The 72,089-nt window shown below is 44.7% G+C and overlaps 1 protein-coding gene across 1 annotated transcript; it reads left to right on the top strand.

The window, feature by feature from the left end:
- The first annotated feature begins 13,779 nt into the window (after positions 1-13,779).
- Positions 13,780-60,505, top strand: GDNF (glial cell derived neurotrophic factor). Its single transcript, XM_088455000.1, has 3 exons — positions 13,780-14,028; positions 29,709-29,939; positions 58,827-60,505. The coding sequence occupies exons 2-3, from the start codon at positions 29,735-29,737 to the stop codon at positions 59,303-59,305; spliced, it is 684 nt and encodes a 227-aa protein (XP_088311126.1). The 5' UTR covers positions 13,780-14,028; positions 29,709-29,734; the 3' UTR covers positions 59,306-60,505.
- Positions 60,506-72,089: the final 11,584 nt, after the last annotated feature.

Here is a 72,089-nt window from a genome sequence, read left to right as displayed (position 1 = left end):
ACATAGAGGCGTCAACAGACCGCAAAGAGCGAGCGCTCTATTTAAATATCCGGCCCCTTTTTCTGAACGAGTGAGTGCAAATAGCGTCCGGCTCTGAATCAGGCCCACAGGCCGAAAGAAATGTCCAGCAATGGGACCCTAATGACCTGATCACAGGGAGCCCCGGGCAGTGCTGTCAGGTAGCTGGGGAAATTAGGTGCCCTCAGACATCAGTGCTATGTCCAGCTGTGCACATCAACCTTTAAATACAGTTGGCAACCTTTGCTAATTATTCTGTATTATGCGGTGCAGGGAAAAATTAGCAAAGATATTGCATTGTTCTGAAGGGACTCAGAGAACATCGCACTGAATTGATGGATCTCTCTGAGAATATGACTCATTAGACATAAAGCGGTTTACACCATCCGAGGATAACGTAAACCAAAGGGGACAAACTCTGAAATGCAAAACTTCACTTGTCAGAGTTAGGTACATTGAGGTCAGGCAGCAGTCCTCATGGACTTTAATGGGGACTGCGGTCTGGAGCGATAATAATTAGCCTTTTGCAGAAGATGTCTGTGAGTTATCCTGCATTAGGGGCTGTTACATAGCCGGAATACATGATATTATGCAGGAACTGCAGTTGCGGCATGACTTATATGAAATAGCGACTTCATAAATAGGCCCCTCGGAGAGATTCCAGGCACCTTTAAATCAGAGGCCAGGAATGTGTTATACGTTGCAATATGTTCACTACAGATGAAACCAAACTCTGAGCTTTTGCTTTTCAATTTCCTTTTATTTATTTATTTTTTCCTGTTCGAGCACAGACGCATGTAATCATCAAAGCTGGCTGACTGGTATATTATTGTATAACATTGTGTAAAAGATGTATAAACTTGCATTTTAACATGAAAATTAGAGGCCATGATTTATGTTAAAGGAGGTTTGATGTGGTTATTCTGTATACTATATGCACAGACCTCATTACCAGGTCATATGGACACAGCATATACATTACTATAAATATTTTACTCTTCAGTTATTAAAATAAAAGAGACATTGAACTGGAAAAATCCATTTATCCACCAGAGTTGTGGCAGGGAGAGTCTCAGTCAGTGCTCTCCAGGATACCTACAGTATCTTGCGGTGGCCCAGGATCGTGGCTTGTCGGGGGTCGGCATGTAGTGCTGTCAAGGAGCTGTGGCCCCCATTTATCAATGAAGCATAACCCCTGTAGCACTCACTAAAGGGGTTATGGCCTCCTTTTTGGATTTAAAGATGACAAGAGCGATGCAGTACCTATTGCCGGCAATGGAGACCTTGCGGTGCCTTTACGGCTTCAGCAAAGCCTCCCAGGCACTGCCGGGTCCCTGTGTTATGCACATGCGCAGATGGACCGCCACGCTGGCGCATAGCACTGGAGCCCTGCCGCTGGCAGTGTTAGGCTGCCAGCAGCCTAGAGGAGGACCTTTCAGAGGAGGACTTTGCTGGACTTGGCGGTACCTCGCCGGAAGGGTAAGTATTGGTAATTACCAGTAAATTTTTGGTTTGTATGACAGTCATACTAAACGAAAAATTGCGCTAGAGAGGGAGGTGGATCTATGGTCTGTAGACGGTGGATGAGTGCCCTGTGAAAATAGTGTCAGGTATAATATATATAGTATAATATAGTATCAAGCCTTTAGCCCTGTACACACTGGATGACATTTATAAACTATATGAAAGATAACGATATATCGTTCAAATCGTCCAGTGTGTATGAACTAAGCGATGAACGATGGGCGCGCCCATGGGTCACCCACAATATCCCCATCCGTCTGTACATGCGGTCCAATCTGGGGATATTGTTAGCAATGCCATGCTGCCGAATGCAACATGGCCATACTACGTAACCCCCCTCCCCCTGTCGTTCATCGTTGCCGGCATCGGCAAATGTGTATGCACCACCTCATCCAACATCGCTCGGTACACACATCGTCTAGTATGTACCCAGCATTAGAGAGAGAAAAAGTGGAGAAGTTACCCATAGCAACCAATCAGCTTCTAACAGTCATTTTATAGACCAGGGGTTCCCGACCATGGTCCTCAAGACACACTAACAGTTCAGATTTTAAGGATAGCCATATTTGAGCTAGGGGTGAGCGGGTTCGGATTTCTGAAATCTGAACCCCCCCGAGCCCCCCCCATCTGAGGCTGATCCGAGTCAGGCTCGACTTTTCCCACCTGACTCGGATCTGAAATCGAGGCAAAACGTCATCATCCCGCCTTCCAGGTCTCGCGGGTTTTGGATTCTATATAAGGTATAAGGTACCCACGTCGGCGCCATTTTCTCACTCGGCTGTGGACAGTGAAGAGGGAGGGTGGGAGTTAGGGCTGGCTGGGCTGTGTAGTGTAGTGTAGTGTTGTGATGTGCTGCGCTGTGTTGCTGTTGTCCATAGGGGCTGTGTCCACTCCTCTAAAGTCCATAGGGGCTGGCTGTGTTGTGCTGTGCTGCTGTTGTCCATAGGCGCTGTGTCCACTCCTCCAAAGTCCATAACGGCTGGCTGGACTGTGTTGTGCAGTCAGTTGTCCATAGGGGCTGTGTCCACTCCAAAGTCCTGTGCAGTGTCCCAGTCCTAAAGGGGTGCTGTAGTGTTGTCCAGGGGGTGCTCTGTCCATCAGGGGTGCTCCCCCCAAGTGCTAAAAAAATAAATATTTTTTCTGTGTTTGTGAATTGTGTGCGCAGTAGCCGCACCTGCATCAACAAAGTAGCGCCAAGCATGCACCTGTGTCATAAGGGCCAGCTGGCTTGACCATTAAAGGGTGCTATAACCCCAAAGTGCACTCCAAACCAAATAAAAAAATATTTTCTGTGTTTGTGAATTGTGTGCACTGTGGCTGCACGTGCATCAACAAAGGAGCAGCGCCAAGCATGCGCCTGTGTCCCATAAGTAAAGGGCCGGCTGGCTTGTCTGTTAAAGGGTGCTGTAACCTCCAAAGTGCGCTCCAAAAAAAATAAAAATATATATTTTTTTGTGTTTGTGAATTGTGTGTGCAGTAGATGCACGTGCATCAACAAAGTAGCGCCAAGCGAGCGCCTGTGTCATAAGTAAAGGGCCGGCTGGCTTGACCATTAAAGGGTGGTGTAACCCCCAAAGTGCACTCCAAAAAAAATAAAAATATATATTTTTTTGTGTTTGTCAATTGTGTGCGCAGTAGCCGCACGTGCATCAACAAAGTAGCGCCAAGCATTCGCCTGTGTCATAGGTAAAGGGCCGGCTGGCTTGACCGTTAAAGAGTGCTGTAACCCCCAAAGTGCACTCCAAACCAAATAAAGTTCATAGGGGCTGGCTGTGTTGTGCTGTGCTGCTGTTGTCCATAGGGGCTGTCTCCACTCCTCCAAAGTCCATAGGGGCTGGCTGGACTGTGTTGTGCAGTCAGTTGTCCATAGGGGCTGTGTCCACTCCAAAGTCCTGTGCAGTGTCTCAGTCCTAAAGGGGTGCTGTAGTGTTGTCCAGGGGGTGCTCTGTCCATCAGGGGTGCTCCCCCCAAGTGCAAAAAAAATAAATATTTTTTCTGTGTGAATTGTGTGCGCAGTAGCCGCACCTGCATCAACAAAGTAGCGCCAAGGGTGCACCTGTGTCATAAGTAAAGGGCCGGCTGGCTTGACCGTTAAAGGGTGCTATAACCCCAAAGTGCACTCCAAACCAAATAAAAAAATATTTTCTGTGTTTGTGAATTGTGTGCACTGTGGCTGCACGTGCATCAACAAAGGAGCAGCGCCAATTGTGCGCCTGTGTCCCATAAGTAAAGGGCCGGCTGGCTTGTCCATTAAAGGGTGCTGTAACCCCCAAAGTGCACTCCAAAAAAAATAAAAATATATATTTTTTTGTGTTTGTGATTTGTGTGCGCAGTAGCCGCACGTGCATCAACAAAGTAGCGCCAAGTGTGCGCCTGTGTCCCATAAGTAAAGGGCCGGCTGGCTTGTCCGTTAAAGGGTGGTGTAACCCTCAAAGTGCGCTCCACGAAAAATTAAAAATTCTCCTTTTTTTTCTGTCTTTGTGAATTGTGTGGGCTTAGCTGCACCTGCATCCTCAAAGCAGCAGCGCCAAGCGTGCGTCTGTCTGTTAAAGGGTGGTGTAACCCCCAAAGTGCACTCCAACAAAAATAAAACATTTTCTTCTGTGTTTGTGAATTGTCTGCACTGTACGTGCATCCTCAAAGCAGCAGCGCCAAGCGTGCGTCTGTCTGTTAAAGGGTGGTGTAACCCTCAAAGTGCGTGCCACAAAGAATAAAAAATTCTTCTTTTTTTCTGTCTTTGTGAATTGTGTGCACTGTAGCTGCACGTGCATCAACAAAGGAGCAGCGCCAAGCGTGCGCCTGTGTCCCATAAGTAAAGAGCCGGCTGGCTCATTTCTTAAAGGGTGGTGTAACCCACAAAGTGCAGTAGTCTCCAACAAAAAATAAAAAATTATTTTCTGTGTTTGTGTGCGCCTTAGCCGCACATATACATCAATATAACATAAATGGAGGACCAAACTTTCTCAGATAAAAATAAAATAGGGAAAGATCAAGAACCACTTCCTCCTAGTGCTGAAGCTGCTGCCACTAGTCATGACATAGACGATAACATGCCATCAACGTCGTCTGCCAAGGCCGATGCCCAATGACATAGTAGAGGGTACATACAATCCCAAATGACAAAGTTCAGGAAAATGACCTTAAAAAAAACATTTAAATCATCTGAAGAGAAACATGAACTTGCCAATATGCCATTTACGACACGGAGTGGCAAGGAACGGCTAAGGTCTTTCCCTATGTTCATGACTAGTGGTTCAGCTTCACTTGATGATGGAAGCCCTCCTCCCGCTAAAAAAATCAAACGAGTTAAGCTGGCAAAAGCCAGCAAAGAACTGTGCGTTCTACGAAGATATCACAAATCCCCAAGGAGAGTCCAAGTGTTGTGGCGGTTGCGATGCCTGACCTTCCCAGCACTGGATGGGAAGAGGTGGCTCTTTCCACCATTTGCACGCCCCCTGCAAGTGCTGAAAGGAGCACCCACAGTCCACTTGCTGATATGCAAATTGAAGATGTCACTGTTGAAGTACAACAGGATGAGCATACTGGTGTAGCTGGCGCTGAAGAGGAAGTTGGCGAGGAGGATTCTGATGGTGATGTGGTTTGTTTAAATCAGGCTCCGGGGGAGACAGTTGTTGTCCGTGGGAAGAAAAAGCCCATCATGGTCATGCCTGGGCTGAAGATCAAACATTCCACCTCTTTGGTCTGGCAATATTTCTATCCAAATCTGGACAACAACTGTCTTGCCATATGTACCATATGTAAAGGTGAAATAAGTAGGGGTAGGGACGTTAACCACCTAGGAACATCCTCCCTTATACGGCACCTGCAGCGCGTTCATAAAAAGTTACTGTCAAGTTCAGAAACTTTGGCTAAAACCGTAACTAGTCCAGGGACACCTAAATCCCGTTGTCCTGTTGTATCCAAGCGCCTACAAACCACACCGTCAACTCCCTCCTCATCAATTTCCTCCTTAGTTAGGATCGGAAGTAGTCCTGCAGGCCATGTCACTGGCATGACTGACTCTACTATCCGGGATTCATCTGGAGGATCCTGCATTGCTACTCCTACTGCTGCCGCTGCTGCTGCTGTTGCTGCTGCTGTTGCTGCTGCTGCTGGGAGTCGTTCATCATCCCAGAGAGGCAGTAGGAACACCACTACTTTTACTAAACAATTGACCCTCCAACAGTCCTTAGCAAGGAGGATGAAGTACGACAGCAGTCATCCTGAAGCAAAACGTATAACTGAGGCCTTGACTGCTATGTTGGTGTTAGATGTGCGTCCGGTATCCGCCATTAGTGCAGTGGGATTTAGACAATTGATGGAGGTAGTGTGTCCCCGGTTCCAAATCCCGTCTAGATTCCACTTCACTAGGCAGGCGATACTGAGACTGTACATAAACTTCAGAAAAAGTGTCCTCAGTGTCCTGAAAAATGCGGTTGTACCCAATGTCCACTTAACCACGGACATGTGGACAAGTGGAACAGGGCAGACTAAGGACTATATGACTGTGACAGCCCACTGGGTAGATGTATCACCTTACGCAGCAACAACAGCAGCGTCACCAGTAGCAGCATCTCAGAAATGCCAGCTCATTCCAAGGCAGGCTACGCTGTGTATCACCGGTTTCAGTAAGAGGCACACCGCCGACAACCTCTTAGAGAAACTGAGGGAAATCATTGCCCACTTAGACTCTCCTGGGGATTTGTGATATCTGACAACGCCACCAATATTGTGCGGGCATTACATCTGGGCAAATTCCAGCACGTCCCATGTTTTGCTCACACAATAAACTTGGTGGTGCAGAATTTTCTGAAAAGCGACAGGGGCGTGCAGGAGATGCTTTGGGTGGCCTGAAAAATTTCTGGCCACTTTCGCCATTCAGCGACTGCGTGCCGAAGACTGGAGCGCCAGCAAACACTCTTGAACCTGCCCCGCCATCACCTGAAGCAAGAGGTTGTGACGCGGTGGAACTCAACCCTCTATATGCTTCAGAGGATGGAGGAGCAGCAAAAGGCCATTCAAGCCTATACATCCACCTATGACATAGGCAAAGGAGGGGTTATGCACCTGACTCAAGCGCAGTGGAGAATGATTTCCGTGTTGTGCAAGGTTCTCCAGCCCTTCGAACTTGCCACACGTGAAGTCAGTTCAGACACTGCCAGCTTGAGTCAGGTCATTCCCCTCATCAGGCTTTTGCAGAAGCAGCTGGAGAAAGTGAAGGAGGAGCTAAGACGGAGCGATTCCGCTCTGCATGTGGGACTTGTGGATGAAGCCCTTCATTCACTTTGCCAGGATTCCAGGGTGGTCAATCTGTTGAAATCAGACCACTACATTTTGGCCACCGTGCTCGATCCTAGGTTTAAAGCCTATGTGGTGTCTCTCTTTCTGGCTGACACAAGCCTGCAGAGGTGCAAAGACCTGCTGGTGAAAACACTGTCAGCTGAAGCGGAACGTGACACGTCAACAGCTCCTTCTTCATCTTCTCCCGCAACTGGGGCTGCCAGGAAAAAACGTAGGTATCCTAAGCAACCCGCTGGCGGTGATGCAGGGCAGGCAGGACCACGTTTAGACATCTGGTCCGAACTGAAGGACCTGGCAACATTTTCTGACATGTCTACTGTCACTGCATATGATACTGTCTCCATTGACAGAATGGTGGAGGATTACATTGGTGACAGCATCCAAGTAGGCATGTCAGACAGTTCGTACCTGTACTGGCAGGAAAAAGAGGCAATTTGGAGGCCCCTGCACAAACTGGCTCTATTTTACCTGAGTTGCCCCCCCTCCAGTGTGTACTCCGAAAGAGTGTTTAGTGCAGCCGGGAACCTTGTCAGTGAAAGGCGTAGGAGGTTGCTTCCACAAAGTTTGGAGAAGATGATGTTCATAAAAATGAATTATCAACTCTTCCAGGGAGACTAGCCTCCAGAACGTACAGAGGGACCTGTGGTGGTGGATTTCAGCGGGGACGAATTAATACTCTGTGAGGATGAGGATGTACCCAACACTGAAGAGGGTGAGGAATCGGTGGATGAGGATGACATCTTGCCTCCGTAGAGCCAGTTTGTGCAGGGACAGATTAATTGCCAGCTTGTTTTGTGGGGGCCCAAACGAACCAATCATTTCAGCCACAGTCGTGTGGCAGACCCTGGCGCTGAAATGATTGGTTTGTTAAAGTGTGCATGTCCTGTTTATTCAACATAAGGGTGGGTGGGAGGGCCCAAGGACAATTCCATCTTGCACCTCTTTTTTTTCTTTGCATTATGTACTGTTTGGTACAGTTTTTCAAACTGCCATCCTGTCTGCCACTGCAGTGTCACTCCTAGATGGGCCATGTGTTTGTGCCGCCCACTCGTGTCGCTTAGCATAGTCATCCAGCTACCTCGGTGCAACCTTTTGGACATAAAAACACTATTGTGAGGTGTGAGGTGTTCAGAATAGACCGGAAATGAGTGGAAATTATGGTTATTGAGGTTAATAATAGCATAGGAGCAGAAAAACGCACAAATTCTGTGATTTTAGCTGTTTTTATGCTTTTTTTCAAAAAAATACACATCCAAAACACAAAACCCAGAACTCAAAACACAGAAGGGTGGTTTTGGCAAAACCAATCCAATTCCAAAACACGAAGAAAGATCCAGATCCAAAACCAAAACACAAAACACGAAAAGTGGCCGGTGCACACCCCTAATTTGAGCACAGGTGACTTATTTAGGGGGTCGTTCAGACCCACTCGCGAGCGGCAGTACGCTCGCAAGTGGGTCGATGTTCCCCACTGCGCATGCGCACGACGGAGGGAGCTCCATCGTGCGCATGCGCGAGACCCGGCGAGCGACAGGCTTTCCATCGCTCGGGGTCTCGCACCAAAGGGGGCTTGCTGTCGATGTTGATTGACAGCACGCCCCCTTTGGTGGGCATGCTGGGGGCGTGCTTACCAGACGGAGGCGTTCCCATGGGAACGCCTACCGTCTGAAGCCGGCCCCACTGACATCACTCCAGGGCTTGTGGCTGGGAAACTCGACCGCAGGGTTTCCCTCGCAAGTTCGATGGTCGCGATGGTCAAGACCATCGCGACCATCTTTTTGGACGCCCGTATATGCTGTGGGTGGTGACCCACAGCTATACGAGCGTCCAGGAGGACGCTCCATTTTAATGGAGGAGGGCCCTGATTCAGAGCGAGCGCTCTGGTCAGAGCGTCCGGCTCTGAATCAGGCCCTTAGCCCCTTAGTTATTTTGCTTTAACTACCTGTGCTCAAGCATAGATATCACTAAAACCTGGACTGTTATGCTGGCCATACACCTGCACGATTTTGGGCCTGATTTTCCGACGAGTCCTTAGGATGGATCCTGTGAAAATCGTGTATTTTTGAAGTAGGATCCCACAGCTCCTATAAACGGATCATATGATCAGATCTGCAGCACATATGTTCCATCCTATCGTGTACAGATCGTACCGCGTATTTTGTGCATGCGATGCATCGTGCGTCCATTCATGTAATTTCAGTGACTTTTTCCTTGATGAGCGCGTGAGGCACAGGATCGATCGTACAACAGATCGCGTGCAGAGAATAACAACAAATATGCCGTCGGGACTGCCAGGGAGCTCCGAGGAGACGGATGGTGAATCTGATCTGATGCTGGTCGCGCAGGTGTATGGCCAGCATTAGTGTGCCTTGAGGACCGAGGTTGGGAATCACTGTTATAAGATGATAGCTGTAAGCTGATTTGGAAGCTGATTGGTAGCTATGGGTAACTTCTCCACTGTATCTCTCTCCAAGGTTTGATATATCTCCCCCATAGAGCCCTAGGAGATAGTAGGTTAGAAATACTGGTGAAACTAGGTGATGAGCTGAGTAATGCAGGTGGGGAATAGGGAAAGGAGGGCATTGGGATTGAAGGGGTTAGGTCGAGATGTGAAGGAGTCGGTAGAGTTTAGAGGAGTAATGGGAGGGCAGGACATCAGGGGTGGGTTCAGATGCAGGGGGTATTTGTGGTAGGGATATGAATGGGAAAGAAAGAAGTATTAATAGGTGGGGAAGTATGAGGTTATAGTAGTGTCCCTATGTAAAAGAGGTCATTTTATTTACAATTTGGTAACATTTTAGATAAACGTTAGTTCTAAATATAATTTTGAGAGATAATAAATAGTAAATAAAATAGTAAGGGGCCTATTTATATTTATGAATGGCCACAGTTTTATGCCACATTTCTTCAAAACTTTTTTTTAGGTTCTAACATTTCAGACAAAGCTTCCGGGTCCCTCCCTGGCTGACCCCGCTGGGCACATGTGACCCTAATACTAAGCTTTTTGGAGCTTCATACATTGCTCCAGGACGCAGTTCCCATTAACGACAGGTGGACTGCGGCATTCAGCGTTTGCAGAACGTGGCATACATCTGCAATATCTTCTGCCTTAGACATTTAGTAAATAGCTCTGATACATAAGATTGCCTTAAAGGTGCAGCCGTTTCCACATGATTTAAGGATTGAAAACTTTTGATAAATACGACTGTTAGTGAGAGAGCGATTATTACTATTATTATTATTATTATTAATATTATTATATTAACTTTTATTTATCAGGCACCACAAAGTGTTTGCAGGACGTCCCTGAGTGCATATGCTGTCACAGGGCCTGATTCAGAGCAGTGCTGATACGTAGTTGAGCGATTTTTTTGCAACTGCGCACAAGCAAAAATTTCTGAAACTCCCCCCCCCGTAAAGCACATGAGTTACGCACAAAGGCGCTGTTGCGACCGGCTCAGATGGTATCAGAAATGAGCTGGGGGTTCCAGGACAGTGAATGGGAGGTGGTCAGAAGTGAACGCAAAAATTGTCTGTCTCATGGGCATGTAATGAGAGCGTCGTGGGCGTGTCAGTGGAAGCGGCTGCATTCACAGACGCACAGGCGCCACCATGGGAGGCCTGAGCCAGGCATAGAAACTGCACCTCCTATAGGTCTGGTGCAAGTGCCAAAGGTGTGAGCAATGGTGCAGTGATGGTGGCTTGTAAAGAACCACCGTCTGTGTTACACCGCGCAGAGACGCTGACAGTGGGCAGCTTAGTCCTTGCACAATCAAACGCCGGCTACTACACCAGAGGAAGGCTGATACCATTCGCATATTATCACCGCCGTGACTCCGGCCGCCGTAACGCTGCTGCCTCCATCTCAGAGTCAGGCCCATAGTGCAAAGAGATAGGTTATATATCACATAACATTGTGATACAAACAGGTTAGATAATAAACAAACAATTGTGCATATACATAACAACCACAAAGTCAGCATTGGCTAAAACCTGTACCCTAGTAGATGATGGGTGCTGCAGACTGGTTCAGGGCTAAGGTGGGGAAAGTACAAGTACATGAGAGCTTACAATCAGTAGGGGGATGGGGGGACAAAGAGGGGTGACACAGAAAGGTAAGAGTGTGGAGGTCTAGAGTCTGATAGGGAGAGGGAGTGAGTTCCAGAGGTTGGGATCAGCATGGATTAAGGGCCTGATTCAGAGCCGGACGCTCTGACCAGAGCGCTCGCTCTGAATCAGGGTCCTCCTCCATTAAAATGGAGCATCCTCCTGGACGCTCGTATAGCTGTGGGTGACCACCCACAGCATATACGAGCGTCCAAAAAGATGGTCACGATGGTCCAGACCATCGCGACCATCGGACTTGCGACGGAAACCCTGCGGTAGGGTTTCCCAGCCACAAGTCCTGAAGTGATTTTGGCTCTATCAGAGCCAAAATCACTCCCACTGACATCACTAGTGATGTCAGTGGGGCCGGCTTCAGACGGTAGGCGTTCCCATGCGTACGCCTCTGTCTGGCAGGCACGCCCCCGGCACGCCCACCAAAGGGGGCGTGCTGTCAATCACCATCGACAGCACGCCCCCTTTGGTGCGAGACCCGGAGCGACAGCTTGGCTGTCGCAGTCCGGGTCTCGCGCATGCGCACGATGGAGCTCCCTCCGTCGTGCGCATGCGCAGTGGGGAACATCGACCCACTTGCGAGCGTACTGCCGCTTGCGAGTGGGTCTGAATGACCCCCTAAATCTTTGAAGCTTGAGCTGCACCTTTCATCGATGGCAGGAAACCAACAATGGTTGAACCATCGATGGGTGGCACAAGTGCAGCCATGTGACTTAGCTGGGCCAACCAGAAAAAAAGGGCTGGGCTAAAGGACAGTTAAAGCTGGGTACACACTAGACGATTTTTAAATGATTTGTTGTTTTCCGGTGTGCACGCATAATGCGCACTCTTGCCGGGTTGCCCGTCGCATCCTCAGATCTACCGTACATGTTGCTCAATCTGAGGATCTGACTGACGACCCCATGCATTAGGATGCGGCGGGGGAACGACATGCGGTTCGTTTACCAGATCAGGTGGTTTGTACTGACCGCACGATATGTCGTTCGTCGCATCTGCCGTCGACCGGGAACACAAGTCATCTAGTGTGTACCCGGCTTAACACGAGGACTTGGCGAAGGGAGGGAAACCTATCACCGCATGACGGCGGCCAGAACTCAGCTAGTGATAGCGGAGAAACATCATAACGCACACATCGATGGTAAAACATCGGTCATCACAAGCAAACTATCAATGTTTGTTAAATATGAGTTGTCACTGCCCATCCCAAACCAGAGCACCCTGGGTTGCCCTGAGATGCCACAGCTGACTGGTAGCAGATCTATTTGCAGGTGGATATTCTGTGTCAGCAGGAATCTGCGTCAGGTTACCACAGAATAACAGTGGGAGGGGCAATCAGCCATGCTATGCTAATAGCATTTCCCATGATTCCCTTCTGCATGTATTTGAATATTCCAACAAGCTAATATCAGCAGCCTGACAACCTCTATCAGCGCGGAAAGCTTGTGTGTGCAACCCAGAGCAATGCAGCTGTCAATCACTCTTCTCTGCTAGTCATGCAGCAAGATACTGATTGGCAGATGTTATCTTTTACAGAGCTTAGGCATACACAGCATCTATTTAGTGCCATACAATCACACATACATAGTACTGCATAGAAATGGGCAGGAAAAATAGACTCAACACCAACACATACCTGGGATCAAATGTTTCCAATTGCCCATTAATATAATAGTAATGAGTGATAATATATAATACCATTACATATAAATCCTTAATATTGCAGATGAAAGTGACTGAACCACAGAAGCCCATTGAACACCTGTGTGCCAGCCATGCAGGGGTTAATGGCAGAAAGCCCTATCTGCCAATGCTTGCAGCAGTGTGTATGAGGCTGGGGGCACCATCACTAGCCTGCAGCAGGCGTGAGGCGTCTCCTGCTGATTTGCATCGTGTCACCTTGCTGTAAGGAAATATTTATTTTATCACTGGTACAGCAGGAAGCACATGGGGGGATGATACAGAAACCAGCACTCTATGTAAATAAGCATCAGTCTTTAACTTGGGCACAAGCACTCACGCCGAGGTACGATTAACCCTTTAGTTCGGTTTTTTGGGTTTTTTACTTAATATGGGGCAATAATTATTTTTATTGAGAAAGTAAAGTCATTATGACCTGGACAACTAATTCTTTTGAGGTCAGTGAGGGAGTCTCCCCCCACCCGGCCACCCAGAGTAAAATAAACGATTTTTAGAACATTGACTTCACCAAAGAGATATTTAAAAACTCTGAAGAAGGTCCTGGATGTGAAGTACGAGAGCCAATGAGAGGAGACCCCCCTGCAGCACGTCACACTCAGGGAGCCTATAAATCCATCCCCATCGCTTTTCCACTTGGCAAATATTCCCTTTCATGTGGACTTCACATCTGCCCTGCAGCCAGCCTCTGAGTGCACTGCTATCACTCTCCAGCTCAGCTAGTGCTCCCAGTGCAGGCAGGACAGGATCAGGAGCCTGGTCTCACTTCATAGGGAGCTTGGATTGCAGAAGTGGTCTGTCTCACCCTACGCATGCCACTTGGATCTTTATCTTGTGCTATGTGTCCAGATCTGTGCCAGGAGAAAGTCTTCTTGCTTTGCACCAGCTAACCAGTCCCCAGCCTTGGTGATCTCTCCTCAGTGACCTGCCTGGGTGTTACCTACCCTCCCCTCAGCTGTGAGTTCCCTGGGACCAGCAGCTGCTGATACAGGAGCCCCCATGTCTTCATCTGACTCTCAGCAGTTGTTGATGGTCTGTGGTTGTTGGATTCCTCTGAAGGATTTTAACCTCCAGTTCTACACCATGCAGAATTGCTGCTGTTTCTCTGGTTGATCCATTTGGAGGGGATAAGGAGAGGACTTACTGTAGCAGCTGGTTCCCTTTTTTCTTCTTCTTCTTTTATCCAGGGCTAAAGATCAGTCAGACCCACCTGCCCACCACTGTGGTCAGATCTTTGCCCCCCACACCCCCTAGTCCAGGAGGACACTTCTAGGACAAGTTGTTAGGACACCTGGATACCCAGACAGTCATTTCTCATTTCCCAGGGTCCGGATTCATGTCCATCTCAGGGCTGGAGAGGCCACACAAACGGTAGGTGTCCCTGAGAGGCTCAGGACTGCACCTGGGCGCCCTCTAACAACGTTCTAAACACCATTAACATGCTACAATGCAACAAGGTTCTGATCACTCACATGCAACAATGTAACAAAGGTTCTGATCACTCACATACAACAGTGTAACAAGGTTCTGATCACTCACATGCAACAATGTAACAAAGGTTCTGATCACTCACATACAACAATGTAACAAGGCTCCGATCACTCACATGCAACAGTGTAACAAGGCTCCGATCACTCACATGCAACAGTGTAACAAGGCTCCGATCACTCACATGCAACTATGTGACCATAGCTTCCACCGCAAGCGCTTCAAAGTCACAGCACATACAGCGTTTTAGTATTTATAGGATACATAAGATCATATTTTGACTTTACTATTTGTTTATTTATTACTTATTTGTTTGTTTTTGTATTTTAAATATCTACATTGATGCTCATTAAGGAGCAGTTTGTTCGTTTAGTTATTTATTTTTGCATAAATGAGGCAACAACGGTGCAAAAACATAACAGATCGTTTCATCTAGCAAAACTGGAGAAAGTTATATATACGAGAGAGAGAGAGATGATTAGGTATGAGAGATAGATAGATAGATAGATAGATAGATAGATAGATAGATAGATAGATAGATAGATAGATAGATAGATAGATAGATAGATAGATAGATAGATATGAGAGAGAGAGAGAGAGAGAGAGAGAGAGAGAGAGAGAGAGAGAGAGAGAGAGATTAGAGGGAGAGAGATTAGAGAGAGAGAGATACATGATTAGGTATGAGAGAGAGAGAGAGAGAGAGAGAGAGAGAGAGAGATAGATAGATAGGTATGAGAGAGAGAGAGAGAGATTAGAGAGAGAGATATACATGATTAGGTATGAGAGAGAGAGAGAGAGAGAGAGAGAGAGAGAGAGAGAGATTAGAGAGAGAGATATACATGATTAGGTATGAGATAGAGAGAGAGAGAGATATGAGAGAGAGAGAGAGAGAGAGAGAGAGAGAGAGAGAGAGAGAGAGAGAGGGAGAGAGATATACATGATTGGGTATGAGATAGAGATAGAGAGAGAGAGAGAGAGAGAGAGAGAGAGAGAGATGAGATAGATAGATAGATAGATAGATAGATAGATAGATAGATAGATAGATAGATAGATAGATAGATAGATAGATAGATAGATAGATAGACAGACAGACAGACAGACCTGTGTGACTGTAAAATAAATATAGAAGAACGTGCAGGACCGGGTAAGACATATAGCATACACAAGTAGGCAACGCGTGGTTCTGTAGATCTTGTGGCACTAGAAGTCGCAGCATGCACGCTGAGACCTGAAGATGGGGAGCCACAGGTTGTGTGTGGTCTCATACATTGAGGTTGAAGTGGACTTCTGTGTCCTATACTGTCACTTGTAGCTGTGCCCCTGTCTAGATGTAATCAGGAATTGTACTGGGCTGATGATGCCTCAGGCTTTTCTCCACATGACGTCCCAAGTGGATGGGATTGTTGTCTATGTGTGGTCTGTGTGCCTCTCTGGTTGGTGTATGTCTATATATCTTTCTGCATTGCTGGGCTCTACAATGACAAACATATGCCCGATTTAACTAAAGCACATTCCCCGTTTGAAGCAACACAAGACAGGTTGGGTTGATGTTCCCCCACCCCTTCCCCTAAGGCCCTACAAACTATTACACTCAACCGAAGCTTTGAACTATGTGTATTATTTATACTTACGGCGTCTACATTGTCAAACAATTCTGCATTATCCTCCTGTAGGATATATATTGGCACTAAACGTATCACGACGGAAATGTTGCTATACACATCAGTGTACATAAATAAACCAGAGGAAGTTTTATTTCCCATGCATTGTTGATTTTGTATGTATATATGGAATGTGTATATACACAATATACTGTACGTCCCATAATCTCACTCAGTCCAACAAAATTCCTAAAAAAAAAAAAAAAACAATTATACTTAGTTGTGACATTACAAATACTGTTTCTTAATATAACTGGTTAGTGCTCCAGAATGTCAGTTGGAATAAGCATGACAACATATTCAGCGTCTATTGATCACATATGACTGCGAGCAAGAATCACACTCATAAAAATGCTTCTTGCGTTCCATGCCAAAGTGTATTCTCGCGACCTCTAGTGTGCAGATGGCGGAATTACACCTATCAATCAATCTTCAGCAACATCCAAGTCCTGCGCAAAAAAAAAAAAAAAAGACACAAAGCTAGCCTGAAATAAATGATCAGTAATTTTTCCTATGCAGCATAGGATATGTACCTCTCTATTAAAGTTTCAGCGTAGATGGAAGGCATTCATTTCCCTTATTTAGTGCAATCATATTCTAAAGTGCTGTACAATCAAATACTTTTGTTGACGCACATTAGTCCCTATGTGGAGCTTGCAATTTAATTTCTTTAACAGAGTTAACTTTGAATTTACCAGTGTGTCTGACTAGTGCAATCCATGCAATCATAGATAGACATACACACACAACATGCAGATAGCTCCCTTGCTAGGATCGAACCCAGCTTTGGTGTAGCAATACTAACCACGGCGCCACCCTGCAAATCACCCCTGGCCTTTGTTTTTGTTTTGTTTTTACACCAGTGCCCTCTGTACGGCGCTGCAGACCACAGGTGGCACCATATAAATAAAACTTATCATTAATAATAATAATACTGTAAGATGCTCCTGTGCTGGTAATATTAATAAAGAAATAAAAACAAGCAGAACCAATCACATGTAACTCTGTGAATAGTCAGCAATTCTTTAACAAAATCATGTTTTTGGTTAGTGTAGACCTGTGACTAGCATTTCCTGCCTAGTTAGCCTGTATAATACATGCAGGTCTGTATGATGCATGTGCAGTTATGGGATGGCTTTTCCATGCAAAATGAATCTTATGTGAACCAGTTCAATGATAGATAAGTTTCCTGAAAACTTTAAATAATACCTATTGGAGGATGAAAAATGATTGGTCATCATATCTTAATAAATTAAGTTTATGGTTTGACCGCTTACCCAGAAATAAATGGAACCATATAGACTGTAGAACTCACTCCAATGCCATGACAACACAAGATTGCGGCATTCTGAAAAGTTGTGGAAAACCATTAAAAAAACCTATTGAGTAATAATGTGGAGTTTGTATGTTCTCTCTGTGTTTGTGTGGGTTTCCTTCGGGTGCTCCGGTTTCCGTACACAATACAACAATATACTGGTATGTCAATCGTATTCTGACAAGAAACTAGCGTGTGTGTGTATACATGTGGTGGGAAATACAGATTGTAAACCTCACTGTAAAGCGCTGCCGAATATGTGTGCGCTATAAAAATTTCTGTTTATAAATAACTAATGTCTTACTATAAATATTGCCGCCAAGAATAACTATATTAAATTTAACATGGTCCTTTATGCCTTAAAACAGTGGTTCTCAAACTCGGTCCTCAGGAACCCACACAGTACACATGTTCCAGGTCACCCAGCAGGTGCACAGGTCTACTCATTACTAACTCACACATTTTAAAAGATCCACAGGTGGAGCAAATTATTGTATTTGTGATTCTATGAGGAGACCTGGAAAACATGCACTTTTTGGGATCCTGAGGACCGAGTTTGAGAACCTGTGCCTTAACACAACACTTTTATATCAGAGATAGCTGATGCTGCTATCTGAAACTGGCCACAGACATAGTGATCTGCCCATGATCAGCCGATGTGTACGATTTCCCTTGAAACTCTCCCCGGCAGCTCTGCACACGATCTCCACACGATCTGCACACGATCTCCACACAATTTGGTGTCCAACCTTCAAATGATCTCTCCTGCATCCAGACTTTCACAGTGCATCGTGTCCTAGATTGTCAGATCTGCCCTACTGCCCGGCAGAGCTGACGATGCGATGTGCGAGCAGTGGGGATGCGCATCGCATCGTGATTGTGAGTGGGGACTCACGATTTACTCTCAATTTGGCCATATTTTCCACGATCTGTCGTTCCAATGTTCGGAATCGGCCAGATCGGGTAAAATATCACTATGTGTGTGCCCAGCATCAGACAGACACACACACATACACACACTAAAGTAGGTGCTGCTTAGAGGATGCTAAAAGTAAATTGTTCTACATAACAGACAGAGGATGTTTAGTATTTTGTTGTGCTCTATTTTGTTCATCCTTATTTCATGTAACGTCCTTGCACGACGCGTTTCAGTCTGTTGGTTATGCTCATACATTCAACCAAAGAAGAAAATGTAACAAGTTCTTAAATTAAACCTAAAATGCACAATAGCAAAGCGTCCTGTCAGTGAAGCAGAGTAAGTGGTTTTCATTAAAGTGTTGTATTTCAAAACAGAAAATATACACACCCAGTTCCCGCCCTGACCCATATTCAGCTGCCTATTGTTTCCTCTCTGTATAAACAGACACTGGTTTGGATTTAAAACAAGCTTCAGCGGTGGTGTAAATGATTCTGAGGCGTGTTCCAGATAAGCTTTACCTGGTATTGAGTAAATGTGAAAGCAATCTTTTTTTTCTTAAAAAAAAAAAAAAAACTTTTGCATTCAATATAAAACTGAAGTACAAAATGGAGGGCTGGCTAACGCACAATAAAGTTTTGATTAGAAAAAGCGGGAATACATTTACGCTGTGTGTTTAATGCGAGCAATACATCTACAGCCCGATTCCCCCTTGTGCCATCGTGGATCCCATCCACAGGGCCGGATTAAGCTCTGTGGGGGCCCCTGGGCAACAAACATGTGGGGGCCCCTATCAATAAGGATTATATATATATATATATATATATATATATATATACACACACATATAGTACCCCTTCTGCAATGCCCCCTGAAGTTGTGCCCCTTCTCCAATGCCCCCAATAGTTGTGCCCCTTCTCTAATGCCCCCAGTAGTTGTGCCCCCTGCAATGCCCCAGTAGTTGTCCCTCTTATTCAATGCACCCTGTAGTTGTGCCCCTTGTCCGATACCCACAGTAATTGTGCCCCCTGCAATGCCCCCAATAGTTGTGCTTCTTCTTCAATGCTCCCTGTAGTTGTGCCCCTTCTCTAATGCCCCCAGTAGTTGTGCCCCCTGCAATGCCCCCAATAGTTGTCTCTTATTCAATGCTCCCTGTAGTTGTGCCACTTGTCCGATGCTCCCAGTAGTTGTGCCCCCTGCAATGCCCCCTGTATTCGTGCACCCTAAAGTAGTACCCCCAGTATTAACTCCCCCTCCGCGCCCACACACCTGTGAAAAACTTACCTGTCAGGGCTCCCGGGTCTCGCCGTCACGGCTGCCGCTGCCTGCTGGATCTAACTAGATCCAGTAAAGGCGCGCAGGATCCTCTCATCACGCGGGTGCCATCATGAAGCGATCAGAGGCCAGCGTTCCCAGTTAGTTGGTCACGATCTACATGCAGGAGCTCTGCGAGCTTCTAGTAGATCGCGACCAACCTTAGCCGGACCTGACCTGGGGCATGTGGCCAGGGGTCGGGGACAGTGTGTGGGGGGCCCCCTATGTGTGGGGGCCCCTGGACGACCGCCCCTGTCGCCCTGCCTTTAATCCGGCCCTGCCCATCCATCAGTCGGCGATCAAAAATCAGATTGGCGGAAAACCAGGGAAATCAATTAGAGATTGTTCAACTTGTTGGATTTCTCAGATTCCCGACTCGGCGTCAGCAGAATGGGGAATTGAACCAATACAGGCTAGATGTATGGGCCCATAATGTAAAACAGATTTCAACAGTATGTTTTTATCTAATGTTCTTGCATATAATATAACCCATCTATAGTTTAGGTAAATGGTATTCAGCCCATATACAATTTTCAACTTTATTTTTTGCATTTTAATTTCCGGTGGTCCTGCTCTGACTTGCTTAGTGACACTATTTGGGCAGTACAGTAAAACATGACATGTCTGCATCTGTGCGGGAAGGCAGAGAGGTCCATTGGCTCTGCAGACTATAGTTTTGTGAATCTCATTTGTCTAGAATGTGGCCCAGCTGTCAACATCTCAACATCATGATATTAACCACTGTTTGATCATTGTTACATATCCATTAATGCCAATATTTCATTACTGTTAGGCCACCTGCATCTCAAATATGCCAATACTATTACTGTTAATCATCTGCATCTCAAACTCCAGCCCACAAGTTCCAAGATACTGAGGAACAGGATTAAGGACCATTGGTGTATGTAAAAAGAAAACCACATGGCGGACATTTTGTTTCCTAGCAGTCAACTGTTTCATGCCCCAGTGGTTTCATTACTTCCAAGAGAATTGAGAGGCTGCTTGGTCTGAATAGTTGTCCATCCCACCAAATGGCTGCCTCTACTGTGTAGACAACTGGTATCTCTAGATGTTATCAATGGGCACCAGCATAGTACTGCCTCTCGTGTCACACCTATCATGGAGTTAATCATTTATTTTGCCCTGTATGTTGCCTAAGTGAAGATTTCTATGATAGGGGGATTCTGTTATGTTGGTGGATGCACTGATTTAGAATGCACCTTGTGCTAGTCACAGCTTTTCTATTATGCTCAGCAAGTTTCTCTCATCTAGTATATTTTTCTAACCGCGTGAATAAAAATAGTAGCAGCGAGTGAATATTGAGGTCATTCCTCATGTGCTGGAAAGGTATATAACTTGTTTAAACACTCTTCGGAGCGCTGTTTCATTTCTCTATCTGTGACATGCCCTGCTGAGATTAACTCCACATCTCCAGTTACAAACCGCAAGCAGAGGCATTCTGTATAAGCGTCTGTAATGCCAACAGGATGCAAGATGGGTGAAACACTGAGACGTGAAACCTGTGCAACCCCCCCGACGCTTTGCACGGACACAGAGGAACACTTAAGATCCGTTATAAAAAGCGACAAGATTTTCATGCATTCACAGACACGCACACAGCTCGGCAGACACAACTCAGGAACCCCAATGTTCAGCTGTTAACACCACATAGAAATAACATGTGATAACATACAGCGTCGGCACCATCATAAATGTAGGCAGTGACACCAATCCAACACTTATGGTATCAGTTCAATCTGTAGTCACCCAAAATTAAAATTTTTAGCCTCTGTCCACCCTGCTTTCATCACTTGCTTAGAAATCCGTCACATGCTGACATCCCCAAGAGAACAGGGGGATGAGATAAAGCTGCCGGCTTCAGACTTTATGAAATTAAAACTAGATTGATTCACATGTGCAAGGAATGCCAACTAACATATTTCTATAGGAGTTGAAAATTGTCCATGGTATTCAATGGAGGGGACATGGAGACATTGCTGTGATAAGGGTGGGAGAGTTCTCCCAATTTATGGGTTCTCTGACAAGGGACTCCTACAGATCAGGTGTAGGGAAGAGGAGTTGTCAGTTAAAATTCTATTACAGGTGCAGTTAACCTACAATGCGTTGGTCGATTCCCGGCACTGGAATCCCGACAGCAGTCAGAATCCCGCCTCCAGGATCCTGACGGCTGCGATCTCGACGGTATTAGGGTTAGGGGTTAGGATAGGGTTAGGCTGCGGGAGGGGAGGGTTCGGGTCTGGCTGCAAAGGGGACAGTTAGGGATAGGCTACAGGAAGGGAGCATTCAGGTCAGGCTGTGGGGGGGAATGGTTTGGTTAGGCTGCAGGAGAGGAGAGTTAGTGTAAGGCTGTTGGAAAGGTGGGTTAATGTTAGGAGGATAAGGGGTAGTTTAGAATACTTATCTGCATGCATCAGGATTTCCACCACCGGGCGTATTTATAATGGGTGCAAGGTGTCTGGTGAACACGGGCCCCTGGGTCCAGGGTTGGCCCACACACCGCACACCCTGCCACACAATTAAATATACTTACCTTTCTGTCAGCCCGGCGCTGACTGCAGTGCTGCAGAAATCACCGGGAAAATGGCCACCGTGGCCATTTCCCTGGTGATTCACGCATGCACAGTAGAGATGCCCCGGGAAAGCGACCCAGGCGCCATGTTCCCAGAGACCTGCGCATGCGCAGTAGACTATGGCACATTGGACCTCATTCAGAGTCGGTCGTTGCGGCCACACGGTCATAAGGGAAAAGGGGCCGGATATGCAAATGATGCACTCGCAAGTTGCGTCCTTAAGATCCAATCGTTTGCTGGCCGACCAAGGGGAGGATGCGGCCGTAAGATAAAAAATACGCCCCCTTCTCGTACGCATTACACGTCATCTCCGGCCATATAAGGATTAATCGAGACCATCGGTAACCATCGGGACTGGTCGTAGAGCTTAAGGTTGACCATACCCTCTCTTAAGCACTACGATCAGGTCAGTGTACAAACCTCCCATGTCACGTGTGCCATGACATTACTTTGTTAATTATGCACTCCAATAAAACGCCATTCGCATAATTAGGCACGCCTGCGTTCGGATCTCCACTCCCCAGTTTTAAGGCACCTTCCCCTGTTACCACCCACAAACGCCTCATTCTGTCACTCAAACTACCGACCTGGCTGTGTTCAAGGAGAGAGAAATTTCTGATCGTAGCAGCTAGTTTGCGCACGCACATTGCGAACTTTACGCATGCGCAGTTTAGCGAACATCGGTGAAGTACGACCGTGCGGTCCATTGTACCGCCGGAGAGGAGGGGCCTGATTGGAGCCTGCACACGGGTCCCCCCTCTCTTAAAGCGCCTCTGTGCTGTCCGTATTCTGACCACCAACATTATGAGCGCCGAGATCACGCTGCCGCCCCTTTGAGAGGTTTAACTATAGAGATTTATGTATTAACCCCAAAGAGGGAGAAAAAAGGAATTAGGGGCAGTGGGTTTTTTTTAGCCAGTAAACCAAGTATAGGGGCAAATGGCTTTTCAAGGGGGTCATTTTCATCTCTTCACAGAAAGCAGAGAGAGAAAGGGTTAATGCGGCAGGAGTGAGTGTCTATTTTTGCTTTGCATATACTGGGCTCTAGCGCTTCCCACACAGAGTATTTTCGTAGTGTAAACTTTGCTTTTACTGAATTCTTATGGACGTGCCATCACTTTTGTGAGAGCGGTACACAAACTTTTCTAGAGTTTCCCAACACTTGACAGCGGCTCCTAAAGCAGCACAATGGTAAATCCCAAACATGCAAAGATAACTTCAGTAATAGGATAGTACATTATTCTTTGTACGTCACCAGAAAAGGTGCAAGATAAATCATATCCTGTACAAAGTGCAATGTGGGGACTTTGTGACTGCTACAACATAGAATATATGCATGTGAGATGGGAAGGATGTGACATTGAAGACAGAGCTCAGAGGGGCATTCCAAAGACTCTCAGCTCACTTACTCATGTGCTATGTAACTGTAGTTGCCATGCGAGTTTCATGACACTGTGGAAATGTTAAAATAGCAGACTAAGAGCCGTATTCAATTTGAGCCGAGCCACGATACTTTTACGCCTGCTTCGCCTGTTTTGTAGGCGGAAAAGTATTGCACTCGTGCCCGCTTTACCCCATATTCAATTTGAAAGTACGCGAAAACGGGATAAGGGAGTCTCCTTATCAAACATTACCGCCTCCTTATCATACATTACCGCCTCCATATCAAACATTACCGTCTCCTTATCAAACATTACCGTCTCCTTATCATACATTACAGTCTCCTTATCATACATTACCGTCTCCTTATCAAACATTACAGTCTCCTTATCATACATTACCGCCTCCTTATCAAACATTACCGTCTCCTCATCAAACATTACAGTCTCCTTATCATACATTACAGTCTCCTATCATACATTACAGCCTCCTTATCATACATTACCGCCTCCATATCAAACTTTACCGTCTCCTTATCAAACATTACCGTCTCCTTATCATACATTACAGTCTCCTTATCATACATTACCGTCTCCTTATCAAACATTACAGTCTCCTTATCATACATTACAGTCTCCTTATCATACATTACCGCCTCCTCATCAAACATTACCGTCTCCTCATCAAACATTACAGTCTCCTTATCATACATTACAGTCTCCTTATCATACATTACAGTCTCCTAATCATACATTACAGCCTCCTTATCATACATTACCGTCTCCTTATCATACATTACAGTCTACTTATCAAACATTACCGCCTCCTTATCAAACATTACCGTCTCCTCATCAAACATTACAGTCTCCTTATCATACATTACAGTCTCCTTATCATACATTACAGTCTCCTTATCAAACATTACCACCTCCATATCACACATTACCGTCTCCTTATCACACATTACAGTCTCCTTATCATACATTACAGTCTCCTTATCATACATTACAGTCTCCTTATCAAACATTACCGTCTCCTTATCAAACATTACCGTCTCCTTATCATACATTACAGTCTCCTTATCACACATTACAGTCTCCTTATCATACATTACCGTCTCCTTATGAAACATTACCGTCTCCTTATCAAACATTACCGTCTCCTTATGAAACATTACAGTCTCCTTATCAAACATTAACGTCTCCTTATCAAACATTACCGTCTACGTTATCATACATTACAGTCTCCTTATCAAACATTACCGTCTCCTTATCATACATTACCGTCTCCTTATCAAACATTACCGTCTCCTTATCAAACATTACAGTCTCCTTATCATACATTACCGTCTCCTTATAAAACATTACCGTCTCCTTATCAAACATTACAGTCTCCTTATCATACATTACCGTCTCCTTATCAAACATTACCGTCTCCTTATCAAACATTACAGTCTCCTTATCAAACATTACCGTCTCCTTATCATACATTACCGTCTCCTTATCATACAGGACAGTCTCCTTATCATACATTACTGTCTCCTTATCAAACATTACCGTCTCCTTATCAAACATTACCGTCTCCTTATCACACATTACCGTCTCCTTATCACACATTACCGTCTCCTTATCACACATTACAGTCTCCTTATCACACATTACAGTCTCCTTATCAGACATTACCGTCTCCTAATCACACATTACCGTCTCCTTATCACACATTACCGTCTCCTTATCACACATTACAGTCTCCTTATCACACATTACCGTCTCCTTATCACACATTACAGTCTCCTTATCACACATTACCGTCTCCTTATCACACATTACCGTCTCCTTATCATACATTACAGTCTCCTTATCATACATTACAGTCTCCTTATCAAACATTACCGTCTACGTTATCATACATTACAGTCTCCTTATCAAACATTACCGTCTCCTTATCATACATTACCGTCTCCTTATCAAACATTACAGTCTCCTTATCATACATTACCGTCTCCTTATCAAACATTACCGTCTCCTTATCACACATTACCGTCTCCTGATCACACATTACCTTCTCCTTATCACACATTACCATCTCCTTATCACACATTACCGTCTCCTTATCAATTATTACCATCTCCTTATCATACATTACCGTCTCCTTATCAAATATTACCGTCTCCTTATCATACATTACAGTCTCCTTATCATACATTACCGTCTCCTTATGAAACATTACAGTCTCCTTATCAAACATTACAGTCTCCTTATCAAACATTACCGTCTCCTTATCATACATTACAGTCTCCTTATCATACATTACCGTCTCCTTATGAAACATTACCGTCTCCTTATCAAACATTACCGTCTCCTTATCAAACATTACAGTCTCCTTATCATACATTACCGTCTACGTTATCATACATTACAGTCTCCTTATCAAACATTACCGTCTCCTTATCATACATTACCGTCTCCTTATCAAACATTACCGTCTCCTTATCAAACATTACAGTCTCCTTATCATACATTACCGTCTCCTTATCATACATTACCGTCTCCTTATCAAACATTACCGTCTCCTTATCAAACATTACAGTCTCCTTATCATACATTACCGTCTCCTTATCAAACATTACCGTCTCCTTATCACACATTACCGTCTCCTTATCACACATTACCGTCTCCTTATCATACATTACAGTCTCCTTATCAATTATTACCGTCTCCTTATCATACATTACCGTCTCCTTATCAAATATTACCGTCTCCTTATCATACATTACAGTCTCCTTATCATACATTACCGTCTCCTTATGAAACATTACCGTCTCCTTATCAAACATTACAGTCTCCTTATCAAACATTACAGTCTCCTTATCAAACATTACCGTCTCCTTATCATACATTACAGTCTCCTTATCATACATTACCGTCTCCTTATGAAACATTACCGTCTCCTTATCAAACATTACCGTCTCCTTATCAAACATTACAGTCTCCTTATTAAACATTACCGTCTCCTTATCAAACATTACCGTCTACGTTATCATACATTACAGTCTCCTTATCAAACATTACCGTCTCCTTATCATACATTACCGTCTCCTTATCAAACATTACCGTCTCCTTATCAAACATTACAGTCTCCTTATCATACATTACCGTCTCCTTATCATACATTACCGTCTCCTTATCAAACATTACTGTCTCCTTATCAAACATTACCGTCTACGTTATCATACATTACAGTCTCCTTATCAAACATTACCGTCTCCTTATCACACATTACCGTCTCCTTATCAAACATTACAGTCTCCTTATCATACATTACAGTCTCCTTATCAAACATTACCGTCTCCTTATCACACATTACCGTCTCCTTATCAAACATTACAGTCTTCTTATCATACATTACCGCCTCCTTATCAATACATTAGTCTCCTTATCAAACATTACCGTCTCCTTATCAAACATTACAGTCTCCTTATCATACATTACCGTCTCCTTACCAAACATTACCATCTCCTTATCATACATTACCATCTCCTAAGTTATCATACATTACCGCCTCCTTATCAAACATTACAGTCTCCTTATCAAACATTACAGTCTCCTTATCATACATTACCGTCTCCTTATCAAACATTACCGTCTACGTTATCATACATTACAGTCTCCTTATCAAACATTACCGTCTCCTTATCATACATTACCGTCTCCTTATCAAACATTACCGTCTCCTTATCAAACATTACAGTCTCCTTATCATACATTACCGTCTCCTTATCATACATTACCGTCTCCTTATCAAACATTACTGTCTCCTTATCAAACATTACCGTCTACGTTATCATACATTACAGTCTCCTTATCAAACATTACCGTCTCCTTATCACACATTACCGTCTCCTTATCAAACATTACAGTCTCCTTATCATACATTACAGTCTCCTTATCAAACATTACCGTCTCCTTATCACACATTACCGTCTCCTTATCAAACATTACAGTCTTCTTATCATACATTACCGCCTCCTTATCAATACATTAGTCTCCTTATCAAACATTACCGTCTCCTTATCAAACATTACAGTCTCCTTATCATACATTACCGTCTCCTTACCAAACATTACCATCTCCTTATCATACATTACCATCTCCTAAGTTATCATACATTACCGCCTCCTTATCAAACATTACAGTCTCCTTATCAAACATTACAGTCTCCTTATCAAACATTACAGTCTCCTTATCATACATTACCGTCTCCTTATCAAACATTACCGTCTCATTATCATACATTACAGTCTCCTTATCAAACATTACAGTCTCCTTATCAAACATATGGGTATAAAGCATCATAAAATAGCAACATATACATTATAGTATGAAGCACATAATACAGTAATGTAAAGAATAAAAAAAAAGGAAACATACAATTTTCAATAGCTTATGAATATTTGTCTTGTTTTTGGTAGCTTTTATGAATGTACTAACCTTCATCTTAAAAAAAATTAAAACATTTAGAATAGACAGGAACAGGTGCAATTTGGGAAGAAAATGGGGTAGAAGGATGTTGTGCCAACTTCACGAATTCTTCCCCACCCATTCTGGTCCCCTCTCCTCTCATGCTGTCCATCATCTCACTACACTGGTGGCAGGAGACCGTTGTCCCTGAGCTTGCCTCCTGCCATAAGTTACTGCAGAGCACCCTCTGGGCGAGTGGGTCAAGGCATGTTGGAAACTATGAGGCGAGGTGAGAACCTCATCTCTGCAACCTGTAGAATGTGGCCACCTGGGAGGATGTTCTCACCATGCATTAGTAAGGGGACTGGTCTGCAGTTACAACGTGGACATTCCCTTCAACATAATAATGCAACTGGGCCCTTACAATAGGATTAAACAAGCATCTTAGCACAGGAGCTCACACCCTTAGAACATTTTGGATTGTGAGGGACCACAGGATAAAAACTTTTCGCATATGTCTGTCAACTACAGATATAAGGTCCAGCAATGTGTCCTGGTTGCTGGACTCTTGGCTTTGCAGTCATACAGAAGGGTTTCTCAGAGAATCCCTTTAAAGGATCTAAAACCAGAGCTCATATTCTCTGTAGAGTGTGGGCACCAAATTGCAAATGTATTCTTGGCTCAATAAGTAGAGCATGTCAAATCACAGGGGGTGTTAAAAGACCATGAAACTTCAAATAAATGTTGCTTGTATAAAAGCTACTATTTGTGCTCTCTAATATGTACAGTTGTGTTTACACGGCCTCTGCAGCTGTAATCTATTATCTGCAGAAGCGTTGATCGTTGGGCATACAGATGTGTCCACATCCACTAATCCTAAACGTTCACCAAATAGCCCCATTTAGTGCACCATGAGCTTTGCAACTAAGCTGCGCTGTGCGTCCCGCCACACATTTTTGTAAAAAAAATAAAAAAAAATCTTACTTGCATCACTAATGTGACAAAATGACATTGCATGGGTACCCTGGATACTGGCACTGGCTTGGCATGCAGCTGCTGTGTGCAACTCGAACACTAACGAGTAAATTTAATAAAGTGAGAGTTTTTAGAAGTGAGTTTTAAAAGTGATGTTGCCCATAGCAACCAATCAGAATCTAGCTAGTATCTTCTAGAAGGTGCTAGTTAAATGTTAAGTAGAATCTGATTGGTTGCTATGGGTAAAAACTCTCACTTTAGTAAATTTACGCCTAACCTGGGTAAAAAGGTAAAAGACGGAGTTCGATACAAGTGCGCCATGCAGCGTTGTGCCTAATCTGCAGCTTTATACCAGTTACTTTCAGACAAAAATACTGATCCTAAGTGCCTAGGACACTATAGGTGACTTTGGCTGCAGCTACAGAGTGAATAACACACTAAATTAATTGTTAAACCGTGGAGGAGCGTCTAAACCGTGCCAGGTATCTTGCGACATATGGGGCAATAAGTAAACGTGTATGAGGGCACATCTGTATTAGTAAATGGGTCGGAAGATGTGTACCTATTCCTCCATTTTCCAATTGATCCATCAAGCCCCAGTGACGGAAGGTAATCAGGCTGCTTGTCTCAGCGCTAGCGGCCATCATTTAATAGATTGGTGTCTTATTATACGTACAGTGTGATGTGCATAAGGGAATAGTAGGACCATCTATGAATGTTTCACACATTAAACCTGACTTTCAGTGATCTTGCAGCATGTGTCCGTGCAAACTGGTGCCTGGTTTCCATCCCTGTGTGACCCCCCCCCCCTGAAAAGTTTGTTCTGTAGCGGATGTTGTAGGGAACATTTATGGGAAGAGAAAGATGAAATAAGCTTTAATGAAATACATGTTTTTTTGTCTAAATATTTTGTGAGGATTTACAATTCCTGCTTCTCCTGTCTCCCGGAAGGTCCCTCTCTTGGAAGTCTTTCTAAGATGAAGTTATGGGCTATCCTGGCTGTCTGCATTTTGCTGTTCAGCTCTGTCTCCAACACCCCGTTGCCATCAAACTGGGTAGCTGGTAAGAAGAGATCTAGTCAGGAAGCGTGGTTGCAGGACGAGGACACAGCTTTGGGGATGTATGAAGCAAATCCTGAACGTCCTACTGCCCTGCCAGGGCAGCCAGATGTACACAAGTTCTGTAAGTATACATGGATGGTGTCTGCCTTTTTTTGCTTTCCCTATGTTACAGTGTCTGTGGGTTTATCTTACATCGGATATCTGGAAATCAGCGTTATGCTCAAACACTTTGGGGTCTATTTACTAAGTAGTGTTAGGAGACAGAGTGAAAAGTGATAATGTGCCAGCCAATCAGCTCCCAACTATCATCTCACAGGCTGTGTTTGAAAAATGACAGTTGGGAGCTGATTGGCTGGCACCTTATCACTTTTCACTCTGTCTCCTAACACTGCTTAGTAAATAGAGCCAAAGGAGTGATGCATCTACTAGTCCAGATGAGTGTCGCTATTGGGGAGATAGATATATATATAAGAGAGACACAATCTGCCGGCACTCATAACAATCAAAGGGCAACTTGCTCCGGTGCATACAGTAGCATAAGCGAAATCCAGAAGAAAAAGAACTGGCACTCCTGTTGCTGTCTCCGAGTGCCAGTTCTTTTTCTTATATATATATATATATATATATATATATATATATATATATGTATATATAAATTGCAGCGGGATGGCGGCACTCAATGCAAATAAATTGATTCTGCAGGCAGGTTGTTCACCAACGTTTCAATACATGTTGTATTTTCGTCAGGCACCCTGACGAAAATACAACATGTATTGAAACGTTGGTGAACAACCTGCCTGCAGAATCAATTTATTTGCATTGAGTGCCGCCATCCCGCTGCTATTTATGGTTTGCTGCCTGACGGTTGTCTGGCTGTAACGGTGGGCACCTGCGATTATCTGCCATTGTTGCTGTTTGTGAAGGAGTATATATATATATATATATATATATATAACTAGATAACTAGTTCTTCCAATATTTGCAATAAGTATATATTTGTTGAAGGTATCCTTCTCACTAGCTAGTGTGGGTCAGAGCATGCTAGGGGAGTCCAGGTGATACGTGGTCATGTGACTCACAGGAAGTCGCGTCGTCATTCCCCACCCACTGTGCTGGGGTGTGGGAGGGTGGTATTCTCTTCTGGAAATCCAGAAGAGCTCTGAAGATCATGATCTGGAGTCACTGTCCAGATCTATCCAGCATTACCCATATAAAACACTTTGGGGCACATTGTCAAAATGTCTCAGATCACTAAAATGTAATACTATTATCAATCACAGATGCAACACAGTGATTCTCAGCTGCCCCTGCAATACTGGGCCACAGCAATATAGGTTACCTTCTTCTTACCTCTTTGGTGGGCCTTTCTCCAGTTGTGTGTACAACGTAGAGATGTGCAAGGACCCCCGTGTTATCGTTTTGGATCTGAATTCATCTTCGTGTTTTGGTTTTGCAATACCACCCTCAAGTGTTTTAGTTTTGGATAAAAATCGATAAAAAAAAAAAAAAAACAGCTAAAGTGTCCGAATCCAAAACCTGAGTTCGATTTACGAATCCAAGGTCCGAACCAGCACTCGATTTGACCAGAGTCACAAAAGTGATTCCGAACCTTGACCCGGTCCTACTCTGAACCCCTAAATTCGGGTGTGTTCGGAATTCAGAAATCCGGACCCCCACATCTCTAGAACAATGTGACGAAGAATTTAGATCCGACAGAGTTAGAGGTTTGATTCACGGTTAATGTGATGCATTCACCAAACCTCAATCTTTATCAGCCTAAATCCCCCTTTTAGAAACTGCACCCCTTTTGGTCTGGTTTTAGTTTTGAATTGATAAACATATCTCTTGAGTGTTGGTATGGCTACTAATAATATTGTAACAAATAGCTAACCTGCATATTCACTGTTTTGGTGCCTTACAGTGCCTCTAATTCTGTCACTGTGTATATATGTATTTACTATTTAGTAAACAGTATTATATTAACTTGGATTGGAATGTCCAATCAGGTATATTCCTCTAATGTGAAGTAACCAATCAAATACTTGCGTTAGTCTGATGCAAATTAGACAATGAAAGCAAAAATCTGATTGGATGATACGATAGACATGTGTGTCATCATTTACTTCGAATGATATTTTCTAGTGTCTCAGGGCTTGATTCAGAGCCGGACGCTATTTGCGAACGGTCGTTCAGAAAAAGGGGCCGGCTATTTAAATTGAGCGCTCGCTCTTTGCGGTCTGTTGACGCCTCTATGTCTGAGCGAGCGAACGAAACATGCGCTCGCTATTTTGTAAAGACGCCCCCTGGCCGTTCGCATCGCACGTCATCTCCGCTATTTATTAGATTAATCGAGTACTCGTGCTTGTGGTAGGTTTTACTTCCCGCAATCACTGCGAGCAGTTCAGGCTAAAAGACAACCAAGTGACGTGGTCGATGACACTCAATTACTAATTATGCACTCCCATTAAACGCCCGTTTTGACCGTTTGGCACGCCTGCGTTCGGATCTCCACTCCCCGTTTTCAAGCACCTTCCCGTTACCACCCACAAACGCCTCATTCTGTCACTCAAATTAGCAGGCCCTCGCTGTTTTGTGAGCGCACGATTTCCGACCGCAATGACTGGTTGGCGCATGCGCATTACGACCCATACGCATGCGCAGATGTGCGAACATCGCACGGAGCGAGCGAGCGGCCGCTTACGAGCGGCTCTGAATCAGGCCCTCAGTCCGTTTGTGTTTGATTAAGTGGATTTGAACAACGAAGGACAGGATAGAGCCCTGGTTATTTAATATTCCTTTTGGCTACAGGGACAGGTGATACTGTCAGTGTTAGTTTCAGGTGAACTTTAGAGCTATAGGAAGGGGAATCTTGTGTCTTTTCTCACAGTGAGAATCAGTGAAAGAGTTAGAGAAAGGGCCCTTTATTAATCACTAAGAAAAGGTTATAACCTCGGTACCTTTCATGCCATATTCCCTAACTCAGCACAAATAGCAGAGCTCAGTGCTGCCCTGCCTCTGGCATGTTCAGTATTATATAAGAGCTCTTTGATGCTCCCCCGGTACAGATATACTGCCTGCTTATGTGTAACTATAGCCATGTATGTACGTTTATTTATATGGTACGCGGTGGTAGAGATGTTCCAAATTGTTTTGAAGTGTTTCTGAGAAAAGTTTCTGGACTTAAAAAAGTTTGAACAGGCTCCCGATCACGCTTGTTAAGAGGCAACAATTTGTATAATCTTTTTCCATAAGCATACTATATAAAACATAGCGGTTTATGGGCCTGATACAGTAAAGGTGCCCACACACATAGCGATGTGTTACCGATCAGCCGATGTACACGATTTCCCCCTGAACTCTCCCCGGGAACTCCCTGGCAGTCCTGCACACGATTTGGTATGAAAATGCTGCCAAGGTGACACACGATCTATCGTGCCTCCTAACTACTCCAGTGCATCCTGACTTGAGATTGTCAGATCTGCCCTACAGCACGGCAGATCTGAAGATGCGATGTGCGACCTGCGGGGACGCGCATCGCATCGTGATCGTGAGTGGGGACTCACGATTTCAGCATATTTTACATGATCTGTCGTTCCAATTGCTTCGGAATCGCTCAGATCGGGTAAAATATCGCTATGTGTGTGGGCAGCTAGAGGATTGCTACGATTATGCACGCAGTCTCACTGCGATCATATGCTAATCCACTGCGATCGCTATGCCGTCGCAACACAACATAAGGACACCCACCTTACCTTACACACATCTGTAATACTTATCAAGACTGCGATACCATCAGTAACATCGAGTACAATCGCAGCCTCACGCACAGTTGCACAAGCTCTGACCTTACTCAGACATTGCTAACCTTCCAGTATGCAGTGAGAGCTCAGGATACGTAGGCCATCGCAGTGGATAATATATGGACGCCCCTGCAACGGCGTTCAAACGCACCGGCTCGACTGCATTTCGCTGACTACTCCCCCAACCCCGCCACCACCCCAAATGGTACTTCCTGTCAATCACTCTGCGGTAGGGCTGTGTATTCACTGCGATAGTAGTCCCGATCGCAGTGGAGTGTTTACGCATGCGCAGTATGCAACAATCGGCTTATTGCGTGCGTAATCGCAGTTACGGTATTTGCTGAATCACGCCCTATGCTTGAATAGACATATTGCGTACTTTGCCAATTTTTTTACAGAATGTTGGGCATGATAGCGTAGTGGTTAGCTTTTGTGCCTCACAGCACTGAGGACATGAGTTCCATTCCCTGGCTGTGTGCATCTGTGCAGAGTCTGTATGTTCTCCCATGTTTGTGTGAGCCTACTCCAACATGGTCCGGATTCCACCCACACTCCAAAAATCATTCTGGTAGGTTCATCGTACTCGGACAAAATGAACCATAGTGCCTGCACACTTCAGTGTTAGGGAATATAGTGTGAGATGTATCAAGTCTTGGAGAGAGATAAAGTGGAGAACATGACCAAAGCAGACAATTGGCCTCTAACTGTCAATTATCTACCAAAGTTTAAGACAGGACAGAAGCTCTGGGCAACATCTCCACTCTCTCCATCTTTCTCTCTCTCCAAGACTTGAAACATTTCCCCCTGTAGGCCCCCTGTAAGCTCCGATGGGGCAGGGGTTGGTGAATGACATGTATTCTTCTACAGTGCTTCTGAAATTTGTGGTGCTATATAAACAAATGATAATGATAATAATAATAATCAATGCTCACAAGTTATAGCACACACACACCATAGTTGTAAAGCAAAAACAAATCTCAATATTTGACGGAATGTTGGAGTTTGTTGCACTGTGGCGCTTTGTTTGAATGTGAAACTGCCTTATAGTCCGACCATCCCTAGAGTATTGCGCCTTAAACTGGGTACACGCTAGATGATATCATAAACAATTCAGACAATTCCGGCGCATCGGAACGACAAATCATTCACATCATCCAGTGTGTGCGCTCCCGCAGGTCGTCACCCGCGTCCTCAGATCTTTTGTACAGATCTTTTGTATATGCAGATCTGAGGATGTCGGTAGTGATGCCATGCTGCCGAATGCCCACCCCCCACCGTCGCTCCGTCGCTGCCGGCAACCCTACCGGATCCCATCGCTCACGAGATTGTGCTGGGTACACATCGTCTAATGTGTACCCGGCTTAAGAAACACACAAGAAACAAGCTATACAATATGGTAGTAATAAATTAATTAGTGCAACAGAAAAACCAAAGAAGCTCTACATTCCTGGCACTGAGATATTACAATCTAAACCAGTTATGTCACTGACATTGAACGTGCTTCTTACCCTCTCACTACACATTGATCCATTTGTCAGCTCCTCGTGATACAATGATTACAGTCAGTGACGCCGCTGGGTCAGTGACACCGTTGCGCCAAACAGCGTGGCCTTGTGGAAAAGGAAGGCGGTCTCGCGACTCTCCACGCACTGCCCGCTTCTCCTCAGTGACTGGGAGCTGGGCCCCGCACAATGACATCACAGTGCAGTGCCCAACTCCATATCAATGAGGAGGAGCCGGCATTGTGGGGTCACCCCCTCGGAGGGTGACACCTAGTGATGTCCGCATCCCCCTGGCGACGCCACTGATTACAGTATATCATAATAATATCTGCAACATCTCCATTTCTAAAAAGCCGCACTTTAGTAAATAGACCCCCTTAGAGAGGAGCTGCTAATCTAATCCCAGCTGATATAAAACCCTCCCTAGTGGTGGTTGCAGCAGGCTCAGTAGTAGCAGAGTCTTGGGTGCAAGTCCGTGATTTGTAAAGCACATGCTTCTATAGACATCTGCGGGGATGCACAGCTGCTGCCCAGATGCTTCATTCCCCACAGATACAGCACTCCCACTGAGCTCTAAGCTTTATATTGTATGCTGGATGAACTTTCCAACCTGTTAATAATGGCAAAAGGCAAATGATACAAGAGGAAGATAATATTGTATTCACTATGAGTGCAAAACATAAGCACAGTTCTGTTTCTAAAAAATTTTTAAAAAATAAATATATATATATATATACATATATATATTTATAAACAGTTATTTATATTGCACACACATGGGGAAATGCTTCAGGCCCTGGACAGAGATAAAGGGTCTAGTTACTAAGCAGTGTTAGGAGACAGAGTGAAAAGTGATAAGAAAGTGATAAGGTGCCAGCCAATCAGCTCCCAACTGTCATCTCACAGACTGTGTTTGAAAAATGACAGTTGGGAGCTGATTGGCTGGCACCTTATCACTTTCTTATCACTTTTCACTCTGTCTCCTAACACTGCTTAGTAAATAGACCCCAAAGTACCATCCAATCAGTTTCTGTAATTTTTTCTCTAACTGCCTGTAAAATGACAGAAGCTGATTAGTTGATACTTTATTCTCTCTCCAAGATTTGATACATCTCCCCTACAGGATAGTTCAGTCATTCACATCATTCCCTGCCTCAGTGGAGCTTACAATCTTTTTTCCTATCACATGTACACACATACACAACAGGGTCCATTTTTGGTCAGAAGTCAATTAATAAGGACCTTAGCCATATGCAGGGATGCAATCAGAAATGGTGGGGCCCAAGACTGACAAAATAGGCAGGGCACATAGTCAAATTTTACCCTGTTAGGTGGAAGTAGTTTCCTTAAGCAGACAGTACTAGGGGCTCTATTTACTACAATCCGCATATTGAATGCGGATTGTAGTGTGATATTACCGAGTGAATTCGCATTGCGAATTCAGGCAATATCACAGGGATTTACTATAAATCCCTTGCAGGGACAGAGCTTGCGATAAAGCTCTGTCCCTGCGGATCCCATCCGCACTCTAGTCGCGGTATTTTCGGAAAAAATACCTCGACTAAGAGCCCGCGCATGCGCCGACCCACCATCGCTGCTAACCCCCACCAACGCTAAGCCCCGCCCCCTGCGATTGCAGACCATCGCGACCCCCCCCTCCCTTCATTACACATACCTGCATCCGTCTGGCCTCCGGTGATCTTCTCCGGGCTTCCCGATCAGGTGATCTCCCAGACTACACTGGGGCCCAATCACCTGATGACCATGCCGCAGTGCACTGTGGGAGACCAGCTGACCGGAGAGGAGCCATCACCGGAGGCCCGATCACCGGTCCCTGGATTCAGGTAAGTAAAAAAAAAATGTTTCAATTTTTTTTTTCTTTTTTTTGCAGTGATCAGCTTGCGGTCTGTTTAGACCACATAGCTGATTACTGGTACCGGCTCCCAGCTCTGCTCTCCCCGTTAGAGCAGAGTGGGAGCCTGGTAACCGGGGGAGACCCTGGATAACGCCACCTCCAGGTGGCGTTATTATCACAGGGCTTCCCCTGGTATTTTTTTACAATTTATTTTTAGTAACTATGGTCGGATCACATTTCCCATTACAATTATGGGAAATGCGATCTGCTTTACTAAAAATAAGTGATAATTAGGGGTTGGAGTAGAATTTTACTAATTCTACTCCAATTGCCCTGTAATAACTACAGGTGAAACTAAAATAATGTGAAAAGGGTATGAAAACACCCTTTTTCACTTTATTTTAGTAAAAATAATGTTAATAAATAGAGCCCTAGATGAGATAGCAGATTTGCTCTCCTGACTTGCACTGTATCGATTGGTGGATGGGAGGGGAGGGACAATGATGTCATAGCAACTCAAATGACTGCAGTCTCACCTTCCTATCTGCAGCAGATCACATTAGGGTGATATCTTAAAGATAAAAGAGGGACTTCAGCCCTCACTAATTAAGTAGAGAGGTAACATTGTTTCAGTTTGCACTTCCCAGTGTTTTGCTATAAGGAAGAGAGTAGGTGCAACAATTAATAATAGAGGAAGATGGAGGGTTGGAGGAGCTGGTTAAGCACTAGAGACAGGTCACAATATACCATACTCTTGAACTAATAATCATATGGTAGATGGGATCTTCTGCTGACCAAAGTTGTGGCTGCGTTTGTTTGACCTGAGTAATAACCTGTTTTGTAGATGGGGAAATCTTTAAATTCTGCTTTTGCTTCACCAGTCTGTGGAATTACATTGTGCACTGTATTCATAATTTATATCTTTTTTATCATGTATAGTCTATGAATAGGGGATGAAACAAAACAAAATGTGCTAAAATACTCTGCAAAATGCGGAACGGGGTGAATAATCTGCTGGGCTGCTTAAATAAATTTGCTCCTCATTATACAGACACTAAATTATGATTCCAAATGACTATTTAAGCCAAGAGGTGGATGTCTTGAAAGTGTGCTGGTTCTTAGGTGCATCTGTTACCTACAGTGGGAGCATCTTTTCTATTCACTAGAACACAGGTTCTTAAACTCGGTTCTCAGGACCCCGAACAGTGCATGTTTTCCAGGTCTCCTCACAGAATTGCAAGTGAAATAATTAGCTCGACCTGTGGATTTTAAAAATGTGTCAGTGAGTAATGAATACACCTGTGCACCTGCTGGGTGACCTGGAAAAAGTGACCTGTGTGGGGGTCCTGATGACCAAGTTTGAGAACCACTGCACTAGAAGCAGGTGCCTCGTGCCTCAGTTATGTCACTGGTTCTTGTTGAACTGAAAGGCTACATTCTCAAGGATAGAGGCCCAACTCCCAAATGGCTGCCCCCACTACTTACAGCCTACCTCCCAACAGTGTAAAAAAACACCACTGAGACACAATAATAAGCCACATCCCAGTGCCACCCACGCTCTGCACAAACCCTGCCCAAATTAATACAGCAGTATGGGCAGGGTTGTCCAAAATTGACACAAGTGTTGGGCAAATTGTGGGTTTAACGCTTCCCACATCTTGCCCACCTAAGGTATATCTTGCTGACAACAGGGGAACTGGACGTCCCACCAGATTTAGGTAGTACACCTTCCATTTGTAGGAATGTGTTTTTATTTAATTCAGTAAAACCAGGACTTTTCGCAACAGACTCAAAATGTATTCGCACCTGTTGTATCGCAGCATGGTTTGCCCTTGAGCAAATTTGCTGTTTTCTGCTTTGCTCCTGTCTTTACTGTGTATGAGGCCCAATGTGTCCTCATAATGGCGGCCATTTAGAGCATTATGTGACACATCAGATAACAAGAAAAAGACACTGCTCCTTTTTATTCAAAAATAACATATTGTGCAAACATAGGAAGTTCGGAACGTGAGCTTAAAACAGCAGCAGATAAACACTGGCTGTGTAACTGGACAGCAGATGTAGGGGAAGAGTGAGGCTGACGTGGTACAGTACATAATGGCTCTGTGCTGCCTCCCTCCCTCGCCCAATGATTGCATAGACCTAAGGTGGTCAGCGTGAGCCAATGCTGAGTAGGCCACCAGAAAGGCTTAGGTGCACTGATTTGTCTGTATCATTTATAGCATTATTATAAGTATTATTATTATTATTAGTAGTAGTATTATTATTATTATGGAGCATACACACGGTCAGATTTGTCTGTATCATTTACAGCATTATTATTAGTATTATTATTATTATGGAGCATACACACGGTCAGATTTGTCAGATGAACGATTGAACGATTTGAACGATTTTACCAAAGTTTTGAACGATTTAAACGATTGAACGCATTAAAATGAATGGAATCGTCCAAGTCTGACTGCAAATACATCAGATGTCAGATATCTTTATCTGACCATCGGAACGCGCATCGTTCATCGTCCATCGTTCAGGCATGTCAGATATGTCAGATTTTCCTTCAGGTATGAACGACTGAACGATTTTTAAATCGTTATCGTTCAGATCTGAAGGAAAAATCTGACCGTGTGTCTGCACCATTAATATTATATCATTTAGAGAACCTGTGAATTAACTCCTAAAACTTTGTCGTCTTGCACAGTTCAAAGCGCCACACGGTGCTACAGGATGTCACGTTTCATCAGGAAACCCAGAGTATCTCATTTTTATTTCATAGGAGAAATACGGCAATCTTTAATAATAGCCAATTATTTCATTAAGAAAACTATGCCCTAGTGACATCATTGAGGCATGAGGCACATCTCAAGAACTTGTGCAGTTGATCATTTGAAAGCTCCTAGTTCTTCATTCTTCCCACAATCGCACCAACTGGATCTTGATCTATAGAGCCCAGGAGAATCACACAACAGCTAATTATACGTTTATGATCCTGCACATACTTTAAATGATCCACAGGGCCAGGCAGTGTTGGCATCTATATGGGCTTAGGCAGGTGCATGTTTCTCTCCCTTTCCCCCCAACCAACAATAACTAACGGCTTAGCTCGTAGTCCTAGTATACAGGGCCGTAGCTAGGGTAGTGCGGCCGGTGCCATCGCACAGGGCACCACAGGGCAGGGGGCACTGTTTGGGCCTGTCAAATTTCTGTTTATTATCATTCTCACTAATAGCTTCCTCTTATTTCATCTCCAGCATCTCCTGGCCTCTCCTATATCTTCCCTGGCCCTTCCCCATGAGGCGATTCCCCTTTTTTGGGTGCATCATGTCCCTTTGAAAATAGAGGGGGCGCCAATGCTCTTTCTGGCACAGGGCACCAAAAAGTCTAGTTATGGCTCTGCTAGTATATGTGCAGATATAGTTACCCGGACTTTCTCCGTTTAGCCAAAAGAATTATGCAGCCATTATTAGTCATTTGTTTAGAATTTGAATTCAACAAACTCTGTGAGTTTAAAGAGAATGAACAAGAAATACTTATATCACATAAATAGCCTGACACAGCTAATCACATAGGGGGCGTGGCCTGACTCTACGCATCATTAGGTCCCAACCTCGCCCCAGCAAAATACCTTGAACTGCATGCCCGTAGGGAGGGAGCGGGGCTAAACATAGAGATTTGCTGCAGTCCTGTCCTTGGTGCAATAGATCTGCCTGTAATCACCCTGCACACTTTAGCTGTATAGAAACACCCTGGGGGCACCCTTCTACACCCACTAAACTGCGAGTGGACATGCGGCTGAGATGCGTATGACTCGCTGAACGCTGGTAGTAGATCTATCCCTATGCAACTCTGAATTAGGCCCCAAGTTTTTTATGTGCCCTCCCCCCAAAAAATATTGTCCTCTATTTGCTAAGCACATAGGTGAAAAAAAATATATTTACTGTACAAGTACATAAAGCATTTTTGCATTTTCTTTAATACTTTTTTTTAGTGCTTTTTATTATTTGCTTTTTTTATTTTTTTATCAAACTTTATTTTTTTATTTTTGCCATAGTCGGCTCACTCATGCACTAACTAACTGGCCTGGCAAGGAGTAAGAGTACTACTTTTATTAGACTGTCAGCCCTAGTTGCCAACATTCTGGCTGATGCCTCTGATCGGCAATGCATGAGACGTGGCGCGGCCAAGTGGGTGGCACAGAGGGCGTAATGGCGTGATTGCGTCATCTTGGTTCCACTGTCCACTATACGATGAAACAATTACTGCCATTGTGAATCAAGGGTTGGGACCACGACAATGTTGTTCAGCGAAAATCGCTCCGTCAGCCACTTGGACCCCTCACCTCACTCGGAAAGTGGAGACTTGCCCACTCTTCTGGGCATCTGTGACAGCCACCCCAGATCCAGAAGTGTCCCAGACTTTCTTGGAAAGTAGACAAGTATGCGGTAAGCTCTGATGAGCAGGGCCCTCCGCCTCCACCCTCATGGTTGTCTTTACTTACAGTGTGCTCCAACTGACAGTCAACAACTCCCAGAGCACTGGATCATTGGGAGCTACTCTTTTTATTATCGGTCACCCTCTTAGGAGTCAAGTTGTCTCTATAGCTCAATGTTACATCTTATTTACCATGTAATGTCCGTTTTAACCTTTTTATAGTTATATGGCAGTGATTGTGGATAAGTATGTTGCCAATTCAATCTTACCGTCACTTATATAGAAAATTGTAGCTCAGGGCTGTAGCTGATGCTGGGATTTAAAACAGGGTAGTGTTACAGGTAGTGCATTTAACCATTCGGGATGTAGTTGGCATCCTGGCTGTCAGAATGTCGGCACCGGAATCCTGACACCAGTCAGAATTGTGGCACCAGCATCCCAATTGCTAATATCCAGACGGTAAATATTGGGGTTAGGCACTAGGGGGAGGGTTAGATTTAGGCTGCAGGGGGATGGCTGGGTTTAGACTGCGGGGGGAAGGGTTAGGGTTAGGCTGCAGGGGAGAGAGGGTTAGGTTTAGGCATCGGGGAGGGAGGGTTAGGTTTAAGCATCGGGGAGGGAGGGTTAGGCTGTGAGGGGGAGGGTTAGGTTTAGACATCGGGGAGAGAGGGTTAGGTTTAGGCTGCGAGGGGGAGGGTTAGGTTTAGGCATCAAGGAGGGAGGGTTAGGTTTAGTCTGCATGGCGGAGGGTTAGGTTTAGGCATCAGGGAGGGAGGGTTAGGTTTAGTCTGCATGGCGGAGGGTTAGGTTTAGGCATCAGGGAGGGAGGGTTAGGTTTAGGCTACGTGGGGGAGGTCTAGGTTTAGGCATCAAGGAGGGAGGGTTAGGTTTAGGCATCGGGGAGGGAGGGTTAGGTTTAGGCTGCGAGGGGGAGGGTTAGGTTTAGGCATCAAGGAGGGAGGGTTAGGTTTAGACATCGGGGAGGGAGGGTTAGGTTTAGGCTGCGGGGGAGGGAGGGTTAGGTTTAGGCTGCGAGGGGGAGGGAGGGTTAGGTCTAGGCTGCGAGGGGGAGGGTTAGGTTTAGGCATCAAGGAGGTAGGGTTAGGTTTAGGCTGCGTGGGGGAGGGTTAAGTTTATGGTTTAGGTACTTACCAGCAGCTGTCGGTATCTTAACCGAGTTGGGATGCCGCCATTGCGATTCTGAGCGTCGGGATCCTGAGTGCCAAACCATTCTTCTCTGAAGAGCCAATGGGGCTGATTTTGAGTCACACGCAGTCGCACCTGTGTCCCTATGCTAAAGCCGTGGCCATTTTCGGCATAGCCTGCGAATCAGGGCCAAATGTCTGACATTAAACTGCTCGTTATCATCTATTGAAAACTAGATTATCTAACTGCCGAGATCTATGTTGACTTCCGAAGAGCTTAGACAAAAACATTCATTGGGGTAGTGTCTTTCTGCTTCGGAAATAAAATTTTTTTGCTATATTTCAGGGTCGGCACTGACGGTGTTAATGGGGCAAATTTATTATTCCAACAATTACAGACAAAACATTTTCTTCCGTGCATTCTTCACATATTACATTTTACATCCAGATCACATATGGTATTGGGAAACCAGGGGACATGTTTCTGATTTAGAAAGTGTTTATGGGTTTATGAAAAAAAAACAGACTTGTATGATCTCAAAAATGAGTTTGTTTTATTATAATGGCCCAGTAATATTTACCGACTTCAAACACAGAATAATATTTACCCTCACATACCAGTCTCCACTATATGGAAATAGACCTAATTTGTCTGCGATATAGTTACACTATTTTAGTAACTAATAAAGAGACGTTATTAGTTGTGTACTATAGTATATAGTAAATAGATGTTTCTAGTTGTTATTTGTTAATAAATAAGACAAAGGTATGCATTTTAGTAAATAATAAATATTATTTTATGTATATTTTAGCAAATGGGCAAAAAGAGTCATTGTTACTCATGAACCCAACAGTACAAAGGCGCAACCCTTGCCGACATTACAGCTGCCCCCTACAGGATGGGGCAATCAGGTGGGAGGTGCCGGAACGTGGTGCTGCAATCGTGTCATTGTAGCCCCACCTCCTGCTATACATAATTCATAGGTTATGATGAGGACGGTTGAAATGTTGAAATACAGTTTGTCAACTATATAATGTTGACATGAAATGTATGTTGACAGTCTACATGTTGATTTGTAACATGTAGACAGTGCTATAATGTTGACAAGTTCAAAATGTTGATATCAAACCTTAATGCTAACCCTAACCATTGACCCCTAACCCCAACCCTAACCATTGACCCCTAACCCTGATGTCTACATTTATACTATGCCAACCTGTCATATGTTGACATTTTGAGCCTGTCGACATTTCCAGAGGTCAACATGTTAGATATCAACATTTCTTTACCATGACATCATCGTAACGTACAACATTCTGGTGAATTCATACCCTGCTATACAATGCTGCAATTCCTGGCATTGTTAAGCAGGGTCACGATGACGGGATTCAAGGCAAATTGTTTTGTTAAGCACCCCTCCCTGTAGCCTAACCTCCCCCTAGTGCCTATCCCCCTTCCTTTGGCGGCTCCTAAACCTAACCGTCGTCATTCTGAGATGTCAACATTACACATGGCAACATTCAAGACATCAACATTGTGACCGTTTCGTCATTTTAAGTTTGTAGACACATTGAACCATGTCGACATTCTTGTGTTGACGACATTATAAATGCACCTGTCGACAATGTGAGCCCGGTGTCCCTCCAATATTATGATGATTGTCTTTTTTCGCAGATACTTATTTGCATGTTTGTCTGAGGGAATCCATAGAACAAGTCTTGGTACAAGTAAAGATTTTTGCTGTCAGGATTTACAATATACAGTATACGGTTTCTGATCTTCCTTTAATCTCTGCCGGCTCATATGATGTTACATGTTGTCTGTTGCAGACAGATTTACAGGGCAAGCCCACGTCTCAGCTTCAAGACTCTGATCTGTGTTTAAAATCATTTGCACCTGCTAAGGATCTGATTTTATGGGTTTTTTTATGCTGTTAAACTATAAAACTATAAAACGACCACAGTCCCACCAACATTCATTCCCTGCAAATTCTAGGGTGAAGAAATGCTGGCCAGTTTTTCTAAAGCTAGGTACACACTGGCGCGATGTCGGGACGATATGCCGATACATAACGACATATCGCCTGCATCGCTCAGTGTGTACCGGCGACTGTGCGCTCCTGCGGCAGCTGGCGATGGCTGCCGGGTTTGATGTGCTGCATTATTAATGAATGACCTAATGGTGCTCATTATGTCATTCATTAAAGTCATCCAGTGTGGACGCACAATCACTGTTGACCACTCCTTCGCTCCAGTGTGTACCTAGCTTTAGTGTTAAAAGGTTCGATACATTTTGTTTTATTTACAAGGGAATTAAGCGATTCATGCATTACTTTATGTTGTACTTGCCAGTCTGGAGGAGAGGTCCGAGGTACGAAACGGGGTCGTAACAAGAAGATTTGCATATTTGCCGCTCACACCACACTGTGCGACAACGCGTTTCACTTCATCGCACGGCGTCGACAAAGTGATGCAATACTTAGCAAAGTACGTCATCAAGGCCTTGCCGACTTCAGAAGAAAGTGAAGCTGGATCAAGCGCAAAACATTATACTACATAGTAGCTCCCTAATACATTATCACTTTATCTCCATTATAAACAATAATATTTAATAATGGTGCCACTTAAACAATGCCTTGCTGAATTATGGGTTGTCTGTGTATATAATATCGGACAATTAGCAAACGGAATCGGCATTACCAGCCAACAGGCTGCGCAATGATACACATTACAGCATTTCGCAGGAGGACTGGTCCATGATGTTACGAATCGTGTCACGCCCACTGCCCACGCTTACCACTTTGACATCCACCCATGATCTCCAAAAAGTAGGCAAGTGTGGCATAGCAGGAGTCGCTCACTTCACTTCTCCCATATAAGCTGGCAGGAACTTGTACACAGCTTGATGATCATTGATTATCAGTGGATCAATATTTTGAGATTCATCTTGTCTAAGCACCTGATTCAGCAAGGATGGCAATTGGAAAGCTGCACTCAGGCATATACTGTAGTGTGTAGCGCACGCAGGCAGCTTTGCAATTTCGATTCTTGCTATTATGCAAATGCAGCAGGAGGTGTATGACACCCCCTGCTGCATTTGCGATCCCAGCACTGCGATGAAGGTCGCAGGCTGACATCACCATTACGTCGATCGGCGGTCGATGGTCGCGATGGTTGATGGCGCCGAGCCTCCGGCCAGCTGAGTAATCCTCAGCTTACTCAGCTGGCTGGCTTGCGAGCCCAGGACACTACGTTGATCAATGCAGATCCTGGGCTTGCAACTCCCGGAAATTGGATCTGCACAATGTAGTTGGTCATGTCCTATTTGCAATGTGATTGGCAAATGGGATGTGTTTTATTAACGAGGAATGTAAAATTGCAATCGGCCGTCGGTCCAGCGTTCAGAGGCCGCACCATGGTTTCCACACAGAACGCCATTTTCTCTAAAACCGACCTTGCAAAGCCGACTATCCAAAAGCTAGATCTCTCCAATTTGCCCACCAAGTGTGTAGCCTAATTGAAGACTTAGGGTGAGATGTATCAAGCCGTGTAGAGAGATAAAGGGGAATAGTTGCTCATAGCAACCAGTAAGCTTCTGTCATCTTATAGATTGTGTTAGATAAATGACAGAAGCTGATTGGTTGCTGCGGGCAATGTCTTCACGTGATCTCTCTCCAAGGCTCGATTCATCTCTCCCTCAGCCTTTTAATTGGTCCGAGTGACAAATATGTGCTCATTCCACGAGGCTAACCATAGCAATAACCGATTGATCCTCTATCTGTGGAGGATATCACTTCCTTTATATGGTCAAGTCCCCAGTATCTGCCATTGAACAGAATTTTCCCAGAGTTCCCTGAATCAGGATATCTTTAGATCTTTAGTACTGGGCACTGATATCCAGTGCAGAACCTCAAGTTTGGAATCCTGTGTAACATACCTCACTCAGCAGCATACAGTACGAACTTGCCACAGAGGAGTTTGCATTGTATACTAGTGACATCCGATATCATGGTATTCAGAGTTATTCTGGGCTTCAGGCTTTCATTTAAATATCTGCTCTCCTCTGACAGGTGATGGACTGCTGTTTTATAGCTGTAATGTAATGTTGTCAGGAACCGAAGATCTGAATGCATCCTTCCCCGGCTGGGTACGGAGAGAGAGGCACAGTCTGTACGCAGATTAAACCGAGAGCGAGAGTTCCCAGGTGGACCCGAAAGGGTTAATTGAGCAAACAGGAGGGCAGTGAATGTCAATAGGCCGAGGGAATAACATGATCCACATTTGTATGCCAGCTGTACTCAGAGAAGCTTCTGGTGACATCGGAGATGACTATTATTTGAACTACCATCACAGCTTCTTTTGACTTGCAAACTTGGTGTCTGGTGATTGTACTTGTTCACTTCAGGCTCCGCGGTCAGCTCAGATCTTTTTTTTATTTTTTTTAATATTGGAGAATATATTTTGTCAGCACATTGTCTATGGGCCAAGAATCTGTGTCGTTCCTGCTAGTGTTCCAAATGTAGTAGCTGCAAGCGTCTGTACCCCAGGGTGTAAGCCATGGCCTGCCCTTTGCACTCATTAGGCCTTTGCATAGATCACGTTTGGCTTAGACTGCAGTGCACCTGTTCCCTCGCTTCTGTCATTCAAAGGCATAGTCAAAATGCATTGTTAAGTGTAGTTCCTGGGGGCTAATTAAGCCAAAATAACATGGACAATGGGATATGCAAAGGACGGAAGTTCAGGGCGATGAGTTCATTTATTAACTGCTGTGCATTCAGTCTGAATTCCAGTGAGGATCATTTACCCCTAATTGTACAGCATACCAATGCACTTATTATTATTTTTTCATTTTATGTACGTTATTAAACCTTGGATGAAATGAGCCATCTCATGAAGAAATTATGGGGGGAGATTTATCAAAGCTTGGAGAGAGAGAGAAAATGGAGAGAGAATCCTATAAGCCCCCTGGGCCCCTGCTGCTGTCCTTTCTAACCAAGCATCCCCCTGTAAACCTTGGCTCTCCCTTCTCCTGTAACCCGCTCCGCGGCCCACACTACGCTCTTTGAAAAATCCCCCCTTTCTTTTAGGGGCGAAACGCGTCAGTGGATGCCCCCGGTTGTAAACCTTTATGATTGAGACATTATACAATTGATGTCTCAGTGTTCAGTGCGCAGGCGATTAATTTCCTAAGCATAACAATTCTGTGTAGGCCGCTGCAATTTACGGCTTGTGGATTACTAGAAGCCGGATGTGATCTGCAGAACCAGGAGAGAAAGGTAACGCTGATAACAGGCAGCCTTGGGCTGAGCCGCGGTGGAACTCCCTCGGGAGTGGGACTGGGTAAATATCTGGAATTTACCCAGTAGATAATAACGGCTGCTGCTCTCAATAACATCTCTATGTAACGGGGACTATTAACGTGTGCATCAGTATATATTAGTAAAGGCTGACGGCATTTGCTCGCTAATTCTTCCTGCTTGTATTACCACCTAAAGGGATCTATGAGAAATATCCAATCCTGCACAATATTGCTACATATGAACTAATGGACACTGGACAATAGTTGTCGGAAAGTTACAATTTTATGTCAGTTGTTCTTAGATGGAAATAATGTATAATAGATTTATTGAATTAAATATGTATTTTTAATTATATTTATGATCGAGTTCTGGCTGAAATTATTTTCTGCCATTTTATCATTTTCATTTTTTAGATTAAACAAGGGCAAAGTCTAGTTGTTTCTTGTAATATTGTTACACCTCATCTGGCCTACCCAACTGCTAGTCCAGCCTGCCCCCTCTCCTTCTGGCCTGTCCCCTCTCTCCTAATCTGGCCTGCCCCCCCACACCTTGTCCAGCAACTCACCCACTGTACTCTTGCTCTGCTCCAGTGTGTAGCAAGCAAATGTGCACTTACAGGGGCTCCTGAGAGAGGGGTGCATAGGACACCCCCGCTGAGCTGCCCCTTAATCCCACTCTGCCATGGTGCTGCCTTTCCTGTAGGGTCATCCACGCCTCCTCCCGTGGATGTCACAGCAGCGGTGACTGTTGAAGGGCTGCATGACTGGGTGCAAGCGGAACTGCGGGCCCAGCACCAACGGTAGTAATGTCTATGCCTGTAGTCTCACAGATTACCATGGCAACCACTGTCACTAGGCACCTGGTGTAGAGAACAGAGTGGCTTTTGGCAGGCTTTATTTTGAAACTTTCACATATCGTATTATAACTTCACAACCCCAAAATCTCCATTTAAAAAAAAAAAAAGAATATCTACGAATGAGTGAAGAAGATGGCAAAAAGCCATGAGTTGAAAAGTACCCAATTTTTAGCTACCTAATAAGAAGGTTTCAAGCCATGCCAAAGTCTGGCCTAACCTGCATTAGAGAGGCTTTGGAATGGCCCTCTGAGCTCTGTCTCCCCCTCCTTCCACTTCTGCCCTCATATGACATGGCTGGCACGGGCAGAACTATGGGAGACAATGGAGACGCCTGCCGCTGGGCTCCAGCCCTTAAGGGGCACCTCCTCCATTATCCACAACATATTCACCCCACTTAGGGCTGTAACTATGTACCCGGAATTGTACCGTCACGGCCGCCCAATACATAGCACCCCTCCCCGGCACCTGAGAAGCCACCATACATTAGTGGAGAGCCCCATGTCAGACCATCAGCTGCTGCCTTCGTCTATCAATAGCCTGTCTGCATGCGAATTGCTACATTACAGTGTCAGCGGCTGTTACCGGGAAGGTGGGGGGGCACCAAATTATAACTTGCCTCCGGGCATCTGAGATGAATTTACGCCACTGCATGCTGGGCTGGGAGATGTGTAACCAGTGCACGTGACTGCCAGTCATATTTTGCACCCTACAGAGAGATTTTGAAAACGAGACAGTGCATGGTTAAAGGTACCTACATTTCTATTAATGTGATTATTATGGAAGCGTACACAAACCATTAATTGTAAATGCTGGATTGATCATGAACACAAAAAAAAATTATTAATTGTTAGTCACGACCTTTTCAACATCCAAAATCAGAGCCAGATGTTCAGCACATGTGTCTATTTCTTTTTCTCCAGCAAATAAAATTGAAATGAGTGAATGAGAAAAAAATCTGATAGTAGCAGAGATAGGCCATGCGGATACATTCTGTAGGACAGGGACACTTCAGTCTGCTCAGTGATGGGGACTGTCCATGTGACAGAATAAGATGTGGCTAGTGGATAGGATGTGTTCTAATGTGGTTACACACCTGACAGACACAGCGGTCGGCCGACCTAGCAAACGATTTGGTAAGATACACACACTTACCAATTGTCCGCTCGATATGTCTAGTAAGACATCACAACTAGGCGGGCATTTAAATTTGCCTGCCCAGTTGTGATGTCATTGTCAGCTTTTCCTTCGGGCCAACATAACCGGTTGGTTGGCCGTACAAACTGGCAGAGGCGCATAATATTTATCGGCACAGCTGACACACAGGGCCGTAGAGAGCGCCGCCGGGCCCAGGTAAAGAGGCGGCGTGGCCTAATCGCGGGAGGCATGGCCACACCCCCTTGAGAAGAAAAAAAACACACTTTTGTGAGCCCCTCGGCATGGTGCAAAGCCAGGGGGGGCGCGATCAGTGTGATCACTCCTCCCCCCACAGGCGAGCAATCTCCCACTGCATCCAAACACATGCTGTGTGCTGGGCTGCTGCGAGGGAAAGAGGAGAGAGGGGGGGCAGCGCCGGACCCGGGTCCCCGCCGGGCCCCTCTGAAAGCCGGAGCCCGGGTAAATTGTACCCGCACCCCCCCCTCTCGGCACCCCTGGCAGCGTGTGCTGGGCTGCTGTAATCTAGGAGGGAGGCGGAGCGGTGCTGGACCCGGGCCCCCGCCGGGCCCCTCCAGCAAGCCCGGGTAATTTGCACCCGCCCCCCCCCCCCCTCTCAGCGCCCCTGCTGACACAATATATCTGTGAACTACATCATTCATAGACATATTGCATGTGCACAACCACAGATGCACTGAACAATATATCGTTTGTCGGCTGTACGAACGTTATATTGTACAGTGTGTATCCAACATAGAATGTCCCATGTTTACATCCTCCAATTGTGTAAACACAGCCCTGTTTAAAACCCCTGTGTGGCTCCTCCACGTGGATCAGTGACCTATAGGAGCTATTGCAGAGCTGAACGTGCCCTCTTTTGCAAAGCATATTTTGCGCATTTTTCACACGGCAAATGCTCTGACACCAAGCGCACATACGTGGGCAGCATGGACAGTACAGTGGCTTAGCACTACTACCTCACAGCACTGATGTCATTAGTTCAATTCCTGGGTAATGGCCCATCGGTGTGGCGTTTGTATGTTCTCCCTGAGTTTGCGTGGGTTTCCACTAGGTGCTCTTGTTTCCTCCCAAACTTCAAAAACATACTGGCAGGTTTTCTGGCTTCAAAAAAAAAAAAATAACCCTGGTGTCTATGTGTATGCCCACGTGGAAGGGAATATAGGGGCTATATGCATCTTGGTTGTATCTCCACTTGCAACTGATGCATACTGTACTTACCTACTCTACCAGAACATCCAGGAGTCTCCCAAATTTTCAGGAAGTGAAATGGGCAGGACGAGGAGCGTAATGCAGCAAATCGTGAGGGGGGGGGGACCAATATGATGCAGTTCTATGAGATATTTTTCATTTTGGCATTGCCCCATCTCCACAGACTCGCAATTTGCTGCACTATCCAGAAAGGGGCGTGTCCTAATGATGAGAAGCACCAATCAGCAATCAGCTGCATCTCCCCTCTGGGCACTCCTCCGAATGCGAGAAAACAAAGTTGGCTTTATTTTTGTAGCAAGTGTGAGCTGGAATTCTGCAGGTGTATCTGTACCATTTCCTATGCACCCCATTCTCCATCCCAGCATAACAGCAAAATATCCCTGCTACAGAACAGGGGGCGGTTTTTCATCAGTAACACTTATTAGTAAGAGAGTTGTGTTGTTTGCTTATGGAATGTAATGAGTGATACGATACCAAAATACTTGTAACATAATTCACTGTGTGGATCAGTCGTCAGACATATGGTCTTTATTACACAGCTTATGTCAAGCACAGAACATTCCTACTACTTAGGGCCAAATTGAATTAGAAGCAAAAAGTCGAGATCGGCGAAAATAATTTACCGATGAGATGTTCTCGCTTCATACACCAGTTTTGAAGCAAACTTTTTTGCGCACTTTCACAATGTGCGCTCCCTCTTTTCGCCCTATTCAATTGCAAAACCTGTATATGGCGAAACTAGCGAAAAGTGCATCATATTTTGGGGAAGTCAGTCTGTACCCCATAAAAAGCCTAACTGACCCTGGAAATCAATATAGAAGTGTATTAATAGTCCAAATGGGTTGGGTATGAAATGCCAACAGCCGGGAAGCCGTCTGACTAAATCCCGATGCCGCAAGCCCGTATGCTGAAGATCCCGTCTGGGGCTGGTAAGTACCCTAACCCTCCCCTCCCCCACCCCCCCTAACTCTCCCAATAGTGGTGCCTATCGCTAACCTCCTCCCGGTGTTACTTAACCCTAACCTCCCCCGGGGGTGCCTACACCTAACCCTCCCGGGGTGGTGCCTAACCCTAACCTCCCCCCAGGGGTGCCTAAACCTAACCCCCCCCTCCCTCCCCGCACCCTAAACCTCCTGGGGTGGTGCCTAACCCTAAGTCCCCCTGGGGGTCCCTACACCTAACCCTCCCCCCCCCCCCGTGGCTAAGCCCTAACACTGCCCGGCTTACCTTCGTTCAGGAAGCTGTCTATCTAGATTCCATCATCGGGATATAGACCGGTGTCGGGATTTCAATGCCCTTAGTCTTTAGTCCCGCGTCGGTATTTAGACGCCGGGACTTAGTCAGACGGCACTTTGACCGTATCCCGTCCTAATCATAGTATTTTGGGTTCTTAAATTGAGTCAAATGGCTGTTATATGCATATTTGAAAAATCATATAATGCAATTTTTTTGGGGGAAAAAATAATAGTTGGAATTATTTTGATGGTACATATAAATGGGTTCTAGTATATTTTTGTGTCTATAAAGTGCAGTTTTAAAATTTTTAAACAATACACCTGCTGCAGCCACCTGCAATCCTAAATACATCTGTACCCATCCATACAGCACCCAAAATACCTGACCCAGTACTTTATACCCATTTTCCAACACTTTATAAATTTTCATCCCAAAAATGACATGTCATTAGGGGGAATCAGGGTAATTTTGTATATTTTTTTGCCTACTTAGTCATTAGGTGGGTCCAAAGGATTCTGAACCAAGGCCCTCATTCAGAGCCGTACGCTCTGAGCAGAGCGCACGCTCTGAATGAGGGCCGCCCTCCATAATTCTGGAGCGTCCTCCTGGACGCTCGTATAGCTGTGGGTCACTTTTCATCATACTGGGGGTGTGCCTAGCTGTGCTGCCCTCAGGCTAGGGATGATCATCGATGGGGTGTCCATCGATGGGCCCATCTGTGGTTACCATTGATGGCACACAAACCATCTATGGTGAACCATCAATGTTTTGCACCCCCTCAGTGGCCATCGCTACTGGGGGATGCCGGGCCGTGGGCCAATTAAAAATGGGGATGAGGCTTAGAGGCTATGCTCTGTCCTATAAAGATGATGATGTTATCATAAAGTATAAATGTGTAAATACTCCCAGAACCACAGATGTGTTGAGCATACAGTAGTGCCCTCAGTACACATTGCATACAGGGGGCCTGATTCAGACCCGCTCGCGAGTGCTGAGCGCTCGCAAGCGGGTCGATGGTGCCCTAGTGCACATGCGCATGACAGAGGGAGCTCCGTCGTGCGCATGCGCGAGACCCGGGGAGCGACAGAGAAGTGATGTCAGTGGGAGTGATTTTGGCTCTGATAGAGCCAAAATCACTTCAGGGCTTGCGGTCACCGAGACCCTACCGCAGGGTCTCGTCGCAAGCCCGATGGTCATGATGGTCATCATCATGGATGCTCGCATAAACTGTGGGTGGTAACCCACAGCTATGCGAGCGTCCAAGAGGCCTCTCCAAGTTTAGGTAGGAGGGCCCTGATTCAGAGCGAGCGCTCTGGTCAGAGCGTCCGGCTCTGAATCAGGCCCTGGGTTTGATCAGAGGTGGGTGCAGGTAAAGCATGTTTTACCTCGGTGCAGGTAAAGCATGTTTTACCTCAGTGCATGTGTCCTGATATTTTCCCCCGGGAGATGCAGATGGAAGTCATATGGAGAGCCATTTCAATGGGAGTTTCTGGGCAGTAACTGGGGAAGTGGCTAGCAGTCGCGGGCGTGTCAGTATCAGTGACTGAGTCTAAAGGCATATGTCGCACTGACACCAGCGGCCATGATCACGCAGACATTCTGCGTCTACCATAGGCAGGTGAAATGTCCGATGGTGCACCAATGGTGCTCCGATAGTGGGTCTTTGTATGCACATTGGCGGATTTGCACCACAGCCGTTTCCCCCAGTTCACATTATGCCACAGTGCCCCAGTCCACATTATGTCACACTGTAGTCCTCCCAGTTCCCATTATTCAACTCAGTGCTCACAGTTCACATTATTCAACTCAGTGCTCCCAGTTTACGTTATTCAACTCAGTGCTCCCAGTTCACGTTATTCAACTCAGTGCTCCCAGTTCACATTATGCCATACAGGGCCACCAGATCACATTATACCACAGTTCCCAAGTCCACCTTACGTTACACTGTTGTGCCCCTAGCTCACATGCCACATGGTGTTTCCTGCTCACATTAATGATCCTCACTGCAAAATTACTTCTCTGTGATTTCATAAATGTATGAATTAAGCAGCTCAGGTTCCTAAAATTAACATTCATGTGAAAATATTAAACAACTTCTTACCACTGAGTGTTCAAAGGTTGCTATATACTATGTAATTATAATTTTATAATTACCTGAAAGATGTTTGCATCTCTTGCATATGAAATGAGCTCTTGCATATTAAATGAGGTCTCCACCTATGGACATCCTCTGTAGGTAATGCCTGTCTGTGCTTTTCCATATACCTTACAATTAACGTATTATCACTGTCAATGCCACCTGTATATCTGGCACCTTGAAGATTAAATGCTTAGAGGATTGGATTGGCTGTGATCATTATATTACTAGAAATGTAGGTAGTGAAGGTGACACCTGATTAAACAAGAGTCTTAACCAGCCAATCTGCTTCCTCCATTTCTACACAGATCCTGTTCCTAGCAGTTTGAATGCTGCATACAGCTGTATTGGGTGGTGACAATTCGGGTGCAGTGTAATTCTGGGAGAGGGATCTCCACTTATTACTTGATGTGGGTAGCACAATCTCTACAGACAGAGGTCATGATTTCCAATTCTGACATCCAATTTAATTTAGTAAAAGGTCTTTCACTAATACCCCTTTCAGACATCTCGAGATTCCCAGGAATTTGGCCTGCCTCAGCCAAATTCCCGGGTAGCCGTGTCTGTCTGAAAGGTACCTACCTGGGAACACTTTCCCGGGTAGCCACCCCTGCAATCGACCAGGGTTTTTCCCGAGACTTAAGTCCCGGGAAATTACCCTGCTTCTGTCTGAATGGTGCTACTCGGGAATTTCCTACTGCCGGGCAGCACCATGCAGCTTTTACATGTAGTTGACAGCACAGAGCGTCCTATAGGACGCTCAGTGCTGCTGCTCACCAGTGCCGGCCGGCTGTGCCACAGCGGGCCGCCCGCACTCACACTGGACTACCAGGGAATTAAAATAAATTTTAAAAGAATTATAATAATTAAAAAAAAAATCTGCATTATGATTGGCCGGCTTCCGGCTGCTGAATGATGACATCATCAGCCAGAGAGGGGATAGACTAGGAGGAGCAGACGGCAGAGAAGAGGCAGGTAAGCAGAAAAACCCTGCTCTTGTCTGAAAGGGGTCTACCTGGGAATTTCCCAGGTAGACACTGTAGTGTGAAAGGGGGGTCTCGACCAAATACCCGGGAATTTGCACAGGAGAAATTCCCGGGTCTGAGCAGGAAATTTCCCGGGTTGTATATCTGAAAGGGGTATTAGTTGCCAAAGAACATTTTCTATTGTACTAGTAAGCCATGGTCAGTCCATCATGGCTGCAATTTGTTCCAAAAATGCTTACACACTATTGAGCTTTTGTTTAGGTCTCCTCCTTGGTGGCTCCAGCATTAGTTCCCACAAATGGTGAATACATTGATCGTATTCTAGTAGTTTAAAATGAATAATGGCATCTTCCACAGCAGTTTTCTGTTGCTTTGTCTGTGACACTCTTTGCTTAATTTTAAGCACACCTACGTAGGTTTATGAGATGCATAAGCTTTTACTAATCTAAGATAGAGGATAATATGGGTGTTATATTGTATTGTGTCTTATAATATTGTATAAACAGACTGTTATACTATTTGTAATTTACCTTGTGCTGCACAACGTACAGTTGGTGGCTCCACATAGATATAAATTTAATGATGATATTGTCAAATAAAACCTTTTTTTATCATAAGTGCTGAGGGAAACAGCCCAAAACGTAGAGTAGACAGAAGTTCAGCTGTGGTATCGGCGGTCAGGAAACCAATGGTCACAATGCCGGCTCCGTAATCTCGACTCCGGAATCCCGATAGTCAGAATCCGGACGGTGAGTATTATGGGGTTTGGGGTTAGGTACTAGGGGGAGGGCTAGTGTTAACCTGTGGGAAGGGACAGGGTTAGGCTGCAGGAGGGGTGAATTAAGGTTAGAATACTCACCAACATGCATCAGGATTTTGACCGTCTGTTTTCCGGAGCCGGCATTGTGACCGCCTGGATTCTGATCACCAGGATACCGTACCACCTGTGGAAACGTTTGTTAATTGAGGTGGGTGGTGCTGTTTGTATGTGGGACAAGAGGAGACTATTTGTTATTGGTCAGTTTACAGGTCTGATGTTCATGATATTTAGTTATTTATGAGACATGATTTACGCAGCGACATGTTTCCAGCGGCTTCTGGTAAAGTGCAGGGTAGAAAAGCAGAATCATACTGCAAGCTTTGAATGCAGACTGTAATACTTTCCCTTCCTGTCTTTTCTAGTATACTGTACTTCTGCCTCCCTACTGCATGTCACAATGCTACCATGGGCGTAACTACCATAGGTGCAAGGGGTGCAGCTGCTATGGGGCCCAGAGCTGAGGGCGGCCAATCTTCCTTGTCAAAGTTACATGTGTTATATACATTTTTCACCATTGGGTGGTATATAGGGGCCCTTACAAACTTTTGCTATGGGGTCTTTAAATACCTAGTTACGCCCCTGAATACTACCTTAAGAAGTTAAGATTAAACATGTCTAAGATAGAACTAATTTTCTCCCTTTCTAGAGTCTCCAAAAGCCCCTCATCTCTAGAAGTACTATGCATCTTAATCATCACGTCCACTGCTTGAATGTCATCCTTGACTCCACCCGCTGCTACAATCCCCATATCTAGTCTCTCTCTAAAAATCTAAACCACCAGATTAAGACCCCTTCTCACCCTTGATGCTATCATAACTCTAATCCTGCAATTATTTCCCTCTTGACTACTGCAACCTCCGCTAGTCTGATTCCTCCTCCCCCATCTGCCCCACTTCAATCTATTCTCAATGCCACAGCAAGACTGAGACTGATATTCTTCTCCCTCCCCTTCACTGATGCCTCGCCCAGCTGCCGCTCTCTTCACTGGTCCCCCGTAGAGTCCAAATCAAAGTTTTCACACTCACTTAAAAAGTCCTCTTTCTACACCCCCACACCCGACATCTCTGAGTTCATATCACCCCACGCTTCCTCCTGCAGTCTCTGCTCTGACAAGGAGTAACTTCCCATCAATAATGTCCAACTCTCTGTGCTGCTCCCCACCTACGTAAAAAACGCATCTATACCTAATCAGATTGTACACCAGATTCCACATTTTTTAAGAACACCCTGGAAACCCACGAGGTCTTCAAAGCCTTCTAGTCTCCCACCTTTCTCTGCTGGAAGAGCTTGCCTCTGCCCACATTCTTGCTGTGTCACCCATTTTGTCTCAGGCATTTCCCTCACCATTAGACTGTAAGCTGTTATAAGCAATGCCATCACCTAATGTCTTCTCGGTTTCAACCTCTTCCATCTGTGTGTCCTTGTATCATTCCTTTTCTATATACTGTATAAAGTGTATATACATTACTCGTTATGTCTCCTGTGCAGTATTCATGTTAATCCCATCTCGGTCTCATTCTTTGTCTGGCGATGTATTACCATACACTATGGCTCTACAAAATGTTGTAGCACAATGTAAATAAAGCGTAACAATATGCTAAGTTAGGGTCCTCTCAGTCTTACCTGTACCCTATATACGGCTGTATATTTATTTCAGAATTCTATATCACTTTAATCACATCTTTCTTCAGATCTTTATTGAAATGCTAAACATAATTAATTTTTTGAGACTGTATATTGGGAATACTTAAAGTAATTACTCCTACACATGGAGTTTATGAAATCAGTATCAGATAAAGGAATTTAAAATTAAACTGTTTTTATTCTCTGGCCACGAGTAAGAAAGCATTAAGTCAAACTGGGTCTGATTCCGAGTTGTAGGCTAATGCCGCTGCTGCATCTGTGTAAAAAGCTGCGATGCGAAAATATGCAAATATTGGAGCCGCCGGGAGATACATTGAGACGCCCACCTACGGCTTTGCAAATCCTGCGTAAAATGTTGCAGCATTTACATACAAAAAAGCAGTATCGTCCACAGATTATTCTGGGCCTGATTCCGAGTTGTAGGCTAATGACGCTGCTGCATCTGTGTAAAAAGCTGCAATGCGAAAATAGCCAAATATTGGAGCCATCGGGAGATACATTGAGATGCCCACCTACGGCTTTGCAAATCCTGTGTAAAATGTTGCAGCATTTACATACAAAAAAGCAGTATCGCCACAGATTATTCTATTGCTGCAGCCATGTTTGAGTCTATGGTGCCTCAATATGGCCATGAAAATTGAGATGCAGGAGCCATATTCCTTTGCGTACAGGATCGCAGTCGCAGGGTGAGACGCAAACGACTATGGTAATGTACCTTGACGCATGCGCAGTGTGACTCAGATGCATGCGCAGATGGCCTATAATCGCTCGACTGCAAAAACATCGGCATAGGGTACAACTCTCAATCAAGCCCCCTGTCATTCATGCTTTTAAACATAGTTTTTACTTTGCAGTTGTTTGTGGTATATTTTAATTTAAAAAATTTTTTCTTCTCCCCTTATACAAACATGCAGCTGAAATACATGAGGACTATCCAGACCAGTTTGATAATGTTTTGGAATTTATTCAAGACACCATAAAAAGACTTCGGAGGTCATCCAACAAGCAAACTCTCTCCAGGCGAGACAGAGGGAGGCATGTTGCTTCGACAGGCACTCAGAATTCCAGTAAAAAAATAAGCAAGGACAAAAAGCGGAAAAACAGAGGTTGCGTCCTCCGGGAGATACACTTGAATGTGACGGATTTGGGATTAGGCTATGAAACGAAGGAGGAACTAAAGTTTAGGTACTGCAGTGGGTCCTGCAACAACCCCGAGACAACTTACGACCAAATTCTAAAAAACTTGACGATCAAGAAAAAGTTAGTTAATGACAAAGTGAAACAAGCATGTTGTAGGCCGATTTCATTCGATGACGATGTTTCATTCTTGGATGAAAATCTAGATTACCACACCTTGAAACAACATTCCGCGAAGAAATGTGGCTGTATTTGATGTTGTTTGTGTATGGCCATGTGGCAGTGTGCATCGCATTCCTGAAATAAGGCAAAGGAAGGGATCAAGGCTCCCGTTGCGGTCTCCCGAGGACAGAAATGGAGAAGAGGACCAAGGATGCTTGGGCATGGAGTTGTCATTGAAACTTGTTGAGGCACTTGTCCAGCAAGCGCAAGAGGTATAATAAAAAAAAACACCTCTCCAAGAGTAATTTTAACAGCAGAAGTTGGACAATGCTCTTGCAGGGAGGACCTATTTTCATATATGATCTGACTCACCAGCAGTGTTGACTGAAAAAAGTCAGTTACCAGCTTTTAACACAGGCATTTATACATCGTGCATGTCAGGTTTTTTTCTGTATATTTTTGTTCAACATGACAAATGTATTACATAATCTATTAGCTCTGTATTCCTGGGTTTAATTAAAATATTTGCTACTATAGTACACGTTACTTCAGCTCACCTTAAGTCCATAGACATATAGTACCAAACAGTCTTCGAAGTAATTTTAAGTACAATCTATGAGTAACTGTAAACCATAGTGTAACTTCCATTTAATGACATCTTTAATAGATAAGTGTGGTTGTTGTCCTGGAATGGATGGACATGGGCTAAAGTGGAACTCGGGTATGCTTGTTTAGTAATGTGGCTGCTTGTAACCCAGATCAACCAATCAGAGCTTAGCTTACATTAGTCCATACGTGCAGAAATCCTGTTGACCACTTTGGTAGATTTTAAACCATATTGGCCACAATCTGCTCTTGGCCACGAATGAGCACTACTCCCTATTAATGTCTGTTTAGGTCAAAAACATGTCTTTCTGTTGCTTGGTCATCATCCAGCAACATTGTTTGGGCCTCAGATGATCATGTCATTTGGCGTGAGTGCTGAACAGCTGCATCTGTCCACTTTAGCCATGGAGGTGTGAGAGCCTATTGAACATGGACACAAGAGATCTGCACGTGGACACAAAGGCTTGGTCTATCGGAGCATCACCATCTTGGTATGCACCATACCAATCAGAGCTAACCTAATAGAGTTCCACTTTAGTCCTTTTTATATAATAATTATTTAATTAAAAAATAAGCCACTATGTGGAAAATTGGGCAAAATTGTGACCTTGCATTGCCGTAGCTAATCCATTTGAGTCCTTGACTAGCCAACAGTCACCTGCATGAAACATGTGGATGGCTCGCCAGGAACACGGATACCTTCATATTTTCCCAGTACTCAGGAAAATCTTTGAAAACAATCCTTACGGCAATATCTAATACAAATGACCGCATCAAGTTAACTAGAATGTGGCCAAAACATATTGAGAATTACCGGCCTATTAGAGGTTCCACGAGGGCTGCTCTGAAAACCACAGATAGAATTTGACTCAACATGAAACATATTATAAATGTATTTTGGGGTTTACAGTAGAATTTTCTTTCTTTTTTTTTTTTCTGTTACAGTACATTGGTAATTGGTCCATTAGACCAAGCAGACTACTCGATGCCATGCATCCACTCAGATACATAAATATAAAAGATATTTATTGATAATTAAGTTATTGCTATTTATTACAGTTCAGTTATGAATGTCTCTTTTTTTTCATATTTATTACAATTTCTCTTTGATGGTGCCAAAGCAAAGCATGTTTTCTCAAGTGAGATAGATGCAAGCACAAGTATGTTTGGTAGTTGTAGAATCACTCACTTTACCCTTTTGTTTTCTTGGCTTGAAGTCGACCTGTGGACCTGTTAGGAGGGTAGTTTGTGTCTTGGATGTTTTTGTTTTATTTAAAAGAAGGAAAATTCTTCACAGTTTTTGTAACATATGATTACAAGGGAACTGATTGGAGCTAGATTAAAGGAAACCATTGAATGCAATTTGCAAAATATATTGTCCAGAAACTGTGTAATAGAGATAGGGGTAAATTGTCATATATGTCACTGCTTTTGTTCGTTTTAAAAAATTGTATATGAACCATGAAAGCAGGGATGGGGAGGCCCTCGGAATCATTTGGTCTGGCTCTCAGAGCTTTTTTCTGCTAGCCTCATCTGGCTAGCAGGGTGCCTAGAATGGCACCCTGCAGCCAAAATCTATGCAGCAGTGCCCAACAGAGCATCCTTAGAACGCTTCAGACGGTCACACCGCTGCCCTTACAGCTCCCCGGAGCATCCTCAGGATGCTCCAGGCATTGCTGTAATCACCGGCGCTTGTGGCCCCGCCCCCCGTGTGATGTCGAATGTAGGGGGCGTGGCCTGCACCAGGCCCATGAATAATATTATATATATATATATATATCAAAATGGCTCTCGGCAGAAAAAAAGGTTTCCCACCACTGCATTAAAGGATAATAAGGTGAGATGCAGTAGATAAGAAAATGCACTCGCCCAGTCTGGGGACTACAATGTCTCTGTTGGCCTTAGCAGAAGATCCTTTCTGCAGCCTCTTTCGAAAATGCTAGCAATGCTGTCAAATTCTCACCCTGAGAGCTAGCTCTCTAAATCTAGCGATCACACACCAATCACATTATGGCGCAAATAATTTTTTCCTTTTTTACCATCAACAGACACAAAAGATAATTGTCCACAATACAATGAATTGTCTTTATGTGAGCAAGTAGCTGCACATGTCATGTTTTCCGAGAGCTCTGTTAGGAATTTGCCAACTGCGCTCTTATATCTGCCCCTAGAAGGCATGGTTGCATGGTGATTAGTACTGCTGTCACTGGTTTCATGGTCTTGGGTTTGATTCTGACCAGAGATCAAGATTGTGCGATGCTAAGGAATATGTTGGTGCGATATAAATAAGCAGAAGCAAATTCTGTACGCCAAGGACCCTGGTTGCGAATACAATGAGTAAATTGCTGAAAGTATGGCTGCTGGGTCCGGCTGGGGAGTTTTCTACTCTCCTCACCCCCATATTCTGTATAATCAGTGAGCAGAGAGATACAGTAAGTAGAAATGTGCTTTTTAAGCCCCCTAGGTAGAGAAGACAGTCAATAATATTTTGCCGCAACTCCCAACTGTGTCTTTTCTGAGTGATATTCTTGTTATCACCCGTTACTAATCTTGTGCTCCAACCAATTGGCTCCTTACTGTCATTTTTCAAACACATGACAGTTAGGAGCTGATTGGTTGGAGCGCCATTTAAGATTAGTTATGTGTGATAACAAGAATATCACTCGTTGATAAATCTGGGCCACGGTTTGATAATTATCCATTGCTTTCCTGTTTTAAAAGGTCTCCAAATGTTCAATGTTACTTCTTCAGGATCCAATCAAACATTATCTAATACCTGATGTTACCTGATAATATCCAATGCCCCCCTTGAATAATTCACTTTCTTTCCATTCAATAAGGATGCCCAATACAGATAACCTGAAAAAAAAATATGACATTTCACCTGTTGTGAATGAGTGTGATAAAAAAAAAATATATATATATATATATATATATATATATAGCTTACGAGGTGCACAGAGGTGCAATTCTGGCAATTGAGCCAATAGATTTAAAGAGGTAATAATTTAAAACTTGGTTTTGTCTTTTAAAGGCAAAACCAGCCCCTTGCCTCCGTTTTGGGAAATGGTCTCCGTCTCCGCCCATTCCCCGCCCCTGCCCCAAGTGTCCGCAGGTCACTGCAATTGGGGTCGCAGTGGCATCGTAGCACATGCACACTGCGGCCCTGGCACATGCGAGGTACACACACTGTTGGACTTGTATGTAAACCATCCAGTCCATATCAGGCCCACAGTACGTTTTGTTGCTTTAAAAAAAAAAAAAATACAGATTTTTTTTTTGTAAGCTTGAATTCACTTTAAAATTCACCAGCTGTTGATAAATAGCATACGTTAATACAATAACTTATTTTCATACTGTTATATGTCCTTGAAAGTAGCATTCAGGAATAAATCAGGTGCAGATGTGAAGAATAAATCACAGCTGAAAAAAGTACAATATAGAACTTGTATAAAACTATTAAAAAAAAATAAAGCATGGGGTTGTGGTGAGATTTCTATTGTGAGGTCATAATTAAGTCACTATAATTAAGGGTAGATTTACTACAGTATGTGTCGCTTTTCAAAGCTGCTGCATCTTCAGCTGTATTGGCCGCTAGATTTAAAAGGACAGTAATATTAAATACAATACATGACAAGTTTTGTATAAAATATTATGTCCCCTTTAAATCCAGCCTCCGAAACAGACGTGGTGGCTTTGAAAAGAGCCACATATTAAATTAAACCCCTAAAGGGGGGTATCCACTAGACGATAAAGTTGAACGATTGAACGATAATGATAAAATCGTTCGATAATCATTCGATAATCGTTCAAACATCGTTTGCAAATCGTGCAGTAATTGTTTCTAACGATGTACGATGCGTGCTCCGAGCTGGTCGTTTGATTGTCTCCTCCATCGACTGAACATGCAGGTCAATTTCACTTGATTGCTTACAAATCGTTTACACATCGTTTACACATCGTTCGCGCTGAACGATCAAACGATGAACCACTATCTGCCCATTATAGCTGAAAGCTCCCAATCACAGATTGAAACAACCTAGTTTATCGTCAGATCTTTTGCAAATTGTTCAGAGTGGAAGATCATATTTCAAGGGAAACTTCAAGGGAAAATCGTTAAGAGGTTGGACAGAGATAAAATCGTCTAGTGGATGCCCCCCATAAGACTTAAACATTATCTAGTCAACTTTTTGTACTGAGGTCCAGCAAAGTCGTTTGTTTCATGTTCTGAGAAATAAAAGGGTAAAGTTTGTGATTATCATATATTTTCTTCCAAAAAGTTATGAAGTTATGACTATCTGCTTATTCGAGAGTTTAAATTTCACCTATGAGTTATGTCCCAGTCATTTGTTTTACTCAACCAAAGTTCTCTACAAACTTTATTTTTGTACAATATTCATTTTTTTAACTTTTTACAAAATAAAACTCATTTCTACCATCCTTTGTGTTTTGTTTTCTTGTCTGTTGCAAAATGTAATTACAGTACAGTATGTATTAGAGAGCTGTTTTGTACCTATTTGAATGCATACTTGCCGACTTTTCCGATTAAAGACTCATGGAGAGTCTAAAATGTAGTGTAGTGCCAGCAAATCTGACATTAGGGAAACTGTTGTGCTCATGTACAGAGCATGGACAACCAGCAACAAGCTTGTATATGTCTTAGACTGGTACATTATACTTGTCCTTATGTGTAAATTCGAAGTAGAGAGGGTAACGAAGGACATTAGAAGATTTGCCATTCACTGTAGCTGTGGAGGAAATATATATAGCGCCTTTGATCCATGAAACTCAAAATGTAATTACTTCTTACAGTGTTTGCAAATCTGACGAAATTGTATTTAATGTAGTGCTAAGGTTTGGTAAACAAATTGGCTTTGAATCTGCTGTTGGATAACTCCAGATAGGTTTCTTCTTGGACTGGAAGGTCTGGAAGCGCAAGATAAAAAGAAGATTCCAGGGATATTCCGTAAAGCCTTGAATTCTTTTTGGTGTGCCTGATTCTAAGATCGAAAGCCGTAGCCAGGGTAGTGAGAAACAACGTAGCCAGTTTAGGGAAAACTGATGTAGCCAGGGAAGGAAGCACTGGCATAGCCAGGGTAGTGAAAGCTGACGTAAGCAAGGTAGGGAGCACTGGCATAACCAGGGTAGTGAGAACTGACATAACCAGGGTAGGGAGCACTGATGTAGCCAGGGTAGTGAGAAATGACATAGCCAGTTTAGGGAAAACTGATGTAGCCAGGGAAGGAAGCGCTGGCATAGACTGTGACAGGGTAGTGAGAGCTAACGTAACTAGGGTAGGGAGTACTGGCATAGCCAGGGTAGTGAGAACTGACGTAACCAGGGTAGGGAGCACTGATGTAGCCAGAGTAAGAAGCATTGACGTAGCCAGAGTAGGGAGCACTGACGTAACCAGAGCAGTGAGAACTGGCGTAGCCAGGTTAGGGAAAACTGACATACACAGGATAGGGAGCACTGACGTAGCCAGGGTAGGGAGCACTGACGTAATCAGAGTAGTGAGAACTGACGTAGCCAGAGCAGTGACAACTGGCGTAGCCAGGGCAGGGAGCATTGACATAACCAGGGTAGGGAACACTGATGTACCCAGGGTAGGTAGCACTGACGTAGCCAGGGCAGGGAGCATCGACATAGCCAGGGTAGGCAACACTGTCGTAACCAGATTAGGGAGCACTGACATAGCCAGTTTAGGGAAAACTGACGTAGCCAGGGTAGGGAGCACTGACATAGCCAGGGTAGGGAACACTGACGTACCCAGGGTAGGGAACACTGATGTAGCCAGGGTAGGGAACACTGACATAGCCAGGGTAGGGAACACTGACATAGCCAGGGTAGGGAACACTGACGCAGCCAGGGTAAGGAAAACTGATGTAGCCAGAGAAGGAAGCACTGGTGTAGTCAAGGTAGGGAGAATTGGTGTAGCCAGGACAGTGAGAACTGATGTAGCCAAAGAGGGGAGAACTGGTGCAGCCAAAGAAGGAAGCACTGGTGTAGCCAGAGGAGGGAGCACTGACGTAGCCAGGTTAGGGAAAACTGACGTACCCAGGGTAGGCAGCACTGACGTAGCCAGGGTAGGGAGCACTGACGTAGCCAGGGTAGGAAGCACTGACGTAGCCAGGGTAGGGAGCACTGACATACCCAGGGTAGGGAGCACTGACGTACCAAGGGTAGGGAACACTGACGTAGCCAGGGTAGGGAACACTGACATAGCCAGGGTAGGGAACACTGACGTAGCCAGGGTAGGGAACACTGACGTAGCCAGGGTAAGAAAAACTGATGTAGCCAGAGAAGGGAGCACTGGTGTAGCCAGAGAAGGGAGCACTGGTGTAGCCAGAGAAGGGAGCACTGGTGTAATCAGGGTAGGGAGCACTGGTATAGCCAGAGAAGGGAGCACTGGTGTAGTCAGGGTAGGGAGCACTGGTATAGCCAGAGTAGGGAGCACTGGTGTAATCAGGGTAGGGAGTACTGTTAAAACCAGAGAAGGGTATACTGTCATGGTAGGGAGCACTGGTGTAGCCATGCCAGAGACGGGAGAACTGGTGTAGTCAGGGTAAGGAGCACTGGTGAAGCCATGCCACAGAAGGGAGAACTAGTGTAGTCAGGGTAGGGAGCAATGGTGTAGCCAGAGAAGGGAACACTGGTGTAGTCATGGTAGGGAGCACTGGTATAGCCAGAGAAGGGAGCACTGGTGTAATCAGGGTAAGGAGCACTGGTATAGCCAGAGAAGGGAACACTGGTGTAGTCATGGTAGGGAGCACTGGTATAGCCAGAGAAGGGAGCACTGGTGTAATCAGGGTAAGGAGCACTGGTATAGCCAGAGAAGGGAGCACTGGTGTAGTCAGGGTAGGGAGCACTGGTATAGCCAGAGTAGGGAGCACTGGTGTAATCAGGGTAGGGAGTACTGTTAAAACCAGAGAAGGGTATACTGTCATGGTAGGGAGCACTGGTGTAGCCATGCCAGAGACGGGAGAACTGGTGTAGTCAGGGAAAGGAGCACTGGTGAAGCCATGCCACAGAAGGGAGAACTAGTGTAGTCAGGGTAGGGAGCAATGGTGTAGCCATGCCAGAGAAGGGAGAACTGGTGTAGTCATGGTAGGGAGCAATGGTGTAGCCATGCCAGAGAAGGGAGAACTGGTGTAGTGAGGGTAAGGAGTACTGGTGTAGCCAGAGAAGGGAGAACTGGTGTAACACCAAGCTAATATGTCCTTTTGTATATTTCAGAGAGGTAAGGAAGTAGATGAGGACAAGGTTGTTGACAGCATTGCTTCAAATAGTAATCAGGAATTTATTGAAAGACACTCTTTCATAATGTATTAATCTTTACAAACAATTTCAAACAACTTAACTTAACAATACCACTTTTGATTTAGAGCTAATAACACACTTTTATGATCTAAATATTTTATTGCACAGGATCGCTGGAACCATGGGCCTTCGATAAGCTAAGTAAATAGGTTAGGTGCATACATACACGACCAGTAACATAAAGTTGGCAGACAGTTGGCAATGAAATTGACTGCACATACGATACTAGATACAAAAATCTCTCATACTTAAGAAGAAACAATAATATGTTCACCAATACATTAAACCGATTACCATTTTCAAGATAAACTGAATTTAGTTTTATTAGAGTCCCAAAGTCCTGACTGCATGCATGCAACCCCTACAGCTGATTCTCTACAGGTGGTGCACTTGCTGTATTTTTATTCCTAGATAGGATTTGTAGTTGTTAACTGTCCTGTTAAAATTCGTTGCCCGGGATGATAGAAGAAATTATAACTCCCGAAATATTAGTTTCCTCGTTAATTAAAGCTTGCTATTTCAGATGCACTTTAAGTACTATATAATTGCCTCTGTCTTTGGTTTAGGTGAAACCCCTTCCCTTTTCCTGCATCCAATTCTACTGCCCACTCAGATATGGCATAAGCTGTTTAGTCTCTGTGTAACTGGTACTGTATGTAAGGCTGTTTTATTATGGGAAGGATTTTCTGATGTATGCACTAATGCAGCTGCTATTACAAGGTTATACTGCAGTGCTGGGTCTGAGTTAAATCCCAGCCCCTTATAGAAAGAAGAAAGTTTCTGATACTGTCCACTGGATCTATTCAAGGTGTATTTTCTGCTTCTTACCAGCCTCCTGAAGTGCTGCTCACCGTCTCTCCCTTTATATCTGAGCCTTTTGCACTAGGCAGGAGTACAGTGGCTGGCTGCATAGGCAAACGCAGGGGGGGGTTCCGTCTGCCTGGAAACCCCCCTCCGCAGCACACATTATGGCTACAATAGAAATAGTAATATAATACAATGTTACTAGTGCTGCATTTTCGTCCCAGTATCACAAATGAAATGATTAGCATCACCTGTGGATCTTTAAAAATGTGTCAGCCAGTAATAAATATATCTGTGCACCAGCTAGGACATGTGGAAAACACTGTAAGGGGTGCACTGCTATAGACTATCAATAGGGTCAATTATTATTACTGTATAATAATACACTATCCAGTACATAAGGAGACTGATATGTACATATATGTCCAGGGCAGTGCTAGGTTTTTCTGCTGCTCCCCCAGACTCCCGGACTTGCTCCAGTGCTCAGGAATGGTACCCACATCTGAAAAAAAACTTCTGCTCACACAGGATGGACCTTCTGCAGCATCTAATGGCTTACTGTGATCGCTGGTCCTGTATATGCTGGGATTATTGCAACAAAATATACTTTGTATGATGCATATTGAAGCTGGATAAGTGCTAATTATGCCCTCTTAATGGACTGGCCACACTCGCTCTAAAATCAGGCATTTGGAAACCCCCCCTTTAGAAATCCTGCGTTTGCCACTGGGCTGTTTGTCTCCTCGGTCTGCCTTGCTCCGCCTTTGGCTCTACCCACTCCAGGGGAGCTGTGCCCTCAGATTGCTTCCTTTACTGAGGGGAATGAAGGGGAGGCTTACGCTGGTGTCACCGGTTTGACACTGGCCCTGTCTTCACCTGTCGCTCTCCGGCTAACGACTGTGCTGATGTAAAGCCTCCGGTACTCAGCTGCCACTGCTGCTCCGTGATGTCCCTGGTAACTGCCATCAGTCAGCTGCCTCCCCGTGCCTGGCCCCTGCTCTCCAAAGGTTCCTCACAACAACCGCCTTAACGGTCAGTACAAGCCCCTCTGGTCACAGGGCACTGTCTGGCTATCAGATTGGAGGTCCAGTCTCATCAGCCGTGCACCAGCTCCTGAAGCTGTGTACATTGTCCACTGTCACCAATTAATGCATTAAAATGTCCAGCAACACATCTATAAGGGTACACAACATGAGCTACTCCCAGGTTCTGGGGTACCACATAAGGAGCACTGGTGTAGCCAGAGAAGGGAACACTGGTGTAATCAGGGTAAGGAGCACTGGTGTAGTCAGGGTAGGGAGCACTGGTGTAGCAGCTGGTAGAGAGCACTGTGGTGCTGGAAAAGTTGGATAGTTAATCGTGTTCTGTAACAGTTCTCTTGTTTCCAATGCAGTGATTTAGCTGCAAGGATGCAAAAGCTGAAAATTAGAAACCAGTAATATTAGCATTTAATGCTGACAGTAAAATCTACAGACATAACAGCACAGACGGTGTAATGGTTAACAATACTGCCTCACAGCACTGAGGTCGTGGGTTCGATTCCCACCATGGCCCTAACTGTGTGGAGTTTGTATATTCTCCCTGTGCCTGCGTGGGTTTGCTCCGGTTTCCTCCCACACTCCAAAACTATACTGTGTAATGTGTGTGTGCATGTGATAGCGAACATAAGAGCTCATTCGTACCCGCTCGCAAGATGCAATTGCTCGTTGGCCAAAAGGGGCCGGATATTTAAATTAAGCGCTCGCACTGCGTCACGTAAGGACGCCCACTGTGTGTTAGCGAGCTATGGCAAAGTACTCTCGCAAGTGTCTGAAAACGCCCCCTTGCCTCTCGCAACACACGTCATCTCCGGGAAATGTATGATCCATCGGAGCAGCTCGCAGCCCTTGGGGTTGCATTTCCCCGCCGCAAGCACTGCGATCAGTGCAGGCTGATGAATCGTCAGTATTAACCTTTAATATATTCCTGCCTACAAACCTCTAAGATTCACCTGCCTAGAACCTCTAAGACAAAAACCTGCCTATAACCTTTAAACAGAACGCTAATTGCGTACGCAGTATAACCGCAAATAAAGACAGGAGTGGAATCTGTGTTTCCAACGCACAAGTATTATTCAGGTAAAGTACAGTCAGTTACACGCAATCTATACATACACAAGTTAGGCGTAAAAGGAAATAATACAGACCCAAGTACAGTTATACATACGCTGCGCCTCTGGACCCAGAGATAGACCTCAGACTAGATATCCTCAGTTCACCCAAAATTCAGCATGAACTGGCAAACCAGTGTTCGGACACATGTATTTATTCCCCCCCAGACTGAAACAGGACAAAGGGAAAACTTCCTGCTGATCTCATTGGTTCCCAGAGGAGAAGCGTATGTTACGACACATTTAACAGGTTGTTTCAAATAGACTTTCCCTGCCTCTAACAGCCGGAGTCTTTCTGGTAACGCCTCCTGTAACATTCCATCAGCTAAACATTTTGTTGCTTGTAAGTTCTGCGATCCGTAACTTAAGTTTGCATGATGCAATCTCTCCACCGATAACACCGGGATGCTGTAAAAAGCGTACGCATCAGAACGAAACCAAACACACCTTGCTTATCATGTATTATACCTTAGTTATCAAAAACCTCTATTTCTTAGCATTTAAACTAACTTAACCAACTTGAATCATACAATTTGATGCTAATGGAACCTTGTGTGCGAATATGTAGTGTGTGAGTATTCGGGGTTTGATATAAGGACTGTAGATAATTTGGGCCAGATGCGTGCGCATAAAGCTACTTTTTCAGCGGTTTCATACTAAGTCTCATGCATTCGCTAATATGCGATCATTTAATATCGCCCTTGTGGGTATGATTGTGCGTATGAAAAATGGTGAAAGAAGCGATCGCATAGTGCTAATAAAAATATCGCCACATGTACTATATTGTGAGTTCACCTAAAATGGCGCTTAGGCGGCCATTCGCAAAATGGCGTCTTGCGATCGCATTTCGAAAATGGAGTCTTGCGGCCATTCGCAAGATGGCGTCGCTGCGATTAAATTTTAAACTGAACTTGTCTCACTAAATTATTCAGCTTTGACAAGGCTGAAATACATGCAGGTGATGTGTACAATGACGCTAATTATGCACACCCTTTAAACTGCATTTTGGGGGACTGACACGCCTGCGTTCACAACATGACTCCTCCGTTCACAAGCACCATCCCCTGTTACCACCCACATATGGCGCTATCTGTCACTCAGGGCAGCGACCTGATAGTGGCTTACGAACTACCAAAATCAGATCGCAACGAATGGCTTGCGCATACATACTGTGAATGAAATGCCTTAGTGAGCGGGTCTGAGTCAGGTCCATAGACTGTAAGCTCCACTGGGGCAGGGACTGATGTGAATGGGCAAATATTCTATGTAAAGCGCTGCGGAATATGTGTGCGCTATATAAATGACTGGTAGTAATAATAATAACCAGCAGCGGCTCCTGCCCTCTTGCCTGTCAGGCACCAAGACTCGTGCACGTGCATTACACTAGACCAGCTTCTCGGGGCTGCATTGGTAGCACTGTAGGGTTGCCCGAAAGGCAGAGCAGCCGCTGCCTGTTTATCGCAGCCCGGATTGGCAGTCCCATGGGGAGGAGACACCCCCTGTGCGTGACTGGCAGGAGGCGTGACTGGCAGGAGGCGTGACTGGCAGGAGGCGCTTCCAATAGGAATGCACTGGCTCACTTCCAATAGGACTGCACTGGCTCACTGAAGTGGAGGATTTTACTGGGGGCACTGACAATAACCTTGTAGGAACATTCAATGAACAGAACATGCTTCCATTTCATTAACAGCATTTGCATTTTTACAGTTATCAGCAATTACAAAATTGCTTGTTTTAATCAGCAGGAAAAAAATAGGAAGCACACTGATGGTAGCATGTAACGTTAGCATGTTCTGCAATAGTTACCTTAAATATGTCATGTAAAAAGGGTCATGGCTTCTTCCACCAAACCAAACAAACCCCCCTATCCCCTACCCCCCACCGCACTCCAGGGATCAGTAGAGTGTTTGTAAATTGTGAAAATATGTGGCACTTGAGAGAACGCTGGATATAGATATATTCCAAAGGAATCTCCAGGTCTTCTGCCAGCTATTGACGG

Source organism: Taudactylus pleione, unplaced genomic scaffold (assembly GCF_031769625.1).
Source record: "Taudactylus pleione unplaced genomic scaffold, aTauple2 ptg000639l, whole genome shotgun sequence".
Classification (NCBI taxonomy): domain Eukaryota; kingdom Metazoa; phylum Chordata; class Amphibia; order Anura; family Myobatrachidae; genus Taudactylus; species Taudactylus pleione.
The sequence above is the reverse complement of the archived record's forward strand: the minus strand, read 5'-3'. Positions and strand labels throughout refer to the sequence as shown.

What these genes read in the sequence shown, in the direction of transcription:
- GDNF (XM_088455000.1), top strand. Translation starts at nt 29,735, where the DNA reads ATGAAGTTATGGGCTATCCTGGCTGTCTGCATTTTGCTGTTCAGCTCT. An exon ending in GCCAGATGTACACAAGTTCT is followed by an intron (nt 29,940 to 58,826) that starts GTAAGTATACAT and finishes ACAAACATGCAG; the next exon opens with CTGAAATACATGAGGACTAT.